Raw genomic sequence first — 62,376 nt, forward strand, 5'->3', positions numbered from 1 at the left:
CAGTTAATGCAAAAGGATTATCAAAATCATTCACTTCTTTTATAGAACGTTTCCCAACAGTTAATTTACTGAAGTTGAACGCTTTATTCTTACATTATCAATAATCATATGACTGAAAAAAAAACAAGAACTTTCTGGGTAAGTTTTCCAACCAAATGAAAGGTTTGACAGGTTTTCTAAAACTGAGAAATGTTCTGCCTAATTTTTGATCAAATGTCTTGTAATTTTTATCACCTTGTTAACACCATTTTGATTATCTTGTTAACACCTAAATGTTCTTCCACAGAGATTTCATTGCAATATTCCGTATTTTAAAATAATATGCTTTGTAAAAAAACTACAACCTAATTCTTTGAAGCTGACACATCTGATGGTCTCCATTTCCTCATAAACTCACCATTTTAGAAAAAATAACGCTTTAGAACTGTTTCCAGTCAATCCTTTTCGGAGTGCAATTTTAGAAAATAGTTAAATGTTGATATTTATTAAATTTATAATATTTGTCAACAAGATTGATAGACACAATTTTCTTTCTTAACACAAATATACTTCATTATACAAACAACAATAAAATTTATAATAACTGTTATTATAAATTTTAGTTTATATACAAGAGTTTTGCAAACTTATATACTATATTGAGTGTTCCATATGGTCTTGAACGGAATATCTTATCGATGATTCAGGTCCACGACGAGAAGTTAATTCTGAGTTAATATAGTTATACTTTGCTTAAGCTAGCTAAATCTCTTTTATTGGCTGACCTCACATTACTCACAACCTGACTTTTTACCGACAAAAATATTTAATGTTCTCGTAGAAATACTAACGTCGAAAGTAAATTCACTGAAGTTGAACGGTTTTTGATGTTCGAAATTTATAAACATTCCTTGTCAAATTCTGTAGTTTTCCGATCAATAAGCGTTTGTCACAATTATAGTTTCCGAGGCTATAGTACATGGAATGTAGTGAAAAAAAAATTTAATTGTCTATCGGCGATTCTCGAAAGTTTGACAAAATTCAAACATATGCAAGTCTTTTTGTAAATTATGTATTGTCGATTCTTACACTCGAGAATCTTCTACAAATTCAGATATGAGGCGGGAATTGCGCAATACACATTTAAAAATATACATTACATACATTAAACTGAAACAAATCTACATATTAAATTAAATACATAACAATAAATTTATGACACCTCTCTTCTTAGGTAAATTTTGGAATTTCGGACAAAGCTACACGAGGGATATATGCACTAGCCGTCCCTAATTTAGTAGTGTAAGACTAAAAGGAAGGCAGCTAGTCATCACCACCCACCGCCAACTCTTGGGCTACTCTTTTACCAACGAATAGTGGGATTGACCATAACATTATAATGCTCCCACGGCTAAAAGGACGGGCATGTTTGGAGCGATGGGGATTCGACTCGCGACCCTCGGATTATGAGTAGACTTTGTCAAAGAATTAGATAATTTAAAAAATCATGACAATATTTAGCACAATTAATTTAAGTAATCTTATAAGCATACAGGTATACAGCATGTAAAACTGCTTGAACACAAATGTTATATTTTGGATCAGCACAATCAATAATCACATGAATGAGGTGTTCTTCGAATGTTGGGTTAGGTTTCAAAGTAGCAATATGGAATTTTCTGGTTATATTTTCCAACCAATTGACATGTATGACAAGTTTTACGAAACTGAGAAACATCTTGCCTAATTTTTGGCCAATTGAAATGTGACATAATATTGTCACATGTTTTGTTAATATTTAAATAATCGCCCGCAATTATTTCGTGGGCCATTTTCAATTTATTAGAACGTATACTTTTAGGACAACGATTTGATAAATCACAGCCCAGTCCTCCGAAGGTAACACATTTCTGTGGTTTCTGTTTTCTCATGAGCACATCATTTTTGTAGAAGTAACTACTTACAACTTTCCAGTTTATTCTTTGTGAGTGCATATTTAATTAGTGACGAGATTTTTGGATTCTTTTCTCGCTTAGCAATCAGTTTAGTTCTAGGAAACGGAACATTATCAGGTGAACCAAATCTCTCACGTCCTTCATTGTTACTCAGCAATGAATTGTCAGTAGGACAATTATTCACAAGATCCCTGTTGGATCCAAAATATGTCTGAGACAAATCCATAATATTATTTTCTGAATAAGTGTCTATCACATGATTTTGGTTTATTTTCGTCGTCTAAACTCGAGTCATAGCACACCATGGAAACACGTGTGGATTCTCCTCAACAACAGCATCATCCTTAGAGACAACATTGACTGGCTCGCTAACTATCTTTGGTGCGGCAACAACTTTTCTCCGAGTCAAATAATTTTCCAAAAATAACGATACACTCTTAACGTACAGAGTAGGTCTTGCTCAAACCACAACTGGTCTTGAAACTAGGTCTGATGTTAAATAATTTTATGAGGAAGAACACTAACAAAGCTCTTAATACTCTAAGCAATAGCAGACTCACTAATGATAACACTCTAATCTAAAGGCAATATGTCCTTTAGCAAATATAATTGTGTCGCCTCAGTATCAGGTAATATATGTATGGATATGAGATTTATATAAACACAAAACCAACAGACACAAAAAGATTAAATTCTTTCCTATCTACTTCAGCTTTTTTATTAGTAACCAAACAAACATTATTGAGTGATTTTTTGAAACTACATCCAATGTGGACACGAACACATTTAGTGTTACCACCTTTTGTTTTCCTTTTTCAAATTACAACAATCGGACATAACTTGATAAGTTTTTTTGTTTCACAAATATGGCATTCAGGCCTTAATGTTTTGATGAAGTTTTATCCTGACTGTCAGAAGAGTTCAAACTAGAGAAGCTGATTTCTTTTAAGAATACTCAATACTCATCTTTCGTGCATTTAACAGGTACAGGATTTTGCTGAGACGATAGGAATTTCTTTTTTGAAAGGCGGTTTTATGTTAAAGTGTAATAATAAGAAAGAGCGGCTGCTTCTTGTAGTATTTCAACTTTCGTTTCTTCTAAGTAAATTTTTTAGGTCGTCGCTTGTGCAGCATTTAAATTTCTCAATTAGACTCAGCTCTTTTAGCTTGTCGAAACTCTTAACAATATCCATAGAATCAGATCATCGATCAAAATAAACCTCTTTTTCAAGGGTGAATTCCATACAGGCTTGACCATCTTGCTTGCGATACTCTCGAAACGTTTGGCTTTAAGCCTCCAGTACTAACTCGTATGATTTCAGGATAGTTGATTTGAACTTATCATAATCTGTACAACCTTCTAGAAACAAAGTAGCATAAATACTTCTGTGTTTTACCAGTAAAAACACTCTGTAATAACAATGATCATTTTTAGTGTCCTATTCCATAGCTTACGTAACTTTCACAAAATGTTAAATTCATTTACAAGCTTCATTTTCGTTGAACGGTGGTACTTTAGTATATCGATTGAGCTCAAAGCTGTCATTTTCCTTTGGTCAATCGGAATCGAGTCTCATTTCCATTTCTTTTAGCCTATTTTTTATCGGCTTCGATACGGAATTTCTTTGGCCTGAAGACATTTACTCTCTCTTTCAGCTTCGATACGGTCTTACTCTTTCTCTGTTTCGATTGTCGCTTGTTCAGTCTGGGGACGGTTACTTTCTCTTTCCGCTTTCATGCAGACTTGCTCTTCCTCGGCTTTGATGCGGGCTTGTTCAAGTTTGATTTGTTTGAGTTTGAACTGGATTTCCAACTTATCTTTATTACTCAACTCTGATTGGCTAGTGGAGACACTGAAGTATTTACTTAATGCTTCCTCAGACAACAAATTATCACCGACTAGTACTTTAAGAATAAGCTTTTTTAGTTCGTTTTTTTTTCTTTCTGAATTCTTAACTTCTAATTCTAAAATTTTGACAGTTTCAAGCAATTCTCTTTTGTTATAGCTTTCTTATTGTTCCAAAGAAGATTATTCAAGAAATCCTTGATAATCAAACATGATCAAATTTTATTTGCACTGAAAAATATAAATTAAATTTAAAACTAATTTTTTCTCTTATTCAGATCTTGGACTCGAACCCCTAGTTTATTATATTACTTACTATAATTTATCTCAGACGAGTTTCCGATTTATTATATTATTTGTTTGGTTTGTTTGTTTTGGAATTTCGCACAAAGCTACTCGAGGGCTATCTGTGCTAGCCGTCCCTAATTTAGCAGTGTAAGACTAGAGGGAAGGCAGCTAGTCATCACCACCCACCGCCAACTCTTGGGCTACTTTTTTACCAACGAATAGTGGGATTGACCGTCACTTTATAACGCCCCCACGGCTGGGAGGGCGAGCATGTTTTGGAGCGACTAGGGCGCGAACCCGCGACCCTCAGATTACGAAGCGCACGCCTTAACGCGCTAGGCCATGCCAGGCCCATAGAAAGTTTTTTGTTTGTTTGTTTTGGAATTTTGCACAAAGCTACTCGAGGGCTATCTGTGCTAGCCGTCCCTAATTTAGCAGTGTAAGACTAGAGGGAAGGCAGCTAGTTATCACCACCCATCGCCAACTCTTGGGCTACTCTTTTACCAACGAATAGTGGGATTGACCGTCACATTATACGCCCCCACGGCTGGTAGGGCGAGCATGTTTAGCGCGACGCGGGCGCGAACCCGCGACCCTCGGATTACGAGTCGCACGCCTTACGCGCTTGGATTATTATATTACTTATTACAATTTCAAATAAACGAAATTTTGAATTTGAATTAAAAGTTAATTAATTTTATGATATTTTACAATAAGACTGTTTCACACAATTTTCTTTTTAACACAAACATATTTTAATATACAAGCAACAATACGATTTATAATAATATTAAAACTGTTATTACAAATATTGGTTTGTATACAGAAGTTTTACAAACTTATAAACTATATTAGGATTTCCATAACTGAATATTTCATCGACGATTCAGGTCATTACGAGGAAAATTAAGTCCGAGTTAAAATTGTTACACCTTGCTTAAGCCAGCTAGTTGTTTTTAATTGGCTAGTTTCAGATCGCTTACAAACTGACTTTTTTTTTACCGACGAAGATATTTCATGTTCTCGTAGAAATACTAACATCCAAAGTTCAACAGTTTGTAATGTTCGAAGTCTATAAACATTCATGGACAAGTTTTTGTTTGTTTGTTTTTAATTTTGCACAAAGCTACTCGAGGGCTATTTGTGCTAGCCGTCCCTAATTTAACAGTGTAAGATTAGAGGGAAGGCAGCTAGTCATCACCATCCACCGCCAACTCTTGGGCTACTCTTTTACCAACGAATAGTGGGATTGACCGTAACATTATAACGCCCCCACAGCTGGAAGGGCGAGCATGTTTGGCGCAACGAGAATGCGAACCTGCGATTTTCAGATTACGAGTCACACGCCTTAACACGCTTGGCCATGCCGGGCTATTCATGGGCAAATTCTGTAGCTTGTCACAATAATATAACATTCGAGGTTTATAGAATACTGACTGTTGCGTTCCAACAAATTATTCAATTGCTTTTATGACGAGATTTTCGAAAGTACAACAATATTCAAAGATATTCCAGAGTTTTAGTAAAACATATATTGTTGATTCTTACACTCGGGAATCTTCTAGAAATTTAGAGAATAGGTGGGGCTTGCGCAATACACATTTAACAATATTCTTTACATGCATTAAACTGGAAAAACGTAGATATTAAAATAAACGTATAACAGTGAATCCGTAACAATATATAATAATGAATTCGTCACACTAGATACACTCTTTGCCTATAATTTTGTCACGGTTTGCTAAAATCCTCAGAATTCCATGTCAATATTCATTATCACTAGAGTTCAATTATTATTTTTACTTAATTCTTCCATTCTTTCCGGAAATGAACGTCATTGTTTAATTCATATTTTATACTTACCTTTTTAGTAAATGCCCCCTGCTAGTTTACGGAGTTACAACGCTAAAATCAGGGGTTCGATTCCCCTCGGTGGGCTCAGCAGATAGTCTGATGTGGCTTTGCTATAAGAAAAATACAAACACTCTACTAAATATTGTGTGTGTTTTCTTATAGCAAAGCCACATTGGACTATCTGCTGTGTCCACTGAGAGGAATCGAACCTCTAACTTTAGCGTTGCAATTCCGAAAATTTACTGCTGTCCAAAAGAGAGATTTCTGCTATAAAATCTTGATATAGTGCTTTCATTTTGCAGAAAATACCCCATAGTTTTCTTTAGCAATGGCAAACAGTAGCAGACAGTTTGTTTTTGCACATTTTATCTCTTTTTTTTTTTCTCTTAACTTCTTTTTTAAATCTATATTTAGATACGTTAGTTAACATAATATGTCAGTCTATATTTGAGATGCTCATTTAAGACTTACTACTCAAAAATATAGGTTCTTACAACTTGCTCTGCTTCAGGTCTAAAAATTTGCGTTGTACATAGGTACATTATACCTCCGTGTTATATTTCATAGTCTTGCAACAAAATACATATATTCATTAAATAACAATATGTTGCTGATTCTTCAGTTATTCGAATGTATTTTATTTATATATATGTATATTTTTTGTTGAACAAAGAATCTTGCTGTTCAATGTCTACTCGTCATACATAAAAAAATAGAAGCAAAACTAAAATTTAAGTTTTATATTTCATTTCTTGCGGGGCTATTTGTCAAATATTACATTACAATTACATTGTATTGCAAAACAGAAAATGAATATTCATATAAACAACGCCTAAAGGTTTGTTTGTAGTCAAGAACAAAATCTTCACAAAATGCTAGCTGTACTCTTCCCATCACGGTTTCTACCATTGTAATTCCGCAGACATGCTGCAGTGCCACTGGGGAGCACACATAAAGGAAAAACGGAAAACTAAACAAAAATATGCAACATTATTAATTTCAGAGTCATTTAAATGATCATTTAATAGCGTAGTAAGTACAAACTTGATAAAGTAAAATAAACGATAACGTAAATAGTAACTGAAGATAATTATAAAATGGAGTGCAATAACCATTGATCTTTATGTATAAACTGGATCGCGTACTCTGCTTGGTTTGAGTCAGAAAAATGAAGCCGACGAGCTCCTTGCTTCATCCCTCGCTTCATCCAGCGGTAAGTCTACAGATGTACAACGCTAAAATCAGGGGTTCGATTTCCCTCGGTGAACTCACCAGATAGCCCAATGTGGCTTTGCTCTAAGAAAACACACACACACTCTTTTCTTCGCCATGTTGCAACTTCCAAAATTATCACACGTGTTACAGGTGCATGGAGCCGCTCTGTATTAATCAAGTATAGGCTAAATTTACTGATGATCTGGAGTGTTTTGAAGAAAAACTCAAAGCCCGCGTTTTGACATTTTTCATAAATGTATCGGCACGTTAGCTTACAAATTGAGCTACCTGATTGTTTATTGTTGTGTCAACTAGGGAATTAACGAATGCCAATATTTTAAGTTATATTTCTATGTGTAACTATCTCATAAAATTAACAGACCAGCGTAATTTGTCTGTTTGTATTCTATAACAAACGAAAAGAAATAGAACTTATTAAAGTTTTATTATCATATTCTATTATATTCCACACTTTTTTATGTCAGAAAATATTTCAATACTTGTAAAAAGGTTTTATGAACGAACACATAACAAATACTTATGATATAATACATATAAAAAACATAGTGCAGAACATCAATATCTTCATGCAGTTCACACAACACTAAACTGAACCAACAAGGTACATGGCCAAAATGATTCAAATAAAGTTTATTCGTAACAAATGTGAAAATTACGGAAATATAATACAGGACACCAACATTATGTGCTTGTACATATTATTTGCTTTGTCTTGAAATTTTTGTAACTAGAGAGGCCAAGCAACCCAGACCTAGTAGTAAATTATTGATTGGTTTGTTTTGTTTTTTTAATTTCGCGCAAACTACTTCAGGGCTATCTGCGCTAGCCGTCCCTAATTTAATAATGTAAGACTAGAAGGAAGGCGGTTAGTCCTCACTACCCACCGCCAACTCTTGGGTTGCTCTTTTAGCAACGAAAAGTGGGATTGACCGTCACGTTATAACGCCCCAACGGCTGAAAGGGCGAGCATGCTTGGTGTGATGGGGATACGAACCCGTAACTTATTGAAGAGCATGAATGAAAATATACTGAATCATTATGGATAATTATATGAATCATCATAATCGTTATAATTTGCATAAATTACATTTATATAGAAGAAAAATTACTCAAAATGTCATTAGTTTACATGACAATAAATGAATATTGAACATATTAACACGACCTGATATTCACAATAACACACCTATGAAAAAAATATGTTAAAAAAAAACAACCCTTTACAAAGATAAGCGTTCATTACTTTTATAAATAAACCAAACGGTAGAATATCAAATTTAAACAATTGAATTTTATCATAACATATTATCTGGTGCAGTTTTAATTTTTACTGGTGTTTACATAACACTAACTTTGAAAACTATCTCTGAACCTTATCACAAGTACTTTTCTTCGTGTACATTGCAGCGATATGATCCATCTTTATTTTGCAGTAACAGTCTAATAGTTCAATTTACGTAATCAAAGCATTCCTCTTCAAAGTGATCTAAACAAAGTACAGCACTGTTTGCAAGATAGAACTTATCCCTCTACATGTTCATAACCCAACTTTTCACAATGTTGGGTTTACTATGAAGGAATTTATGTTGGTTTATTACATTGAATGCTGGTTAGTATGTATATTGCAATTACTGCAACAAATTAACAGATAAATAAGTAAATTCAAAGCTCATAATTATATTGAAGTGTAATTTTATAAAATGGCGCCAGATGGGTTAAAGCGTTCGACTCGCAATCTGAAGTTGCGGGTTTGAATCCCCTTCGCACCGAACATGCTTGCTCTTTCAGCAGTGGGGGCGTTACAATGTTTCAGTCAATCCTATTATTTGTTAGTAAAAGGGTAGCCCAAGAGTTGTCGGTTGGTGGCGATGACTAGCTGCCTTCCCTCTAGTATTACACTGCTAAATTAGTGACGGCTAGCGCAGATAGCCCTCGAGTAGCTTTGCGCAAAACTCAAAAAACAACTCTTTATATCATGGCATTGGAAATTAAACACTATTTTATTATCACTGCAATGTGTCATCATCGATTATTGTAGACATTGACCGAAAACCTGTGAATGTGATGCATATTACTTTAATTGCATATGGAAGGTAAACATTTCTAAAATAAAGAGATTAGAGAATAACCCTCATTTTATGTATCATACTTTTTCTTGCACTGTGAACATATTACAAAACGAGTTTTATAAACATAAAGTTTACTTACATGTAAAAAGAGCTGTCACATTCAGCCGCTTGTCTGCTAATACAATTAAATGTTTTGCATGTAAGCATGATTTAAAAAAAAAAATCCAAGTGAAACAACTAATTTACGTGTGATAATATCAATCACGGGATTAGTTTTGGGAGTGGTTTAATGGCTGCCGAACTGTATCATGTGAACTCAGTGTCAGGAGCTGGACGCACGATCCAGGCTATATAGAGAGAGTATTGGTAACAGCATATTATAAATTAAATGTTAAAAGTTTTACGTGTGTTTCACTGCATTTTTGTTTAAGCATGGCTTATATCATAAATACTATTATCTATAATCAGCAGATGGCGTTGAGCTTTGTTGTTGGTTACAGAGTGTTTCGTAAATAATCGGCAACGAGATAACGATGGGTGGCGTGAAATTCATTTAAAAGTAAAATTGATTCATATCGTTTTAACAACATCAAAAATTCACAAATTAGTAAGCCAATGAATATTTTTATTAAATATATTAAATAATTTTAAATATTATCCTTTATTTTTTGTTAAAAGTCTAACATAATTAAATTATATATGTTTATTTTTAACTTTCAGCGTTGAACCAAGTCTCACCTATGCAACTCTCTATAGAATGTCTACTGTCGTTTAGAAATTAGATAGAATATTATATCTGTAGTTGAATCGTATTATAAATATTCTAACTCATTTTGAGTAATTTAGAGAATATAATGGTTTAGGTTAATTAGCTTAGTTTCTGTAGTTATAAACAACATTACCAAACTGTTTATTCTAGACGGCTTGCATTTGGTTGCTCTGTTGCTGTTGTGTCGAGCAACAGTTATCAATCTGGATCTCCACTGTTTTATAGAAAAGGAATGTTCTTACTTACATTGAAAATTTGGTGTACAAAAATCACACATAATAAATAGCAACCAATAAAGACGTAAGTGATATATCTAGATATTAAATGTTTGGAATGGGAATTCAGAAGGGGGTTATGCTCAAGCATGAAACGGTTATAACATTTTCCATTCTGTATTCACACACTATAGTGGGATGGCCATGCACAAGATGTGAGGATATACAGAATGCCACATTAAAGTAGTTAAGGTATGTGTAATCTCCACTTTGACAATTGAAGACAACTTGTAAAATTGCTGTAGATTGCTGCCAGCTGTTTGCTAAACCTGTAATTAGTAGTCTAAAATTAGAAATACCTGCATCTTATTCAGACTGTGTACTAAGAAACATGCTATGACACGACTCCAAAATAGGGGGAGTATCATCTCTAGTTTGGCTTGTGCTAAAAACTCCTCTAGAAGTTAAATGATGTAATTATAACCAGTCATTTGTCAATGCAATGAAATTAGGGCTAAATTTTGTTTTGTGTGACTAAATGAGCAAATGTGACAGTAAAGAGACCTTACTAGTAACATTTGTCTGTGTAATTCATAGAAAAAAAATAAAATATGTAAGTGAACAAATAATTATAGGTACTTGCTTTTCAACTTACAGTTAAACTCTATGCCAGTAAGACCAAAAGAATAACAGGTGGAGGATTCTAATACACTTAACATCAAGCTTTGTTGTGTAACTTCTAACTTTTAATGCCAAATATACTAGCCACTTTAGAGCAGCAAGTAAGCTTTGTTGAATCTTCTTTTGACATTTCTGTCAACAAAACTTGCAAAACTGTGGAGAAAATTACTTTACAGGGTTGAGGAACTAGATTTTATATTGTACAACATTTGTAACCACTACCTTGTTTTGTGTAGGATTTTCTGTTGGGGTATAGGTTTTATTTTCTTATAGCTTGGAACTAGTTTGAATTTATCAATGATGGTAGGTTATTCAGATTCTGAATATTGCAAGAATTTTAAATTTCTATTAAAAATTTAAAATTAAAAGAGTTCTGAAAACCTTTTTCAGGAATCACCCCACTAAACATGTCTTTCAGATTGACAGAATGCATTGTAAGTGGTAAAAGACAGAAATTATGAAATACCTCAGTGGATACTAACTGTAATAATGAAAGGTTTATGATGTTTCATAAAGCAGCTAAATATTTCTGTTGTGAACTAATTGATATAATTGAGATTAAATTGATTAATGTCACAGAAATGATCAATCAATTGAAATTAGTGTTTCCAATTATTACTTTTAGTTCCTTATTCTGGTTATTCAAACAATCATGGAATTTCCATTATGATTTCTTATTATCAAGATTATTTCCAGTTAATTCAGTATGGTTTAGTTTAATCAAATAATGTCATGAATTACAAAAATTAACTAACTGAAATTGTTGTTGCTGATTATTACTGAATTCAATATTCAAAACATTGAGGACACATGATATTAATTGATTATTTGAATGAAATAGATTAATGAGCACAACTGTTAATTGATTATTAAATTCCACTTATCATCCATCTTCTTAGTAATTTTTTTGACATTTGTTGTGGATGTTACTGCAAGAGTTGATGAAGTAAATGTTATGGATTTGGTTTAATGTGATTTTCAGAAATTCAAACTATTGTTACAATTTAAATGGGAACACATCAAATAATGTGGTTTAAGAAAGAGATCTTGGTGTTTTGATTGAAAAATCACTTAAGTCATCTAAATAGTATATTGGAACAGTGTAAAACTAATGTGGGTTATTATTTTACTTCAGAACATTTTAATTTGATTCTTGAACAACCCTGTATAACTCCCTGTAAATGCAAGTAAGTTGAGTATTATTCATTCTTGGTTTAGGTGTCTTAACTGATAAAACTAAAAAAACTTTAATAAGTATTGTTAACAGGTAGAAGAAAACTACTGTGGTTCAACTGAAATGCCAGAACTGGTATGGAATTTGGACAAGTTATTGCAATTAGTTGATTTGAGATTTGGTACTACAAGGTTTTCTTAGTTTTGAATATCTAAGAACACATGTAGAAACTACAAGCACTGAAGCCAGCTTTTATTTGAAGAAAAATAATTTAAATGCTTTTGATTTCTTTAACAGTTTATTAGATTATATGAAACCAGTTTATGGATGTCAAATATTCTCTTCTCCATTAAAATTAAAGGTTTGAATGTTCAGAAAATTGATTAAAGATTTTTATCTAATAGAAGGTCTTCTATTACCTTTTAGATATTATCTTCTGATCATCTTGTAGTGTGAATGTTGGATTTAACAGATTTTGATAGGGCTATTTTTTATTTATGGATAAAAAGTAAAAGTGTTTAAAATACATTTTTAAAACCTCATTTTATTATGTCTACTTAGTATGATTAAGTGGTAAGCTTAGAAAGAAAGTGTACAAAATTTGAACCTGTTAGACTTTTCAAGAACAGTAATGATATTACATAATGTAATATCAAACAATAATTGCTACTTAAGAAAACAATTAGACGAAATATAATTGCATATTCAACTTTACTATATAAATTTAGGATTAAGTTTATTATAATTTTTCTTATTTATCTATATTTGAATTTTATTACATTGTTATTTAATGATGTAATTGTTAATCTTGAAATTTGTGACAGTTTAAAACTGATTTGAACTTTTTTCAAAACTTGTACCTAATAATACCAGATAAAAATGATGAAATGTTACACTTTTTAATTCACATATTTATCTATAAGTGATTATAAGGATTGTTTATAGATTGGCAACTTCTTTCTAAAATGTATTCAAATTCATGATATAGTTTACCCAAATCATTCAAACTTCTTAATATCCATTTAAACAGCCTTTTTATTTTTATAATGCAAAATACCCTTAGAGTAAAAAAAATACAAAAAAATACTAAATATTTTGTGGTTAAAGAGTGTTTTGTTTTTTTGCAGTGAACTTAAATAATTGCAACAGTTATTTGGAGAATGGTTTCAAATAATCGGAGCAGCAAAAAAGTCAACATTTATCCGTGTATTAGAATCTTTACACCAAATTTGAGTTGATACAAATTTTATTTGGAGATGACAAAAACAAACATTTTTTAAATGGCAAGAAAAAAGAAGGTCTTGAAATGCATTATTGACATCAAAATTAAGGCAGTAAGTCTGTATTTTATGAAATTTTTACTATTTATCTCTTTTTTTTTTTATTAAAACATTACATATTTTTATAACTTGTTTCTCATATCATATGCATGGAATTATTTAAAAATAATTTATGTAATTAGAAAAAATATGTAAATATAATGCTGTTTTACACTTGTATCCAGTAATGAATTATATACTGTTTGTTGTGCATTCAAATAGAAATTCATTATACCAGCTTCAGTTTGTTTGTAACGTATTTTCACTTTGCAGTTCAATGCCTGAATTTCTTTTAAGAGACTTTATGTCTTTGTAACCTGTATTAAAAGTTTTCATGAATTCTATGACACGTAAATTAGAGATTATTTAAGAGCTAAATGTAATATGACTACACATGTAATATTATTGATAAAAATTAATTACATTTATAACTGTCTTTAATACTAGTTATATATACGTGTTCTTGTGTTTTTTTAAAATGAGTTACTGAACTTATGCTGAGAAGTACACATACAAGTTGGAATGATGTAAGTTAAGCACAATTAAACAGGCATTTGATTACAAACTTGTAGAAAATTAACTTTGTTTACCCCATATGTTACAAGTAATGAGCATATATTAACCTAAAATTTTTAAACAAATTATTTTCGAGAAACATGTTGTGATGATGATAATGTTGTATTTTTCTTGAACTGTATTTATGAAATATATTGACATAAATATATAATATTACTAAAACTACTTTATTTATTTTTGATCTTATATATATAATTTTATGATTTACTTCTAAATTGCATTTTGTTTAGAAACATGAAACAACTATTAATGGTAATAAACTCTAATTTATTATATTTAGTAAGTTACATTGAGCCTAACCTCACCTGAAAATATAATCTCCAATCAAGTTGCTATTACAGGAGTTTTATAAAAAAAAATGTTTTAGTGCCTTCAAATAAGAATGACCTTAAATTAAAGATCTTTACCTAATTGGCTTAATGTTTAACATACATTTATTGTGTGTTTACAAAATAGTACACAGCTGTTAATCTATGAATTTATTGTTATAAGAAGTGATTATTAATATCATTGATGAATTAAGTTCTGATTTGGTACACTACCTCTGATCACATAAACAACTATTCTTATTTAGTGCTGCCCTCTATATTCCAAAATATTTTTGCACATGATACAGTCCTTTTCTCTCCCTTCATTTGAAACTGACTGATTCCAGTGAGTCTGTCATGCAAATCATTGCACAACAACTCTCCTCCAATAAAACCATGACATACTTTCTTGAAGCATGTGACTCCCTCTATCAAACTGTCGTTTCTTGTTTGGCAATACTTGTGCTCTAATATTTAGTTTGTACTCTCTTCAAGTGTTTTATTATGTTTCTATGTTTTTGTATTAATTTCTCAACAAATTTACATTGTACTTTACAGTAATGATATTCCTAACTTGTTTAACTTTTCTGAAGTGGCATTATTTTTATGTTTGTACCCAGTTATGAAATTTATTACTTCGTTACAAAAACATTTTGTTGTTTTTACCAACACAGTTGTGTTTGCTTAGTCATTTTGTTCTATGAAATCTAAATTCTCACTTTAAAGAATATATTTGAGCTTGTTCCATTCACCCTTCCCCTGACGATGTTTATCAATCTAAATGGAACATTTTATGCATTGGTCTTTGGGTGAGAAGTCTTCAATCACTATACCCACTGTTTCTCATATCATGGATTTTATCACTTGGCTCTTTGATCAGAAATCTTGTGTCTCCTCAATCACAGGTTACTGGGCTGCCTTATTCCATACTTTTCATTTTCTCTGGTATAGAAAAGTTTTTTACCTCGTCTACCCTTTCCCTTTTTTGTATTTGTTGAATAGATGTCTGTCTTGGTATGTTGTACTTCCAGATTTGGATTTTAATGTGGTTCTTTACTGCCTCACTTTCCCTCTGTTTGAATCAGTCCTTGTGCTCAATTTTCCACTTATCTCTTAAGACACATTTCCTTCTTTTCATAGCTTGAGGATGTTGTAGATAAGATTTATTTGCTGTCAGCATTTTATGTAACCTATATCATCCACATATATTCTTCTTTATGCAGATCAATCTTTTCTCCCCAAAATTTCAGTGGCTTGGGAGAATAGCTCCTCCTCCTTATAAATTATAATTTTCAGTGGCACTAAATGCACACTGTTGAAATGGGGTGTTCTGCAAGATTAAGAATAAGTTTGTCCTTGTGATAAATTTGCTTCATTGATATGCCCATCCTGAACTGTACTCACCTATAGACTTTATGGTTAAAATAGAAGGAGATAAGAAACTATCTTATCAGTATCACAAATCAGATGTGGTTTGCTTTTCAAAATAGGGTTTTTGTGGTTACCCATTGCACTGTCTCAGATGTTATCATTCATTTGAACTCTCCACTGCAATTTCTCCTTTCTTCCCGTCTAGTTTGGGGGTCCTTAACATTTTCTATTTCCAGGCCACTGAGCTATTAGACCATGGATGTATCCTTCTGAATGTGACAATGATAAAATATGCACATAACAATAAAATAATTCAATTGAGAGAAGGGCTTGGTGTTTTGTTGGTGTAACTGGTGAGATGTCATCCATTATGTATAATTGTAGTGAGTTGTCAAAATTGCAGTTCACTTCATTGATTGGAATCCCTCATCCTACTCCCATGGATGTCAGTTCCCAGCAGCTGGGGTTTGGATTTAGAATAGAATCAATCAACATAAGTCCTAACTCATGTATTACAGATGTCTGTATTCCTCCTTCATTTCTGCTCCATCAGTGTTATGGGTCAAGGTGGAGGTACTTGCAGATTATTACAATTCATCCCCTTCTTCTATCTCTTTATGTTTATTCTGAGGACATTACTGTGCTTGGAGCAGTCTCTGTCAATTTCACTTTTAAGGGAGATGGTTTACATTACATAGACACCATTTTTATACCATATGTCTGGTTTTCAGATCAGTCTATGAATTTCTCATATTAACATGTGTCCTGTTCATGATTTGGGAGGTACTAGATTTTTTGGTCTCATGAACTTGAGATTAAGATGGTATGGTCCTTTTTCCTATCCTCTTTCCTTCAGAGGACTTGCCAATGATATGATTCTCTTTCCTACCCCCACATGGATGTTGGTTCCTGGTGGCCTGGGTTTTAAAGTGTAGTCAACTTGGTAGTGGTATGATCCTATACCCTACACCGACATAGATGGCAGTAACCAGTGACCATGTTTTGGACTGTAGATGACTTATGGATGGTATGGTTCTCATCCTATTCTTGTGTGGATGTTGGTTCCTTGTGGTGTGGGTTTTCGATGTAATTAACCTGCTATGTCAGGTCTGCCACAGTCTAGCACTTATGTATTTTCAAGGATCAAGTATCATAATATTTTATGGTTAGATCACTATCAAACCATAGTTTACTCCCACTTGTATGTGCTCCTCTGTTTTTTTGCCCATATATGTAGTATTTTTTTTTTATGGGTTAAAAGTATGTCTTACTCAGAAGTGGTGAGATCTTCCACATCAGATTTTAGAATCTGATCATCTTATCTTAGGGAATGTCTTCTGGACACTTTTTGAAGGATGATTCTTTCATTCCTTTGCACCAGTCCCTCCTCCTGTTTATTGTGTGATTCTAGCTATTTATGTGATGCACCATATCAGAAGCTGTAATTTTCATATACTGAAAATCTATTTTCACACCTTTCCTCCCCACTGAAAACTAGTGCTTCCATTATCTGCCAAAACTTGAAGTGATAATTTGGTAGAACTGAATAGTGAGAATCATATTCATCAAAAGAATATGTTGCATTCTTATTGGTTGAGTGTTATTACATAATAACTTGCATGAGAGACTAATTGTAATCAGTCAGTTCCAATTGAGGGGATACAAAAGAAATGGGCATGTATATAATATATTTATATATATATATAGTTATAATAAAAACACAATTTCATTCTCATACAGTACTTTCATTTGTTTGTTATTTTGTGGCATTGGCATTAATATTCTTGATATTTTGTTAGGTAAGTTGTCCTGGAGTGTGGCTGGACTCTAAGAATCATTTGTATGTTAACCTATTCATGTTTGGTTTATATGCCCAGACAATCCCTCATTCAGCTGTCTTTCCTGTTCTAATCTTAGAAAAATTTCGATTTGAAAAAGTATGTACTTTCAGTTTCTTCTTACTTAATACTATTCATTTTGTAGCATTTTTCTTCCTTTAAAATCTGAAAAGAAATGAGTGATTTAATTTTTTGTAATGAAAGTGAAAGTGTAAAATCAAAAGGTTAATCATTGTTAAATGTATTTATGCATTTATAGTAAGCACTATATTAAGTGCCAAAATCTGATACAGTACATCACTATATTAATATTATGAAAAAATTAAATTATTCATTTCTAATATGTTGTGTTCTAGTTTTTTCTAATTTTCCATTTTTTTTACTAATATAAATATTTTTTTATTATCATGAGCCATTGTGGTGGTTTATAATAGGAACTGTCTATTTGTTCTTCTGTATTATAATTTGTGTTCCATGAGACTAGAGCAAAAATAGCTCTAAGTATTGTAATAAAACCTGGGCATTGCTACAAAATCCATTATTGTGCATTGTAGTTTTTAAGTTTATTTGACTACCTAGCAGATAACTGTTAACACTCAATCATTTTAATGTAGTCTGTGGTTTATATGGAGCCTCATAATATACTGTGTGCACACATATATAGCTGCGTGGAAACTTTGGATGTAATTTAATGTTTATATAGCAGGAATTATATATATATACCATAATGATTATTTACTTGTTGCAACTGTATTGATGTTGCTTATCATTTGTTTATGCATAGAGTTTCTCTCCTTTAGGACATGAAGCTGCTGACAAAATCATAGTTTTTTTACCAGTGCAATTTCAGCTGTGTTGCACAGATTTCTTGGCCAGTTCCTGCAACAAAAATCTTTAAGTAACATCAAGCTCAGTTTTGAGCATCAGATCAACACTCATAGGCTGTTGGTAGTGTCAAATTATAGCAAATACTGCATGATTGCAAATTTTATAGATACTGCAGATAGAGCAGCCATCCTTGTTGAAGTTGACTCTAAATAGCAGCAAGAGTCATGCAAGTAGGAGATGATGAAAATTATGATAATTCTAGGTAAAAGTAAGTTATAAATGTTGTAGCTGTTTACATCATTTAGAAAATATTTAATTTTAGATAAAGTTTGTAATAGCAGGGTTTGAGGTTGTCATAATGGAAGTGTCACAACTCAAACTACATCATAAATATAGGGGGTAGTGTTATATTTATATAGTTAATTCATAATTCTTAAAACATGTTATAAATCTTGTAGAGTGTGTAAAATGTCACTTGAAAGGGAAATTTGGGCAACTGCAGCATAAAGATAATGTCCTAACTATGGCCAGCAGAAAGGAGAAACAACTACGAGAAATATTAAAAATGCTTACTTCTATATATATCCTATTATATTGTCTTATATTTATGTTGCCTTATATTTGCACTGAATATATATGGAATATATGCATACATCTATACAACTTCAAAAATTCAAAAAGCTATCTATATTATGGCTTTACAACTTAAATAAACTAGCCAGCATGCATTGGATATGCATATGTGTATAAAATTCATGCAATTACAAAATATAGTCCATGCAACACTCCAGTATAGTTCAGTATTCCTTCCAGTACAGTGTTTAGAGACTCACCATGTAGCTACAGGGTATAAATATAGCAGATATATATTTTACGAGCACATACCTGACATATGGTATGTTGATCCCATGTATCATAATGATCAAACATCCATGCAGTCCACTATCACTGTTAGCATTGTAGCAGTGATATCAGGAGCAACAGCCATCCAATTTGTATAAAATCAATTCAAAGTTTGTCATTGTTTCCTAAGAGAGCAACATATACCAACTATGTATTTCATTTGTAACATGGTCATGGGCTGACTTGCAGGCAGGCCGAGTAGGTTGTTTTGGCTTAGCCATTGGAGTTTCAACTAATACTACCAGCTGTTACATGAAATATTTATTTGAAGTGAGGATGCAATGGGTGAATGGAGCACGCAAGCACTAACTCGAGAATTTATAGTTAAAACAAAGAGGCCCCACTTTTCGTAGGAGTGTTAAAAATGCACAAATAAGATAGGTAGCTTAAAGTGAGCATGCAATCACAAAAAAATAAAGAAGCTTCATGTTTGAGACATAGTGTTGACATTATTTCCTCAGACGACTCTTTAATATGTATTACCTGCAATTGAGTAATGACATATCACATACTTTAAAAGTCAAATATCCTGTTTTGCAAGTCAACACCTACCTCATATTATGATATTTGCATCTTTCATATTTTCATTATAAATTTTTATTAATTTACAATGCATTAAAATTGTTACAGAAGAAGCTTAATTGTATTCATATTCAGAGGTCATTACTTGTAATGATTGCAATTAAATAAAATACAACTGTCCTAAATGAGTCTTTATCCCAGGCTTCAGAAGTTAATGTAGTATTTCCAGTTGATGATCTGCAAGTGGAGTTACTAAAGTATTAGTTTTATTAACAGCAAAAAACAAAACTTTTAATGTAGTTAATTACAGTGTCATATTTTGAAATCTGCTAGCTAGGGAAAAGTGCAAACTATATTTTTGAATTTAAAAAAAATCTGTAGTATGGTGTTGAAAAATAGTGCAAAAAGGAACATATGTGGTTATATATGTAAACCTTGGCAATTTTAGAATTATTTCTAATTCTGATTTTTTGACACTTGGTATGGACTGTTTTTGTTTTTTTTTGTAACATTAATTTCAACGAATAACTTGTATCACTTAAATCTTTTCCTTGAAAAACATTTAAGGAAAGCAAAGAGGATAATTGGTTAAAATTATATTTTGATTATGACTGAACAGATAATCAGTCTTTGTTCTTTATTTAGGCATTTCCAAAAACTTCTGATCCAGCTGCTGTGACAGAAAAACTGGAAGGTATAACATTAATTTTTCTTATTAATATGAATATTTTTCTATGACTTCTAAATTTAGAAGTTTGATAAAAAAATACATTCTTTGTCTTGCTTGAAACTATAAGTTAATTTCTTCATTAAGAGAGAGATTTATTTAAATTCCAATTTTAACAACATGGAAGTTACTTTATCATTACAAATAAGAGTTATGATAACTATATTAAATTTTACAAAAGCAATTTAATGTTTTATAAAAGGTTCCTTTATACAGGGTGTTCAGAAAGTCACTGTGCAGTTTTGTAATCATATTTTATTCAGTCTATTTCAAGCAAGCAACTGATAGCAGTGTTATCAGGCCTGTATTGATGCCAACGGGGGTCACTTTCAACATTGTTTATAATTGTCATTCGTATTTACCTCCTGTATTCTATATTGAAACATGTCTGTTAATAAATATATAAGTGCACAGTGACTTTCTGAACACCCTGTATAATCGTAGTACTGATTAATGTAGATAATCTTGTGAGGAAACAAATTAACCAATTAATTTATAATTAAAATTTCATACAACTGATATTATTCACATTCATCATATTCATAAATCATCAGTTAGAATTACGATAAAATTAAATATCCATGAGTGTAGTATTTTTCATAGTTAAAGATATATTAAAATATATAGTTTAGATCTAAGTTTGTGATAATGTGATTCTTCTCCTCTCCAAATTGCCTATTTTAGATTTTCCTTCTACTTTTGTAGGATCTTTTGAGTGTCAACAAATCACACACATATTCTTGAATATTGTTGAGCTGTGATGTAAATTATATTACTGAGATGTAAACAAGAAAGTCAAACCCATATAACATTCCCCCTCATATCTCATCTTGTGTTTCAAAATGTTCCATTAACTTTTTCTTAGTGCTTTCTTATAGTATTTGTTTAGATACTAATTTTTTAAGCACCAGGCTAGGAATACTTGGTCTCAATTTACATTATTTACCCTACAAAGTTTTTTATCTTATTTATAGCTTAGACCAGTTAAATTATAGTAGATTTAGGACATTTTTATATTTTGTGCATGACAATTTCTATCCTAAATAGCTTGCATTTATAAAATAATGATTAATATTTTGGATCATAATTCTGTTAGAACACACATACCTGCAATGCTTAGTCTGTTAATGCAAAAATTTCTTGGGTTTTAATATGTTTTTTTTATTCATTACTGTAAAAGTAACTAAACAGTTAAAATTTAGAAACATATTAGGTTAAATCAGAAAAAGTAAATGAAAAAAATAAACTATTTCTTGTGATACTTAATATTCTAGCATACACATATGAGTGCTAGTAATCCAAATATTTGTTTAAAATGCTGCCTAGCTGTGATTAATGACTTTTGTTATATTTTGAGATTATCTAGGTGTGGCTGTAAAGCATTAAAATTAAATGAACCCAGATGTGAAAAGTCTGTTAGGTTTGACTGTAAGAAAAAATTGTGTGTTATAATATACTTTTAATAAAACCAGAAAAAAATGGTAAATTAAATTTAGGTTTATTTCTTATTTTGCCACTTTTCATTTTACTTCTCCAATGTCGATAATGCTAAAGTTAATGTTATGGTAGAGAAAATGACAAGTAAATATAAAATTTTACTGACAACATTTTATATTCATTTATGAAGCTCTAGAGATTATGCAAAGGAAATATATATGGTTAATAAATATTTTTATTCTTAACATTAAAATTATCTTGCACTTGGATCATTCAGTCTGACTCAATAAATAGAAACAAATAAATATTTAGTAAAAATACTTTGTTTAAAAAAATTTATTGTTGTTTTTTTGTGGGACAGAATTTAATATTTATTAGAAGCTAAATTTCATGAGGATACACTAAGTATGTTTAAAGTTACTGTGTATAGTTTCATAGTTACAAGATAATGTAAAATGATCAAACCCATTTTAATGAAGGTAATCATTGAGATAACAAAAATATTTGTTCTAAATAGCTTGTATTGGTTAATCGTTTGGATACATACTCTGTTCAAGTTTTTGATAGAACATTAACTTTTCCCAGCCTATCAAAAAATGATGGGTTGGAGTTTTGGGAAAACTATTCACCAAACCTCCCCTATACAGTTAGATTTTTGCCCTTGGAAGCTGATTTGACGTACACAGTTAGGATTGATTTTGCTCCTGAAAGCTGATGAGACCTATACATTTAAGCTACTTTATCTGCATTTTTAAACTTTAATATATACATAGTTTTAATGCTAAGAGACACAGATAAACAAAACATTTCCAAATGGTAACTGGTGGTTTTACATATGTTACATCCAGCAGTTTGTGGATGTACTCATCCATCTCTTTTGCAGGGCTGTTAGGGCTGCAGCAACTGTGGCTGTTCCCATCAACCCAACTCCAGCATCAGTGGAGGTGGTTGGTGGTTCCTTGCACTACCAATGCAACGATGTCACATCCCCTGAAGCCAGCATGCATATCTTTTTAGGAAACTGAATAACTGAACAATGAATCTTAGTGCAACCAACTCTTGCAGTTCTTCAATTGGAACATCAAGCTCCATCCTTTAGATCTAACTGAGAAACCTGTGTTAGTACTCTGTTGAAAGCTTCATGCACTCATTGATTGTTTTGTACAAGCTGATCTTTGGTAGTTCTTTATTCACAAGAAGAGCACAACCCCGTTGCAGACTTTGTGTCTACCCAATTCTTCTAGCACACTCTAGATGCTCTACCAGTTTTCTTAATCTGATGGTTGTGGATGGCACATTAATCATTTCTACAGTTTAGAGCACAATAATGTGGCTGTTCTACAACAAATCAAGAGCATTGATTCATGATATAATGTTTGTACCATAACCCTTGAGTAGACCTGACTTTAATGGGGTTGTGAGATCTACGTTTGAGAAACCTATCACACTCACTGGCAATAGTTGTTTGCTGTGCCTGCCACATCTACTGCCGTTGGAATGACACACATCTATCCTGGTTTCTCAAACACTCCTACAAGCACTTTCCTAGATCAATCTTTAGATCAATCTTTCCCACAGCACACAAAAGTACTTAGATGAGATTTTTGGTCCATAGGCTCCTCATGGCTTTACAAAATATTGCACAAAGGGGCTTCTTTCCTTATTGATTCCTTTGCTGTTTTCCCACCTATTGTTCTGACAGTAGGAACTACAATGTATGTTCCTGTTGATTCCTTATCATGAACAATGACAAACTTAAATGCTCGCTTGGGACATCTTGAGCAAACCATTGCAAGGCAGTCTGAGATATTAGACAAAATTGCAGCCACCTCCAAATGTGTCCTGGATATGTTGATTGAACAAGATGATAAACATCAAAAATGTGGTCAAACTACAAAGAATCAAACAGAGCCAGAACTTGATGTACCTCTGCTCTGAAGGAACAAAAAGTGAAGTTAAATTGTAATTCCAATATAAGAGTAACTATTCCCATTCAATGCTACTCTCTGTATGCAAACGTATTTTTATGCAAGCCACAAGCTCTCCACTCTATTGAAATAATAAGATTTTAACATGTCTCTCATGCAAATCATCATGCGTTGTCTCCTTACATGGCCCATGTAACTCCTTGTACACTCTTATACCAAACTACCATTTCTTACCTGGCAGTGTTTTACTTTTTTGTTTGTTTAATGCTTTATGTTTGATTTTGTTTTTATTACAAAGTGGTTCTTTTTCAAATTAATTTGCTTTCATTCAACTTGTTTTTTATATTCATATATTTATCATTTAATTCTTGTTGTGTTTTATTTTTACACTCAACTTTGGTAAAGCTTGCTGTGACAATGAATTATGAAGTTAATGTTATTACTATGGGGTTAACACCAGCAACCAGCATTTTTCTATCAGGTCTCAGGTGTGAGCTACACAATGGTGGATTGTCTGCTCTTCTATGTCTTGAGATTAAACATTACATGGAATAACCTGTGTCCCCAGACATCACCCATGTTCTACCTGGACCACCTGAGCCTGTCTAGATTGATGAGGACTTTGATCATCTTTTCCTGCAGAGGTTTTATGCACCCTTCTCTCCTTCACTTTAGCCTACTTACTGTCTTTGGCTTTATATACATGTTTTTTTGTTGTTGTAACCTTATAAGTTATGATGTCATTTTTACTTGGGTCCAGTTACCCTCGACATATCTTAAGGACTTACATATGACCCCAATTTTGAGAGTATACATCTTTGATGTGGTCCTGGAAATTATCAAGCCTAGAGTGACATTGGTCTACCATCAATCCAGCCTTATGAATATTGTGGCTCGGACAGAGCCTCACATACCTCCAATTCCCATTTTCAGCATAGTGGGAGCTTAGCTGTTCAAGTTTCTTCACTGCTAGCATCACTTCATTTTTTATCATTGGGTGCTTCAATTTTAATCAGAATGATTCATTGTCCAGTTCTTTCCCAAACCTACAGTTTCTTCTTTCCTCCTTGAGATCTTGTGATTAACCATCATCTGTTAGAAGTGGTTTGGGAATTGTTTTTGTAGCAGGCAATCAAACCTGTTCCATATCCTTCCAGGTGGTTTTTATTCTTGACTTTTTATTGTCCAAAACAAAATGGGGGATTAATTGCTACTGAGGATTAACTGTTACTGTTCAATTTATCTCTCCTCAACTGCTTCATATCACTACCCAAATTCATCATGGAATATTTTCTCACTCTGAGATGGATGTTTTCTTCAGAGTTGTGAATAAAAGAATGTATATCTCCAGTGCTTACTTACACATGATGATATCACTTTATTCTTGCCCTTATCTTTGGTTTGTCCATCTCAGAGTAGTTTATCAGTTTTGGGCTCTTCCTTTCAGACTTTCTTCAGCATCTTACATGTTTTGTTAAATAGTTTGGGCTTTTACTCATTATCTCTGTGCTCTGGAGGTGTGATTTCATTATTACATGGATTATTATCTTCTTCTGACTCATTCCAAACAGCAATTGGCCAATCATACCTAACAACTTCTTTCTTTTGTAGCTTGGATACATTGATTAATCAAACTGGAAAAGTCTTTCCTTAGACTCACTCAATATCTTGTCCATTTGGGTGTCTTTTTCAACTTGCATATTAATCAAGCCCTGCCTTCTCCTTTATGTCTTTATTCAGTGTAAGTTTTGGTTCACCATGCTCATTTGACTCAGTCACTTACTGATCATGAGATCCTATTGCTTTAGGGGATGTAGTTTTCAGTAGCATTGCTGGTTCCCCTAGGTCATACTTCTATGCAATTCATTCAATGGGTGCTTCATAAATGAAAAACCTGCTCTGGATTCTCTTTCTGTTTCAATTTCTCTTCTTCCTTCCCAAAGAAACAAACAGCTTTAATGGCTGGACAAGGCCCAAATGTTGGCAAATGTACCACTTTCCCCTCTCACATCTGGATCAACATATTTTCATAGATGCATCCATAAAAGGATGGAGACGTGGGTAAATCAATAGGAAAATTTCAGACCATTGATTTGTGAATCAAAATGCTTTGGATGTCATTGTTTTAAAACTTCTAGCTGTATATCAGACATTGCATCACTTCTTTCATCTTGCCTGGCATTGTCTGGTAATTGCTCATTTGAACAGTTCTTTAGTGGTTGCACATATCATCCAGTCCAGAGATATCTGCCTCTAGATGTTAGATCTCTCATACTGGACCCACAAACATCACATTCTTCTTACTGTGTATAACATGTGTTGGGTGCTTTCAATCCAATAATGGATCCTCTTTTGCACCTAGACTAAATATATACCAAGGAGTTGGCATTAGATTCCCTTGTTTCAGGTATCTTTACCTTGGGTTGGATTCTTCCCATATGGATCCATTTGCTACAGTCATCAACAAAAAGTTACCTTACTTTTGACTGCCTGTACCTCATCCACATGCTCTGGCAATCATTACCTTCAGCCAGGAATGGTAACACAAGTACTTTTATGTGTACCTAACCATCCAGTTACTTCATCAGGTGATTTTCTCCTCCATTCTGCTTCTTGTTGGACCTCCTGATTGCTCCTTATTAGCCAGCTCAATCTTGGATTTCTTGGCTACAGCAACTGCTTCTATCACCTCTGGTCTTTCTTCTGCTTTCTCTGCCTTCTCAGTCAACCTTAGTCACATTTCCTACATCCCAACTTTCATGACTAGCTTTTGATCAGTCATTAGTGAGAAGATCAAGTTTCATTCACACCCTACTTGTCTTCTCCTTTATTCAGATCTTTCTTTTATCACAAAAACATTGGCAGCTAAGAAGAGTGGTTTCTCCTGTTTTCTTCCTTCAAGTTCCTATCTTCACTTTCAACCAGATCCAGATAGGCTTCTGTGTCTGGTCAGTGCTCTTTATTGTTATATAACCTATTCTGTGTCTTCCAGGGTACATGTTTCTGATTCTTTATCTTTTGGCAATCCTCTCTATGTGATCTTTCACCTTCTACCCTTACAAACTTGGTCTGCCTTTTGATTTGATTGGCCTATTCCTTTTTACCTTCTCACTCTCAAACCTTTTTCCAGGTGTATTTCCATTATATCTGACACCCCATATTTACCCTTGCTTCTCATCTTCATTTTCCAGTGGAGGTGATTCTGTAATCAAGCACATGGACCACTCCCAGTACATTCACCTCTCACTATCTCCATCATATTGCACCTTTCACTTCATGAGGTTTTGTCAACCACCTGTGGCAATTCTTCAAACTTTGGTGCAATTCTAACTAGTAAGTTTTTAACCATTCTTTCAGGGACCTTTCTAAAATTTTTTATTATATGGATCCTGCTTAGTGGTAAGAAATACATAAACATGTGTTCCTTTAACTTTGAATCTGCACTGTCCAGCTATCTTGACTTGTGCTTTATTGGTAAAACAAAAGGGGATTATTACCCATTCATGCCATTCCTGAGTGAATAACTCAGCATGATCTTCTTTTCAAAATTAAGTTATGATCACCCACTTCACCATCATATGATTTTATTCCTCCAGACTCTCCAACTCATTGTCACCCTCCTTTCTCCAAGTGGAGTATGGGAGTCTTTTTCACTTTCAAGCTACTTGGGTAGTTGACCATCAAAGCATCATGCTGAACAAGTTCTGAACATTAACCCTTAAGTTACAGAGTGGGAAAGCTCTGCAGGTGTAGATAATGTAATATCCTCTTATTTTCATTAACTAATACAGTGGAGTGAGACATTAGAATGCAGCTTACCCATTCAATTGGAAATCCCCATCCTACCTTTGCAGAGATGTTAGTATCCCACAGGCAGGTTTTTGAAGTTAGAGTGAATCAATCACCATAAGACCTCACATGGGTTTTGGGTTGTCTATCTTTCTCTTTTGATTTCATCAGTTTTTGTTGTTGATCATAGAGGTGGTATGTTAGATTGTTACAGTTCTATTCTTGACTATTTCTCATTCTCTTATTATGGGGATTTTATTGCCATTTTGATGATCTTGAACTGTTTCACAGTAAGGAAAGTTAATTATGTGTGACAGACATCTTTTTTGATATTGGATGTCATGTTCTTAGATCAATACATCAAAGCTTATCTTTGTGTTGTACCCAGAAACCTGAGTAATTCTTAATCTCCAGTTCATGGATTTGAGGTGAAGATAGTATGATCCTTATACTACCTTTGCATGGATGTCAGTACCACATGAGTAGGTTTTTGATGTAGTTGACTTACTGAGTATGATCTGCCACACCCAAACCTCCCTATATCTGAGAGTGCATCATTGTTTACCAACCATTTCCATTTTGAGATTGATTTACAATATCTTTCTTTGGTTAGGATCACTTTCTTGTAATATTCTCTCCCATTCAGATGTGCTCCTCTCATGTTCTGCCCATATTTTTACATTCAACAAAAGGGAAAAAGAGTATACCTCCCCTAGAAATGGTGCATTTTCCCTCTTCTGATCTTTGGATCTGAATCTCTCATTTACAGGGGTATTCATCAGATGCTTTTGGGGGTTCTTCAGTCATTCCCTTATATTGGTCCCTCTTCCTTTTCAGTTTTGGTTTCCAGCTAATTTTGTGGAAGGAGGTAAGTACCATGTTAGACATACATTTCACTATAGGAAAATTCTAACTTCTAACATGGTACTAACCTTTCTTCCCCACTTTTCTCCTGTGCTGATATCTGCCAAACTTTGAAGTAATAGGTTGGTAGACCAGTATAGAGGGAGTCATGTGAGCATGTCTTGCACCTAACAATGATTTACATGAAATACATATTGGAATCTTGAAGTTTCAATGGTGAAGCAGAAGGCTTGTAGCATGCATAAAGAAAAGTAATTTGCATATGGAGGGTAACACTGAACAAGAATAGCTAATCTTATGAGATGAGGCAAGTACCTATCATAAATACATTTTCAGTATAAGAAAATTATAACATCTAATTTTTCTAGCAAAGAAGAAGCTAGTACATTTAATTATGGAGTCATATAAGCTTAGCTATAAAGACTGCCATATTGCCAAACACATCTACAAAATTCTGTAATTTCTAATAAAACAGTTGCAGATAAAATCTAAAGAAACTTGATATATTAGTTTTGTTTTTGTAGCGATCTTCATTGATTAGGATATCCAAGTTATGGATATGTAATATGACAGTGGCACACCCATCTGCTTTGATAAACTATCCTTCTGAAATTATTCATGCTTAAAATGATAAACTATTTCTTTTTGAAATTAGCAAATTGATATTTTTTATCACACATAACATAGTAGTCCTTAATTTCACTTCCTTCCTTAACCTGGATTCCTTCATACAGTAATTTTTAGTAGAAGCCTTCTTGATCCTACATCTTAATTTATGATTAGAGAAAATCAGCCAACTATAATTTTACATTAACATTTGTATATCTTTTTACTTTTTGCTTTCAAGTTGTAACAAAGAAAAGTACGTTAAAAAGCAAATATAAAAGGGCAAGTTGGACTATATTTTAAATCTTAAGAAAATCTTATTTTATATAAAATGAAAACAGCATTTTTTAATTGTATGATGTTTATATTTTAGTACATAATCATGTACAACATTCAGTATTGTTTAAGTGTTTAAACCTTTTAATTACAGATGAAGGTGTATACATTGAATTGGTCCAAGGTGCTGCTACTAGTCGGAATGAAAAAGTTTTGGCAACATACAGCTGCAATGCTCGAGATTTCCTTTTTCCTCTTCCTATCCTTCGCCCTTCATATAACAGTTTGGGGCGAGAAATTCTTCTGGATACTACTTCTGAATTCCCAGTAAGCAATCACACCAACTGATTAGATAAATTTCAGTCACACTATTTACACCTTTATGCTCTTATATCCCACAGTTTTGGCAACCTTTTTATGCATGCCATTTTGACAGGCTTTTTTAGTGTGTGATGTTGAATCTCTCAACAAGATAAAGAGTTCTAATATGGTATTATACCTCTTTCTGCATAATAACTTCTCTTGTTTAGTGCTGTCCACAATATGTGCAAGATTTTTGCTCACTGTTATCCTTGAAACTTACACCTACCTCATGTTTATTGTGGTTCTACTGTGTCTTTGCATGCAAAACAGTAAGTATGTGGCAATTCTCCAGCAATACAAGCTTGTCACATTCATCTGATACAGAGTACTTACTTTACTATTCAGCCTAACCTTTACTTCATATTTAGGCACTGTCATTTTTGGATGTTGAATTTCACTTGATTTTGTTTTCATGTTTGCACTTTTTTAATTTCTTGTTTGTTGATTCTCGAAGTAGTAATTTGAAATAGTTCAGCATTTCAGTTACTATTGAAGTTGAGGTAAACTTAACTGTATTGTTTTTTCTTCACTGTTTAATTTGGTGAATTGATATCATTTGAACCATTAATTTGGAATTTTGTGTCATGTATACTATTAGCGTGACTACTACATCACTAAATGTCATTTCTTGGGCTTCATGTTCTACACCTTAGGTTGAGGATGTCTCAATCTTAAATTAACAAGAACTCAAACACTACATGAGTCAACTAGCTTCTCCCAAACCTGGACAAGATCTCCCCTGTCCAGAAGAACCTGCTCTTGACAACAAGGATTTGGAGAGCCTTTTCCTCCTGTATTCTGTGTTGTGCAATTCTGTGCCAGTTCCAGTGGAAACAGCTAGGTTTCCTTTAGCCTTTTTGGACATGATTTCACAGGTTAGTTATCTTTTGTCTGTGTCCACTCTGTCATATGACCCTACACCTTTCCTTTTACACATTACTCCCATATAGGAATGCACTGTTTACTCCCCTTTCCTGGCATAAGGGTGTATGTTGACCAGTTTCAGTTACATGCTAGATCTAGCATACCTCATACTCTTTATGCTTTGAAACTTTATTCTTTGGCTTGTCATCAAGTATATTCCCTTTCATAAATTTTCAATTCTTGTTGTCTTTAATGCAAGGGTAGGGATCCAACCCTGAGTCACCAGTTAGGTTTTCTCAAGCCCAATTTTTCAGACTCTGGCTTACCCTTAACCTCTTTCTTTCAGTGCCTGCCTACCAATCACAACCGTACTGAGACTTTTCATTGACCTACTGCAGGTTTCTTGATGGACACTTATATCCTCATAATCTCCCTGTTGGCAAGATTTTACTCTTTGTACTCTCTCTCTCTCTCTCATGGTAGGGTGCACCTACCCACATCTTATCTGCACAACCTTTGAATGCCACCATTTGATGTAAATCCATTTTTGGTGACATTTTTGAGTCTCTGGATGTACAGGTCTAGTCTGTATAACAACATTTTTTGGTTTCAAGGTTGTCTCAGACTTCACCTGTCCCTGCTCCTGTTACCATTTCTCAACCCACATCTCCCCAACCTTTACCTGTTCCTCTCTTCAGGGCTTTCATCACAATCCATTGTACTTTTTACTGCTAGAACACGTTGTCAATGGTACATTAGTGAATTCCTAGTGGGTTCTGACAGGGTAGGCATGCCTATCTGGATTTATTACTTATGGGGAGAGTTCTCTTAGGTTCTTCAGGTGATATCCAAAGGACTCTTTATTCACTTTCTCTCTCCCTCTCTATTGTCACTAGTTTCTGTGTCCTTTCCCCCTCCTCAAGATCTCACAACTTGCCAGTGTCTTTATGAAACAGTCCAGATTGTTGTACTCAGGGATGCACCAGTCACTTCCACTTCTCCAGGTTGTTAATAGTTCTTAAAGAGATCAGGGATTTGCATCCAGTGATAAATTTTTCTTGCTCAGCCATTTCATAGACCTTCCCAATTTTACCATGGAGTATTTTCTCTATCATTTTACAGTGGGTATTCACTCCAGATGTGCCTCAGATGCTTACCTACACATCACCATTGCCCCACAATGTGGAAACTATATTCCTTTCATTCACAGGAACAGGTTTGTCAGTTGGAACTTCATAGAATGGATAGCAACTGCCTGTTGTGGATACACAATGTAGAGGATGATGTTTTGAAAGTCTTCTGCCTTTCGAAACATCATCTTCTACATTGTATCTTCACAACAGGCAGTTGCCATCCATTCTATGAAGTTTCATCATGAATACTCTGTCTAAACAATCTATCAAAGGTTGGTCAGTTATTTGCATTGCCCTTCAGGCTGGCCACAGCACCTGTGTGTTTTGTCAAGGATTCATGGATTTTGCTCAACTACTCCATACTCACACCTTACACTTCTATCATTGTATGAAGTGGCTCCTGCTAGCTCCATAAGAAACTGTAGCACACAAACATATACAGCTTTGGAGAGAAACAGCTCATATTGGTTGTATCATCAAGGTGAAGAATTCCTTCCTTGTGCCTACCCAATATGTTTTCCACTTAAGAGTAGTTTTCAAGTTTTACCTTAGTCGGGTCTAACTTTCTCCCTTTCATGAACAGGTCATGGATCTTTTAGTAACTAAGACTCTTATATTTTGGGGATTTGTGCTTCCTTGGAAGTACATATATTTTAAGCTCTTCTCACATGTGGACCTTTCAATGGATGCTGTACATTCAAAGGAACCTTGCCAAGAATTCCTTGGACTCCATTATCCAACTCCCACCTTCCTTCCTGGATGATATCACATGTTTGCTATACAGAATCACCACAGTTGGGGTACCTCTTTCACCTCCTCATCTCAAGTTTCACCTGTTCACAGGTGCCTTACTTAGGGATTATGGGGTGAGTTTGAATGTTAAGAAGTTTCAGGTTATGTTAACATTAAACATCAACATCTTGGGACTACTGACTGTTCAATGAGCTTTAGATCATGACCAATTTGCCCCCCAAACAGAGAAAAGAAACTGATCCAGAACTCAATGAACAGTCAGTTGTTCCAAGATGATGCTCTGTGGACTCAATATGATCTAAAACTTCTTCATGCTTCAAACAGATGTCTCATAAATCAATCACCAGGGTGACACCTATTCCCATTTGCTATGTTGGAACTACTTTTTGTGGGGTACATGCTCTTCACACATGCTTCATTGTGTATCTTATTCTAAGTGCCTTCAATCAATTCACAGGTTGTCTTTTTCATCCAGGCCAAATCGTCTCTGCAGAATAATCCATTTACCCTCATGTTTTCTGGTAGTTGTACACACAGTGGGGTACTCCTCATTTAAATGTATTTGGCACCCATCAGAACTTCAAATTTCCTCTATTGTGGTCTCCATTATATCATCTTCAGACCTTGGTTGTAAACTTTCACAGTCAAGATTTAACCAATCTTTACCTATATTCATATCCTCCAATTTGAATCCTACACAGGTTGATATTTGTCATCTAGTTTACTTCATCTTTGGTACTTCTCATTGTACCTTTTTGGCCAAAAATGCTCTTTTCATCACTTCTCATCCGTTTTTGACCAATTACACCATTACTTCTTTTGCCATCCCACCTCCATTAACCCCAATCACTAGTTCTACATCCTGCACTCCACATACTCTGTTTTCATTTGTATCTTTTCTCTGGTTACTTGAGATGAAATTCAGATTTACCACATATAACATCAGTATTATTTGTTTACTATCCTCACTCGTGATTTTTCAGGAAATGTAGCAGACATTTCATTGATTGTCTCTGCACCATGGGTTCTGTCCTTCTCAACTGACTGTGCTTCATGTTGCAGAATTCCTTCCCTTGCTATTTGATCATGACTACTCATAATCTTCTGTTTCAGAATACAGACCAACATTATCTAACACCTGTTTTACCAGGTTTTGTAAAGTATTCTCCTCCCCACAGTTTCTCTTTTGTTGCATTCCTTCTGAATTGATTGTTCTCCTTGCATTACTGTATTGCTGGATTGGGGTTTTAATGCTGTTTTCCACTTTTTTACTTTTTCTCTCTTTTGTATCTCAGAATGGCTGGTATGAGTATTAAGAAAGGTTAACCTGATGATGACCTAGGAAGGTCAAAACATTATTCTCTTCTTATGAATAAAAGTGTTAATACCCATACCAGCCATTCTGAGATACATTTTTATTTCAAGTGGGTTTCTCATCATCAAGAATTTTCCTCTCTTTGAACTTTTGGCTACCTGTTCCATCTACCTTCTCTTACTTAAGATGTACTTTGTACTTTTTTTAGCCTGTGGGCATTGACAGTAGGACATATTTTACATCAGTGTTTCACATACTATTTAGCACCACACCCATGTTCTCCTTTGCCTAGATCCTGTTTTTAAAATCATCAGTGGCTTATGAAAGGAACTATTCTTAATGCCAATTTCCCTCTCCTCCATTTCACATTTATACTCCTGTTCAGAACTGGAGAGACTTCTATGTCCAGTTCATGCTCTTTGCTGTAATATTACCCATACAGCTTCCTTTTGTGGGTCTTACTCCCAGTTATTCATTTCTTGGTCTCCATCCTCTCTTCTAGACCATTCACTTCACCCTCTACATTTGTGGATGGCATTCATCAAATTATCAGGTTAGCAGATATATTCCTATCTTCTAATTTCTAATGTTGATTTGAAGTTTCAGACCTCAAACCCTAAATTTTCTCTGGCAACTAATCTGCATGGTCCTACAAAAGAAATCATTGGGTTAAGCATATGGATTATTTCAAATATGTTCCTCTCCCATTACTTATATCATGTGGTTATTTCTTCCTCATCTGTGTCATTCTACACATGGTGGTTCAACTGTGATTTGTTAAATTTACTTCTCTCTTTCTGCTGGTCCAAATTATCACAAAAATCAAAATCTGGAGTAGATCTACCATAATGTAATTCACTCCTTTGGTTGGAACCATTATCCTATCATTGCTTAAATGTTGGTTCCTAGGGGATGGGTTTTGGATTAGAGCTGGACCAGTTAACATAAGTCCTTATACATGTGTTAGTTTTGAACCTTTATCCTACCATAGACACAATGTACTAGTTGTTTGGGGTATCTCTGGCTTACCTCCTCCATCAAGCTGAAGCTTGGGTGTTTGATGTTGCAAGGAGATGAACTGACTGACATATATTTTGGTTGGCTGGGTTACCTCCAACATATATTTGTGGGTTGCAATTTCTAAGTTCTGGTACTCCCTAGTGGCACAGCAGTACATCTGTGGATTCACACTGCTGGAATCCAGATTTCAATACCCATGGTGGACAGAGTGCACATAGCCCATTGTGTAGCTTTGTGCCTAATTTCAAAACAAACATTCTAAGTTCTGGTAGTACATGGAGCTGGATCAGGAACAGGAAATCTAGTTGGTTTGGGATTGTAATGAACTAACATACTATCATTGTAGTTTGAATGTAAAGTTCTTGATTAACTGGTGTTGATTCAGAATTTGCACACATGTGCCCTTTCTAGTCAGATGAAATGGAACATCCTCTCTTCCATCTCATGGGCTTGAGTTGAAGATGGTAAGTGCCCTCTTGCTATCAATGAGTATGGTCTAACATGCCCTAGCCATTCTATTCTACACCCTAGGGCACATCTGTTTAGTTTTCTCCACCATTACTATATTTGGTTGGAACCCTCCATCCTGCTATCTTCTGGATGTTGATTCCTGGGTATTGAGCTGGACCAACCAACATGTATGCATTAATGGATATGTTCCAGCTAATTGCCATCCATTTATGTGACACTTACTACCTTACTGAGTAAAAAGTATACCTCGTACAGATGTGATATAGTCTCCTATGGGTGTGTTTCTCTCTCATCAGACATTCCATGAATATATTTCGGATACTTTCTGAATGGTGCTTATCAAGGTAACTTTTGCACCAATTCTTCCAATTTTTCAATGTGAGATTCTAGCTATTATGTGAAAGGAGATAGGATACCATATTGGATGATAATATTTTTCTATAGTGAAAATTATTTCTAATTATAAAATTTTCTTCCTCTGTGTAAAAGAATAACTAATTGAGAAAAATATTTTAAAGGTTATATGAATTATGGGAACTTACAAAAGTAAAGAAGTATTTTGTATTATATCAACCACACTACACTATATCCAGTGCTCATGAACCCTTTCATTCAATACCGAGATTCATCAGACCAGTTTAGATATGACAGACATAGTAATGGTTGATATGCTATTTGCACCATCAATGTGCAAACCTATCAACAACTGGTTTTGTGTGAACTGTATATAGTTATAAAACTGTAACTTTTATAAATCAATTTCATTTGAATGACATTTTCTATATTTTTAAAGTAGATATTTTTGGAAATATTATGTGTTGTTTTCAGCTGAGGCATATGTTTCTTCTCTTACAGGGAATAATATCACCTAAAATGGAGTTTTCCACATCTTCTGTAATCAAAGAATCTACAAGGTATTCAGTTGAAGAAACTTCCTCCTCCCTAAGATCATCTCACACTCACCAAAAGGTAACTTGGATATATTATCAAAATTTCTTTAGCAAATTACACTTTAAAAGATAATTTGGTTTCAGCATTTTTGTGGGTCTTACACAAATGTTTCCACTTTCTGTGCTTGTTATTCCTGTACATTTTTGTAACATAATTGATCACTTTTAGAATACATGTATGAAATAAGTGTGTAGAAGTTCAATTTAAAGCATCACATAAGTATTACACAAGTAAAGCATACAATCTGTCTAAATTTTTACAACTTATTCAAATTGATATGTAATGTATGTAAGGGAATAATGAGCAGCCTGTGTAGAGAAATTTTATAAAAGAATTTACACAGCCTGTTTATTTTCAATGAGTGTGAAAAAGGGCAAGTTGAAACTGTATCTGAAAAATATGTATAGTGTTTGATAGATTGGAAATTTCATATATTTTTTACCTTAAAGTTTTATTAAATCAGCAATAGTAATAGACACATGCATCATTTAAATCATAAACTCTAATATTAATAGTTTAGTATCATTACTTAAAATAAGGTAATAGAATTTTGAATTATAAAATTTACTACACTGTTTATTTAAAAAAAAATAAAAGCTTTAAAGCTTTTCTTGACACATTTTTCTGCCACAAAGGATAAATTAATATAGGAAAAAAAAAACAAATTCATATCATATTTACCAAAGCTGAAAAAAAATTAAAAACTACAGAGATACAAATGTTGAAACTATTCCTTTCAGTACCAGCCATTAATTTTTATACCTGATTTTATATATACATGTAATATATATATATATATATATGTATGTTTGTACAAATATAATTTTACAGTATTCATATGTTGAAAGCCCTTTTAAAAGTCAAGTAATCCAGCAGGATAAAGTTACAAGAAATATACACCCTCCATTTGCAGTCAGATATGTGCCAGTATGTATTTCTTATTGTATAACAATAGTTTAGTGTAAAGCATTACATTTTGTGGCCAATTTATGATCTTTGTTACTATTTACTATTTAAAAAAAAAATTATTAAGTAGTCTGTATCATAATAACACAAAAAAAAGGAAATATAAGTTATATTTTTATGTAACAATGTGATCTGGTATATTAGCATTGTAAGGATCTTTTGTTTGTGAGTAATTTTGCCAGTCAGAACAATAAAGTATATACTGCAATGAGTGAAAATCAAAACTATTAAGTTGAATGTTAAATTACAAGATATTTCTAATATTGAAAGTTCATACTTTAGATTTGAATTACAGTGTATGGATGTCATATTTCCTGTATGATGTTCCACCATTGTCTAGTTAATGGTGACAGAAGTGTGAACTTTCTATATTCCATTACCAACAAAAAGCAATTTCCTCTGCTTTTATTAGCATTTCAGCATCATGTGTATATCTTATAGCTTATAATTAATAACATTTACTTAAAATTCTTTCTTTCATACAATTATTTACCACTTTTATTTTCAAGCTTCCCTTTATTTAATAGCAATCGACATGTAAAGTCAGTACTATATAAACTCTTTATCTCTTTTAAAAGCATGTTAAGGCTACATCTAAATGTTTGAAAAAACAGATTTAACACACTTTGAATATGCCATTAATGTTTTATAAAGTCCTTTTGTAGCTTTTGCTTCATACACACACAGGTTTTCATTTAAAGACTTGTGAACTTTGTTTTAATGAAGTGAATTTTTATTGGTTATACTTTAGTACATATAACTTTTTATTGATTGCATGTTTTACAACTGTTAAAGCTGCAATTATTAAAATTTATCAGAACTAGACATTTTTTTTTGAATAAGTCACTTTCTAAACATGCTTTTCTATTTTCCAGCATGATTCTATGAGTGGCCAAATTCAACACAGTTTTTCAAATTCTAGATCACTAGAGCCAAAAAGTAGATCTGGTAATGCAAAAAAAGCTCATAAGTTCTCCTCAGAGGTTTTGGTTGATGACGGTGGCTATAGAGGTAAAAGCTATATTATAGTTATAAAACATTAAAGAGTTAGCAAACACTTCTCTCTGCTCTGTATAACAACTTGAAAGTTGTAGTGGACATGAAAAATTAGTATGATATTTCTGTCAAAACTATTTAATTTTTTTAGCTTCCTATCAAAAAGCTTGTATAAAAATTCTCTTGCCATAAAGATAATATGCTAAACAATTAATAGACAAGTACCTTCAGCTAACTTGTTACTTAAAATTTAAACTCATTTTACGTTTCCTTGATTTTTTTCATATTAAAATTAAACTGAATCAAATAAGGCTTTTAAAGATTTCAAAAAATCTCCAAGTCTCACTGTAACATATGGGGAACCTATTGAAATTAAATCAGACTTGTACTTCCTTAATGTGTGTTGATAAGTTCTATGTCATATTAACAACAGTCTCCATTGTATAAAATATAATTTAAGTAATTGTGGTTTTATATGTATATTGCAGAAATGTATGTCCTATCACTTTTGAATAAATAGTTATGGCATGAATCCTTAAACAGCTAATTACTGATTTTACATATGCTGTTACATATTATAATTTTTCTCAGACAAGTCTCTGATTTATTACATTACATGTTATGATTTTGAATATTTGGAAGTTTTAATTTTAATTTAGCAGTTATTTGAATTTCAATATGTATAAAATTTATGACATTTGCCAACAAGATAGATAAACACAATTTTCTTTCTTAAGAGAAATATATTTTAATATGCAAACAACAATACAATTTATAATAACAGATATTACAACTAGTAACTACAAGTAATGATTTCTATACTACAGTTTTATGAACTTACAGAAAATATCTGGTCTAGAACTGAATATTTTATCAATGATCCAGCTCCATGATGAGCAAATTAATTCTGAGTTAATATTGTTATGCTTCGCTTAAGCTAGTGCTGCCTTTTCTTGACTTGCCTCATACCCTTACAGGCTGAATTTTTACTTTTTACAGATAAAGGTGTCTAATGTCCACATAGAAATACTAATGTTCGAAGTTAATTCATTGAAGTTCCATGGTTCGTAATGTTTGAAATCTATAAACTTTCCTGGTCAAATTCTGTAGTTTTCCAATTAATAAATGTTACTCACAATTAAAGCTTCCAAAGCTTATAGTATACTCACTGTAGCTGACCAGTAACAATAATCTGTCTCTTGGTTGGCTGCTTTTATACAAATCACACAAGATTTTCGAACTTTCAACAATGTTTGAAAACACATAAATCACATACCGTTGATTCTTGCTCTTCAGAATCTTATAGAAATTTAGAAAACAGGTGGAACATGCTCAATACACATCCAACAGTATATGTCACATGCATAATACTGAAACACATGTAGGTATTTAACCCAATGTATAACAGTAAATCTGTTATAATACACATTATACTAAAAAATAGAAACTAATCAAAGGAAAAATATTTCTATTTATTATGACAAAAATGTCACATTGTTGACAGAAACAGAATAAAGTATTTTGATATTGCATTTTCTTTAAATTGGTGGCATTTTTCGAAGTTTCCCATGTGATGATCTGTTTTGTCTAATCCACAAAAAGGTTTTAGTGCAGGTATGCAATTTATATGAGATTTTTTATTACTGTTTAATAAATTTGTAGCTGCAATTTTCAAAACAGATTGAGACTTTAATGTCTGAACCATTTTATAGCTAAATAATGTAAAATGAAACACAAACAAGCTGATGACATTTGAAATTATACTAGCCATAAAATGAATGGCACAAACTAGGAATCACCCATAACTATAACATCCGTAAGTGTATCATTCACATCCTTCTTTGACCCTCTTGTTTTCCTACCTTCCAATAGTTCTCATCTTCACAAGCCAAGGGCTGAAATCTGTTACTCTATTAAAATAGGCTTATTACATTTAAATCTACTACTTTTAGCCCTAATAGCACTCTTTCTAACTTCCTGAAAATCATCATTAGCTGATGTATCTCTTGAGTGTACAAGCTTATGCTCCTCTTAAATTCTGCTGCCATTTCCTATTTCTTTACCTGTTGCCTCTAATTTATATAGGATAGTCTTGAACTTACAAACTCTACATAAGAGTTCCACATCTTTACTAGTAGCTTCCTTAAAAATATGAACCAGTCTAAAGTTCCCAAATAAAACCTACTCATCACACCTAACAAGATGCAAACACTTAATTCTTACACTTGTCTTAACCACTGTATATGTAGTGTGGAAATAAATACCAAGGTAAATCAGAATAGAGAAAAATTATTTAAAAACAGTTAAGAAAGTAGAGACATACAAATATTAAAACTATTCATTTCAACACCAGTTCATGATTTTGTACATTTTTATAGAAAAGGATACTTGTTGTACTGTATGTCGCCTCTACAGAAAATATTTTGGAAGAAATTATATTGGACATCATCATCCTCCATTTACAGTAAGTAGGGTTTCTTTCTTAAATTTGTCTCAGCATCTGAGAAAAGAGAAAGGCGTACTTACAGTATTTTAACTACCACATAATCAGCTAAAATTACACATCTTCATGTTTGTTTGTAATATGTTATTGTTAAATTTTACTATTATGCATTTGTTGCACTAGTTTTGATAATGCAATATTTATGTGATTATGAATTAATGTTTCTCCATGTTTATTTATTAGCTGTAAATATCATAAGTTACTCGTCAAATTTAAATGCTTTATCTCATTAAATACATTTATTTAATAAAAGCAATAACAGCAACGTTCCAAGGTTTGAAAAAAAATTATATAAAAAGGATGATAGTTTCAAAACACCTGAAGTAAATAAAAAGTTTAAGAGTTATGAAACATTTTGTCATTTTGTGATTAAGAGCAATATTCCTTGAGTAACTTTCTTCTACACTTATGCTATATATTTTATTGTTTTTGTCTTTCTTTCAGTTGTAATATCTGTATTATGCCCACCACAGGTATTGAAACCCAGTATTTAGTGTTCTACATCGTTAGACTTATTGTTTGGCAGCTTAACATCAAATAAGCTCTAGCTGTTTCATAGACTACAAACATTTTCAATGATATGGCAATCTTCTGTTATCGTTTCTCCTTCTGTGTTAGTTCAAATTTAATAGCCTTACTGGTACAAATTGTATATTACTGCATATAATGGTAATCTGATGCACATTTTTAGCACAAGTGACTTGCATGAAATTAACACGTATTGAGAGAGAGAGAAAAGAACTGAATAACAGCTTTAAATCTAGATTTAACTTTACTAAAAAACATTTTGTGACATGACAACTAAAAATGACAAATAAATGCAACAATTTATTTATTGTATATTTTACCAATATACAACAAAAAATATTTTAATAAGAAAAAAAAAAGTGTAAAATTTAAAATACAAATATGTAAAGCATTTATATACATGTTGTCTTAAACTACAGGAAAAATCTCAAGTCATTGGTTCTACTTTGAAGACTGGACACCAGCCTCGAAGTATTACTCGTGAGTTTATTAATGTTTACCAAAAAAATTGATTAATTATTTGATATGATAATTACTCCAAGTTAAAATGTTACTAATAACTAGAAGTAACTTGTGTATGTTATAATATAACTTTTTTAAAATAAATTTATTACATACAAAAATTAATATGTTGTCACGTGCATCTGTTTTTAATGAAGAATGACAGCAGGTAACCAAAAATGCAAAGGTGAATGTAACAACATGCATAAAACCTATTATTTCAAGCCCTTAATATGTGAAATTCTTTAAAACATAATACTGTCATTCCACCATTTTGTGTTGAATCAAGCACACTATTATTTTAAATCCACCTTTTTCTCGTTACATGTAAACTTTTCTTTTTTTAGCTAATGACCATCGGCGTGCTAGTTCTGCTAGTCCTTGGCGAGAATATTCTAAAGGTTATTTTCCAGATTATATTCCTGTATGTATTTTACAGAATTATCAGTGTCTGCTATTTTAAGATATGTTTATATTTTAATTGCTACATATTAAGTTATCATCTAAATGATTATTACGTTTTCGTTTTATGTTTTAGATAACAAGTCTTCTTGTTTTATTTGTGATTATTTTGTTAAATACAGTTTTCTCTTTCCTGCAAATATTGTGCATTTAGTTGCAAAGTGGTATCTCTTCTCGGATATTGCATATTATCCTTTTATTTCTGATTGTTGTTTTTAACCTTTTGATAAAGTACTTTACTGTCTGTAAATTTTGTAGTTAATTGTTATCTAATATATTCTTCCCTTGTTTATGCATTTTCTAATTTCTCTTTACAACTACATTATATATTATATGCAAAAACGGCTCGTTTGGGTTGAGAAAATATTTTACGTAGAAGAGTGAACAACGTTTCGACCTTCTTCGGTCATCGTCAGGTTCACAAAAAAAGAAAGGTAACTGACCGGAAGCTGACCACATGTTTGGAAGGGGTTGTGTAACTGAGTGTCGGAATGTAGAGGGCGGTGTTAGATGTTTCAATATATAATATTATTATATTTAATATAGGTATAAAGGCGTTCCTTTATATTGGTTTATTTAGGGCTTAAGTTGTTGTATAAGTAAGGCTTCTTTAATTTTGCATTTGTTTATGTTTATTTGACTTGCAGTGTTCGAAAATGTGTGAAGGTGACTTTTTATGTTCTTTGAATCTGGTTTCCATTTTTCTACTTGTTTTACCAATATAGAAGTCGTGGCAATTATCACATTGTATTTTATAAATAATGTTGGTGTGGTGTTTGTCAGTGTAGTTTTTACATAGTATTTTACATTTTACATAGTATTGAGAAAAAATTTTCTCAACCCAAACGAGCCATTTTTGCATATATATTTCTCTACAAGTGGGTTTTCTTGACATCACTGATTACATTATATATTTATCTACTGTTTTAAACTCTTTGAAGTTTCACGGGCAAAGCATATCATCAATTTCATATTGAGGTTCTACATGGTATGTGAATACTTCTTATTACAAATACATTTTATTATTACATCTGTTGTTTAAAAACTATAAGAAACATTTCTTTAAACATTCATTTAATAGTCTTAAAATTCATATAAATTTTGTTTTCCACACTCTGCTACAATAGTTTTAGTTTGTAGCAGGTTAAGTTTGTTATATTAAAATGAATTTGGATATGCAGATTAGTTAGTCACGTAACAAACATAACTGATGTATAGCCACATTCAAACAACACATATTTGAACTACATTTTATCAGTGTTTAACACTTGTAATTTAGTTTGATACAACCAAAAACTGATTGTTTTGGGAAAGAACATCTGACAACTCTTTCCAATACAAAATATTAATATATTTATGTCATGGATTTGTAACTGTTCAAAAGTCAATGGTCAAAAACATCCACTTTAATGATATGGTAAGGTTCCAAAACCATTTTAATATAACATATTCAACCCTTTTTACTAATACACATTGGCAAAATGAAATTTATTTTGTAATTATCTGAGCTGTAAAGGTATTCTAATTTATTATCAAGTAAAATCATATTGATGTAGTTAGTCAATTGAACTACTTTTATAATTCAACGTAAGAGGCATTTTGGAAGTTAAGATTAACTTTTAAATCAGATTTATTTTCCTTCCCAGATGGATTCAGTAGTTGACAGCTTCAGGGATATGAGCTTTGAGTCAGACTCTCTTAAAAAGAACAAAAGGTTAGAAAAGTTCTGAAATTTTTTCTTATATAAGATGAGAAATATTCTTTGAATGAAATTACCTGTGAAGTCTTCTGGTTTTAAGCATACAGAATATCATTCAAAGTACTGTGTATGATTGCTTTCATACTTTTACATTGAAAATGTACAATCTGTGAAAATCTTGAGATGAACATGTTAAATTCATCTATGGAATGTTTTCCATTGTTATAAAAATGTAGGTTAGTGGCAGAGCATTGTTTTTTCAAGGGATCACATTTCAGATAATACAGTTTCCGATATTTTTGGCTCAGTGAATAAAATTATAACAAATGTATTCTTATTAAATTTCATATAATAGCTACAGAAATTTTACTTCAGCATTTAGATAAGACTAGAAAAAATATTTGAGTCAGACTGAATTTATTGAGAGTACTTTAAATTAGGATTAGCTTTTACTTGGTTAAAAATAAAAGTTAAAACAATTGATAAGAAATCAGTTACTGTTAAAGATGTTTTTAAAATTGTCTGACTTTAACAGTTTCTTCTTTTTTTTTTTTTGAAAGCCTGTGACCAAAGAATTAAATCTCAACTTTTCTTTCACAGCACATCCAATCTAAGAAGACATGTATATGAATGGAAAGATAATACAGAATTTTTCCCAACAAAAAAATCAACTAAAGTTTTCTTTGATGACAATTTAGCATTAGAAGACTCAGATTTAAGTTACAAGCATCTTCCATTCAGATCAACATACCTTTATGACAGCCATTATGTTTAATATTGGGTAACTTTGAGAAGAGAAACCTTAAAAGTGCTGTAATTGTTTAATATTTATTTGTAATGTCATTAACCCTGAAATTCAGTTTGAGTACATTATGATTTTAAAGTGATGTGCTTATTGTGGTTTTTATACATAAAATCAGGAAACAGTAAATGGTTGTGGTGATACATTTTCAAATCATTAAACTTTTCTTGATTTCTGTTCATTTTTATGGTCTGCTAGTGGAGTATGCGACACAGTTGTTTCTCACTGCACTTTTAAATTATTATTTAATTACAGTTGTATTATTGTTACTAGATAAACTGATTCAATGATACATCACATCTACCCTAATAACATTATTTTGGTATTAAAAGATGCACACAATTTTAGTTAAAAACAAAACTGGGTATTAAGTGGTATTAATTACAAATGTTGATCACAGAAGAAACAGTTTAAGTAACATTAAACAGCTATATTTAAAGTACAATGTCATCACCTCACTGATATTTGTTCCATAATCAGTCAATAAAGTATTAGTACAAGTCTGCAGTACAGTGTTGAATTTGCACTTCATAAGATATTGAAATTACAGGTTCATTTTACTTTAATTAAACTTAATTATCATTATATATATTCTAACAATTTTGTTTGACAGACACTTCGGTTTATTTGTTGAGAAATATTTTTCAATATGTATTATCAGAATACCAAAGAAAATAAAATTGTATCATTTTAATGATGCATTTAATAATTCAAGTTTAGCATTTGTTAACTGTTTTTGCACATAACCTGTTTCTTTACACAAATTACCCTAATGCCATGATTCTCAATCTTATACATGAGCATTCCAGGTCTGCAATGATAAAGATCAAGTTTCCTGTTACAGTTAAAAAGAAAATTCTGTGAGACAAGTCTGTAAGAGTATTTTAATTTATGAAGTGGTCCATAAGAGAATTTAAGTTGTATAATTCAAGATGATGACTTTAATTATAAATAACACGTAGTTAAAAAGTTAGTCCTCTCATACAACACTAGATCAAATTTCACTTTTTAACCATAGGTTTTTACTGGAAAAGTTTGGATGTAAGCTTCCAGTAATATAGTCAAATTTCTCCAATAGTTTAGATGTTATATATAAAGTGACTAAAATAGTCTCACAATTTTTTTTTTATTACAATCTTATTTAATTTCTATGATTATTTATCAGTTGAAATTTTAACTCCTTAATTATCCCACAGCATCAAAAATACTAATTTTTTTACTTAATAAACTGCTTTCTGTTAATCTTATTGTAAGGCAAGTAAGTATTCTGTTATGTATGTAAGAAATACCAAAGCTGTACAATACCATATCCCATTCTGTAACACCAGATCTAACAATTGCATCTTAATATAATTTATACAGTGGTACCTCAGTTCTCGAACTTAATCTGTTCCAGAAGGCTGTTCGAAAACCAAATCAATTTTTCTCATAAAAATACTGTAAATTAAATTAGTCCATTAGAGACCTCCAAAAATTACGCATTATGAAGCATTTTAAGTAAAAATATTGCTTATTTATACCTGTATAATAATACTTACATGTATAAAGTCAACTACAAAAACTATAAACACAATAAAAAAAACAATAAATGAAAATTTAACTGCACTTTACCTGTGCTAAGGAGAGCTGATGGCGTAAGTGAAAGGTGGTGAGGAACGTGGAGAGTTGGAGGGTTATTATTGTTTGGAAGGGGAGTTACCTTCCATAAAAATGTCAGGAATCTCTCCTTCTGGGGTTCTTTCTCTTTTCTGTCTCTTTGCATCGCTACAACCTGCTTGAGACTCACTGGACCTATTTCTCACTAAACACTTGTCTAACGAGGTTTGTTTCTGCCTGGCACCCTCCCCATGTCTCACCACACTATGTATGCCACTTCTCTTCCTAAATTTTTCAAACTACCCCCCTACTAGCCTTAAAGGCATCATTTGTATCAGTACTCATTCCAGGGGTTTTTCAGGAGGTCAGCATGCAACTGCTTTGCTTTCTCAGAAATGCTATCACCAGCTAACTATTTTTTGTTTACAAGTCAACAACAGTTCTTCTACCTCTTCCATTGTTTGTGATCTTTGTTTCATAAGCACTGTCACTCCTTTTGCAACATCAGCTCCTTTCATGACCTCTTTATTTTTCAGTATGGTGCATACTGTAGACTTTGCCATACCAAACTGTGTAGCAAGGTCAGACACGCGAACACCACTCTCATACTTCACTATGAGATCTTTTTTCACCTCTATTGTGGCTCTAACTTTTCTTTTTGGGTTGCTGCTTTCATTATCCTTCCTTGACCCCATGGTGACTTATTTAATCAGAATATTTAGGAAAAAACCAAAAAAAAAAACGAGAACGTTCACAGCTGATTTTAGTGGGGGTGTGGACTGAGCGACAGGTGCAGGCAAAATGTTTTGGGCAAGCTTGGCGTGTGCCGAAAATGGTCGAAGGGTCATTCAGGTTATTTCAGTGGTTCAAGCCATGACAGCTTGGTTTAGGAACCAAGCTTATGTTTGACAACCGAGACATTTTTTTCTTAAACAATATGTTCGAAAACTGAATTGTTCAAGAAGGGAGTCGTTCGAGACCCGAGGTACCACTGTATTGTCTGTAATTTGGTTGTGGTGATTGTATTAGTGGAATAGCAAAATCCTTATAAAGAGTTAAATATTTTCTTGTTGTAGTGTAGCTAGAAAATGATATAAACTGAAACCTATAAAACAACTATTTTGATAATAAGCACTATGGCCCGAAAAGATTCCCAGGTGAGAAACAATCCAACACACCTGATGTTTATAACTAAAAACAACCATGAAAAGAAAAAACCTTTTATCTTAACCTCAAAACCACAATGTATAAAACATGCTTAGAAAGAAGGACCCATGCAACAACACAAAACTATAAATCACCCAACATAAAACAAGTTGGCATACGGTAGTAAAGTAACAAAGTACGTATTACACACAAATAAGTTTTCCCTCAAGGGTAAAAAAAATCAGAAGCAATTTAGAATTTGCCATTACATTTTACCAATTGTGGGTAACAAATGAAGTTGACAGGATATCTATCAAAAGGTTATCCAAATAAATGTGGTTGTGTAATACAAACTGGATATCAGAAAGATAAACTCACTCATCATAGTTCACTGTCTTGTGAACATGTGAATAACCAATCAAAAACTCAATGTCTCAAGTTTTTTTGGGGAGGGATATTTTCAAATATAATAGAGCTAAAATATAAAGTTGTTACTTAAACATTTTATAGTTATCTGGATGTTATAAATATTTCACTTGTGAAATCTGAAAATTTTCTTATGCATAAAAGTATTCTTAATCTCAAAATTAAAATATTACTCTGCATGTTACACAATCAATATTCTGAAAGAAAACATTTTACAAGAAAATCTTTAATTAAAATATCTTAATAATTCAAAAACCTCATATTGTGCACAGGAAAGCCTTGCAATGTTTATCAATAACCAGTAAAATTTTTTAAGCATGCATATGTTATCAAAATTCATAATATAATTACTCTCATAGATATTTTTGTGGTTATGAGTTAGGTGGGTTTCACCCAACACATAATTCAAGGGTTAAACAGTTAAAATAAAAAGATGTCTAAGATTTAAAATAGAGAAATGATCAGAAATACTTTCCACAGCTCCAAGATTAAGAATAAATAGATGTAATACAATTAACTGAATTTGTGAAAGAATATTAATTTATCCTCAAGTTTCAAAGGACAATGGTGAAATTGCAAAATGAAAGGTGAAGGGAGAAACTTATCAGTCCAGTTATACACCCATCTATACAAAATTCCAAGAGACAAAATAACTAAGTCAGCATAAAATAAATAATTTGGTAAGCAATACACTTAAGTAATCAACTCGAATTGTATGTATGTAATGTAGAAAGATCTAGGAATAGAGAAAAGAAACTCAAAAGTTTTTACAGGAACAGAGGTAAATATTTTTGTTATCTATATTTAAACAAAAAAAAATCACGTCTAAGAAATGTTTTTCTGAAAACAAAACTAATAAATTTATGTACACTTAATACTACAGAGAAATATAATATTTTTAATCACTACTAAATACTACAATCACTGTAGTCTTTACGAAAAACTGGTAATGTATAACATGTTTTGTTACAGACATTATGATTAGTAAACAGTTTACAATGGGTGAAACAATTGTGCACTTCCCTAACACTTTCTAATACATGACTGTACATTATTATTTTAATTGGTCTTTTTCCTCTGTACTTCACTGTACAAAATTCATCAACACAAATTTAATGAAGAGTTTTACTTGTTCCATTTCAAAATTTTTAACACCAATATAAAAAGAAATTGAAAAATAATTTTACAATGCCAATTAGCATGGACATTAGTTAGGAATATTATTTTTCTGTGAAACCTAAAAATTAAATGTCAAACACTGTGCAATTATGGTGTTGTCTTTACATCTCTAGATTATTTTTACCTCAAAAATGCTATATTCCACAACTAAAAAAATTTTCACACAGTTATTCTAACATTTTGCACCAAGTTAGACCTAAAATTGCCACTACTTGTATTTATTATGAAGTCAGTATAGTCTCTTTCTGACAACCATAAAAAAAAACCATCAATGAAATGTAAAAAGCAAGTCAGTAAATATTGCAATTGTCATGGTAGGGGATTTTCAAGCACAGTAATGCACCAGTATGACAACATTTATGTAAATTAAGGGTCCCAGATTAAGACTTTGGTCAAGGTTTCTAAACATCCTGAATACAGCTGAAAACATGAATACAGCTAGAACTTATTCAACTCCTGAAGTTTCCCCAAGTCCATAATAAATTGTTTGCTGGCTAGACTCGGTGTACAATAAGTTTTTTATAGCATGAAGTAACCAGAAATGTGTAAGCTACATACGGAAAGGCAGCAACAAGGCATTATCAGTCCATGACTGCCATGTTATTTTATGAAATGTATATTACTGATGGAGATCTATATAATAAAATACTATGATGGTTGTGAAAGGAAAGTTTGAACTTAGTGCTGCAAGATGATTAAGTCTCAGAATACTAAAAAAAACTGGCAAATATTTTAACATTATGCAAAGTTTAACATCATGGCAATGTTAAATTAAAAATTAAATGTTACCACAATTTTCCTCTGTATAACAAGTAACAAAATTGTCTGCTTTTAATATATAAATAAAAAGTTAAGCTAATTATTATCTGTGCTTGTGTTAATTATTCTAATTTATTTTTAATTTGATAATTTTTTTTATTTGTTACATTTATTAAAACAAGACAAACCACTAAAATTTTAGAGTTTGAATCCAGTTAAACATTTAATTTAGCAACATAATAAATGTTGAAGCATACAAGTAACAACTCTATGCAGAAGTTTTAAGTTACTGAAAATTCTGAAGGCTGATACAGCACAGTCATTTCTTGATAGCACTTTCATAAAAGCAGTCTGAAGAACACTACAATCAGACAAGACCTTTAAACTCTTTACTACTCATACTGTAAATCCAGGAATCTGTCACAGATTTAAATTTCTGTTCAAATAATAATTTGATTGGCAACTATTTACAAGATGAAAAGTAAATATTATGTTACCAAAAAATAATTCACACTATATAACAGGTCTATATGAGAGACAGTGTCAAAATTAGACTAATGTGACAAATTTTAATAAAGTATTCACACGGAGTCACTCCAACATTCAAAAGATTTCATCTCTTTTGTTTTGACATGTTAATATATTTGTTAGCATCAAAATTATCTTCAATTTTTTCCTCTATAACAACTTTTTCTTTCGGTTTTCTTCGAGCTAATCGTTGCTTTCGTTCCTCCTCAGTTAATGAGTTTATATTTAGGGGCAGCTACAAGGTAAAAAATACAACTATTTAGTTATTCTGGATATGAAAAGTTAATTTTTATATCGTATATCAGTGTTTCATATAAATTTATCACTATGTATGTATTGTTTAACAATTCATAAAATAAGTACACTTCAAATTAATCCTATGAAAGGATTGACCAATTTGTCTAATTCTGGTAACAGTTATAATAAATGTTTACATACATCGATTAGTTTACAAAATGGGCTTACTGATCCATAATAAAAGTAATAATAACTGAATTTTGTGGAATTATTTTTATACTACAAAATTACATGTACGATACTGAGGTTTTATTCCTTTTTTTTTAACCAAAGTAGGGTTAAATCCATTCTTCTCACAACCTTCCTTAGAAACCTCAATGTGACGTACAGAAGTTCTAATTTCCAAGACGAAATAGCAAGAAAGAAAAATTTCTATACATCATCATTCATATTAGACATTTATTTTCCTTTAAAAGGTGATTAGGAATAGTTTTGATGCTACACCTAAATACCAAATGTCATAACAGAGTTAAGTCATGGTCCACACAACTCCATTAGTGACACAGACATGATATGTTACGAGGTGAAAAGGAGGGAGACCAAACAAGTTTATAAACACAGAAATCAACCTTAAAAACCTTATCATAAAGTTGATCAAGGGTTATTTTTAGTTCTACACTCAGCAGAATAGCAAGTTCTTTGACAACTTTTAGGAAATATTTCTAACAGCATGTACATGAAACTTCCTTGAAAAAATGACGTCCAAAATATATTCAATTAATTACCCCTACTGGGACTGGAGAACATCTTTCTAATATTGACTACGCACCAGTATGTTATATTTCAAAACTAAAATAACTGTAATTTGTATGATATTTATATATTATTTACCATCATGATTAGCTCCACCTAGCAAACAAAAATTAAAATATTAAACATGTAGCTTACAACAATACTTGAATGCAACTAGCACTTAACTTTTGAAAATACACTTGAATTACTCACTTTGATAATCTTTCTTGGCTCGTGGTACCTGATGTTGACAGTAGATCCATCTGGTAATACCAGCAAAGTGGGATATAATCTCTTGTAGATTAGCCTATGAACTTTTGTTGTGCTTGATATGTTTGAATTGTTCCTCAGACATAATGATGAAGAACAAACATAAGGTAAACCTGATCTCCAAACATTCAAAAACCCAAAGTTTTTCCTGAAATTAGAAATGATCTTATAAAGAATACAGTTTTTCAACAAAATACAAAGGTACTGAACATTTTTCATTGGCTTTATTGTTCACATAAATAATGCACAGATTTATTTAAAATTCTAAGAATCTATGAAAACAAAATTACTTGTTGTATAAAAGGATTTAAATCAGTAAACCTTCTTTCATCTGCACTGTTACCAAAATCAGTGTTTCTGCTAAAATTGAGTTCTTTTAACACTTCTGTGAAATAAATATTGCAACCTGTATCATAAGCTACAATTAATTTTGTTTTGAAAGTAAGTTTTTCTTCAATGATACATACTTACATAAAAATTGTTCTATACAACATTGTCCTTATGATCCACACCATCATATAAAATTGAAATAACAAACATCTGCAAACTGAAAATGAAAAAGTTTTAATAACTGATCTTGATTTTTCTCTAAAAAAGCTAACAACATATATTTAGTAACACTAACAGAAAATAGGTAAAACATGCTGAATAAGAAAAGCATGGTTAATTAACTATATTAGTAGGTGACAGGTGCATTGCAATAATTTATAAAGTAAACATTTTCATGTAACTTAATGTAACAATAAAATAACAGACTATTCAGAAATTAGTCAATCTGACAGAAAAACTTTATTTTGTAACAAGATTAACATTATAAAACAAATAATAACTGGAAATATGAACAAAAATGGATCAATTGGTCCATCAAAGATGACTATGTACACCAACCCTTTATTTCTTTAGGGCATTTTCAATTTCCCCTTTAAACTCTTGTAAAATACAAGCCTCCACTACTGCTCACAGAAGCTCATTTCATAATCCAATCACCATGTTATAAAATACAGTAACTGTAACTAAAGCCTAGTCTTGTCATTTCCAAGTACTAAACTCATGCCATCTCATCCTATTATCTACAGAATATAGCATAAAGAAATTAAAGGCCTTTATCCTATTGATGCATCTGGATAACTATGTAAATTTTAAATAAGATAGCTTCTTACCCCTTTTTCTCAAAAAAAAAAAAAAGTTACAAAATTTAAATTTATCCTAATAATAAAACCTTTGCATACATGGGTTTATCCTGGAATTCCACCTTCTTCAATCTTTGCATTAACTAAATAATGTTTCTTAGATAAAAGAAACCAAAACTGCACATCACATTTCAAATGAAGCCTAAATATACTGATTCTATTTTGATTTGTAATTGATGTCACTATATAGGCAATATAAATTATATTTGGTATTTTACTAACAACAGCACTCACTCAATGTCTTGAGTGACTTATGCACCATTACACCAACATCATTTTATTTAGTCATACTAGTAACATAACATGTGAACAACCAGGGACCACTGAATACAGCTAGGATGTTCTTGCACAACTAAACTTTAAAACTTAAAATTAATCCCACCCTTTATTTTTCAGAAAATGATTCCCTTTTTAAACATTATTAAAGTTCTGGCCTCTACTAATGCCAATCACCCCATTAGAAAAATGTGACTGTAAAATCTGACCCTCTTTTCCAATTATTGTCTAAAATACAGAACAGAAAAATAAATATATTATCTTATCAGTCTCTTGGATGATCATACAAACATCAAATTAAAAACACCTATAATGTGAAAAAGATGTATGGCCCAAAAGGACTGAGTATGTTACTTAGACAAATGAAATCAAAATTGGCAGCCAAACATCAATAACAATTTTACAGCAAATATTAATCAGTTAGCCAAGCCACTATTTTATTTTTTAACTTTGGACATGATGTTGGGTAAAATAAAATGTGTCCTCGCTAACTAATAAATGGAAACAAAATTAACAGTTTCTTGTCATTATCCATATGCACTCTGTACAGCTGTATCAAGCATCATTATTTCCACTAATTTCTTAAGCTAATATCATGCAATGATTAACACTCTTTAATTTGGAAAATTTCATAAAGTTTAACAAATCTGTGCTTAAAAGTTGGCAATGAATAACCATCCACATATATTATTCTTTTTAAAATCTAAGTTAGAAACTAAATATAATATGCTTGGCCTAACTAATACTTAGTATCTGCACATGATTTCACCCTATAGTTTTTCTGATCTACATCAGCTATCTTGTATCTAAATGACAAAAAGGGTCCACTTTTACTCTTAGGTTAAGTTTAAGTAAAAATTTCAGACCAATGGCTGATGTGACTTTTTATGTAGACACATGCAAAAATGCTGGTCGAAATTGAGCAGTTTTTTGTTTAATAACTTGCCTACGTGGTTTATATCAGACATGATACCTCACTGTGGGTTGTTAAGATCTATCAACGTACCAAATTTTTAAAAAATCGATACATGTACATTTTTCTATCAAATAAAAAGTTTCTGTGGTTTCAGTGAAACATTAAAAAAGAAGAAACTGAATCAAAATTGTAGATTTTATATCTTGTATATTCCTTAATAGAATGCCTTGAAATACAGTATGTGAAGTACAGATCTACTAGTATATAGCCATAGAAAATGTGTGATAGTTTGGATTACCACAGTCTGAACTACAGAAAGTGGGAAATTGCTAAATATCACTCCTATTAATAACCCACAATGTGTCTTTCTGATTGTTGGGTGCATGACACACTACCGTGTATCTTGATAAGATTATTCTAACCTTTTTTTTTTTTCTTAACAGAAGAAAATTAAAAACTAACATATCCCATATAAATAGCTTTTCTATCCCTGGAGTCATCTTAATAGCTGTTCTCTCAACCTTTTCCAGTAAGTCAGTATCCTTTCTTTGATCAGACCTAAACTGTACCAAATATTCCAAGTGTTATTCCTCAAAATTAAGAGAAATTTTTGGATAAAATATGATAAAAAATACATGTACACATTTAAATGAAACTTTTTATAGTTTTATTTTGTACAACATTTCAAGCAGAATCCCTCTTCCTTAGGCAGTAAAGCTGTGTCAGTGCTCAAACTAAACAACTGCATGATAAAACTTTATTTAATGCTTTTACTAATCAACTACAACAGATTATCTAAAATTAGTGAAACATTTATTCTAAGTGGCTTTCAGTATATTTGTTTAGTACAGTAGAGGGCAAAACTGAAGATGAAGGATTTAAAAATTTAAGCTCTTATAGATTTCTGAAAGTTATTTAATATTTATTTTACAATTTATAGTAATTTGAGTTAAACAACAACAATAACTAGATATAGTAATTTGACAAATAAAAGTATAATGATAAATGTTTTAACTCAAGAGTTCAATAGTGTAAATTTGACTAGTGCATTAAAACAGGCTTAGTATGTATAACAGTACTAAAGTCTTGAGGCTCAGTTATATTTCAATTCACTGGTAAATCATAAAACAGGATAGATATTGTTTTATTCAATAAATACAATCTAAAAACTGGAAAAGTTATAAATCAGGCTAAATACATTTTATTGTTAACATTGTATATTGTTCTAATTATTACATTGTCTTTCTAATTCTATATAATTAGAGAAAAACTTCAGTGCTAAAAACAAAGTGGTGATAAAAATTATTATTGGTTATTCAAAGTTAGGCTTAACAGTAACAGTGTTAACAATAGGTGACTGGTATTTGGTAATAAGTACTTAATTTAAAGTTATAAGTATATATGCAATGTTTAAAACTAGTGTATGAGTTAAGCATTCATATGTTGGGTGTAATAGGGGCAAATGAGTGAATTTTATTTAGAAACTTGAGAATGATGCACTTTTAAGCAAGCTAGTAATAAAGATGTGTGATTTTTATGTCAAATTTATTGGCAAGAGGAGAAGTTGGAGGTTATTTTAATTAACATAAAGGCAGTAGATAAAGAGAAGTGTAGACTGTGAGAAATGGCAGCAGGATTTTAAGAGGAGCTTCAGTATTTACATGCAAGTAATATGCCACCTAACAGTGACTTTCACAAAGTTAAAAAGAGTACAATTAGAGTAAAAAGTAATGAATTTATTTATAATTAACCTATACTATAGAGCAACAAATTTCAGCATGGGAAGGAAAACAAAAGGGTCAGAGAAGATTGTGGATGATGATGAGGTTATAGTTACAGGTGATTCCTTGACAAAGTGAATAGTTTGTGGGGCAAACAGAAAGAAAAGAATCAGATAATGCTACCCAGTGGCACAGTTTAAGGATATAAGTAACACAGCAGTAGATATAAAATAAAGGGCTAGCAGAGATGCAGTTTTTATGATGAGTAGGAGATAATGATGTAGGGAAAAGCAGATCAGAGGAGTTGATTAATAAGTAAAAAGGTTGATAAAGGCCTCTAAAGAAAAAGGTCATAGCTTAACTATGTCAGAGATACTACCCAGAATTATTTTAGGGGATGAAGTTATAAGTAGGTCACTAGGGTTAAATGCTAGGCTTAGGTTAGTATGTAGAAATGAGCAGATTGACTCGTTGGATTTGTGGAGTAGGTTCAATGGAAGAAACCAGCCTTTTAGAATGGACAGTTTAAGGATATAAGTAACACAGCAGTAGATATAAAATAAAGGGCTAGCAGAGATGCAGTTTTTATGATGAGTAGGAGATAATGATGTAGGGAAAAGCAGATCAGAGGAGTTGATTAATAAGTAAAAAGGTTGATAAAGGCCTCTAAAGAAAAGGTCATAGCTTAACTATGTCAGAGATACTACCCAGAATTATTTTAGGGGATGAAGTTATAAGTAGGTCACTAGGGTTAAATGCTAGGCTTAGGTTAGTATGTAGAAATGAGCAGATTGACTTGTTGGATTTGTGGAGTAGGTTCAATGGAAGAAACCAGCCTTTTAGAATGGACATTTTTACATTTGAATAGAGTAGGTGATTGGCTTGTTTACTAAGGCAATTAACTCAGCTGTAAGAGAAGTTTTAAACTAGGACTAGACAGTGGTGAGGGTCATGAAAAACTACAGGCAAAATGAAAATGTTGGCATAGGAAATGTGTATATAAGTAATAAAGATAGGGTTAATTGTTACTATTGTAATGTTAGTGATATAAAAAATAAAATAGATGACTTTAGAGCAATAGTAGAAATAGAGGATTTTGATGTAATGGGAATAACTGAAATATCAATAAACACAGATGCATTTAATAACAGAAGTTTCTTTGAAATACATGGTTTTAGACTATTTAATATGGATAGAGTATTTAAAAAAGTGGGGAAGAGTGGCTTGATGTAAAATGTGAGTTGCATCCTGTTGAAGTTGAGGATGTTAAAGATAATAGCAAGGAGATTGAATCCATTTGGGTTTCTATTAGTGGATATAAAAAGAAAAGATTTTCAGTGGGAATTTATTACAGACCACCAAATGATATTAAATTAGTGAAAAACTTTACAATGAGATTAAAATTTCAAGCATACAGACTTGGAAATGTTAGAGCCAAACCAGAAAAGGTTTTAGAAACTATTCAGGTTGGCTTTCCCACTGATGATAAGAATAGTAGGATTAAAGGATACAAGTATAAATTTTGGCATAGTAGGCCATCTTTAGATAAGACAGTTATATTTTATTATCAGGTTACATCAGTTATCAAGTAACCTACTGAAATCAATGTTATTTTGGATTTATTCTTAACTTAAAATATAGAAATTATTGTGAGGGTAGAAACTATGGAACACATGGGTGAAAGTAATCTTTTCTCCAATAAGTTCAATGTTTGCTGCATGTAGGATTAAGAAGTAGTGATATTTTGGTCACAAGTTTCAAAAAAGCAAATTTTGAAACGATCCAATGAAAATTATCTGTTGTGAATTGGATAGGTGAGTTATTGAAGACATCAGTCAGATGTAGAAAAGTTTAAAAATAAAATTTTAAATGTTCAAAATAAACATAATTCTTACAAAAATAAAAGGGTAGCTGTATGGTTGGTTAGCAATGAGCTTAAGAGATAAAATTACAGAAAAACATAAATTTAAGAAATTTAAATTGCTTGGTATGAATGAATACTTAGAAGATTATAGAATATCAAAAAGTTGGTGAAACTTAAAATTATGAAATCAAAGAGAATGTATGCAAAAAAGTTGACTGAAACAAAATTAACAATAAGGATTTCATTAAGCACATTAAGAGTATCTGATGATTATGAGTGACTAGGTTATTAAATTTTGCTTTTTCTTTGGGTTTTACTAATGAAGATTTAAGAAGTATTCTACATTTTGAACAGCTGATAAATGGAAATAGGATCACTCAACCTTACTGCATCAAATATGAGGTGGTTAACAAACAATTAGGAAGTTTTAAAAACCAATAAAGATTCCTTGGGCCAGATAATATTTCCCCAAAGGTTTTGAATATAGGTTGAATATATGAGCCACTTATTACTACTTTGTGTCAGTCCTTGAATAGTGGGCATGTACCAGAAAATAGTAACTTAGCTACTGTAACTTTGTTTCAAGGGAGGTGACAAAAATTGTCCCAGTAATTACAGAGCCATTAGTCTTGCATCAGCTGTGAAAAAAAATTGAAATGTCTGTTAAGTATGTTTTGCAAAATCACTTAACAAAGTTTAAAATTTTATTGAATAGTCAACACAGTTTCAGTTAAGGAAAACCTTGCCTTACAAACCTTTTGATATTCTATGTAGATGACTTCAATGTTGTAAATTTGTTGTATTTGGTTTTCAGAAAGCATTTGACAAACAAGGAGTTAGGGAGGAGATCTAATTGAGTTGTTTAAGACTATAAAGAAAATTGAGTGCTGATGCATCACATTTTTTTTTTCATATTTAACAGTGATAATAGTGATACTAGGCAACACAAGTATAAATTCTGTCAGGGTAGTAGTCATCTTCAGCTAAGAGTTTTATTTTTCTAACAGATTGGTTGGCCTTTGGAATAGGATGCCTTTGGATGATGTAGAAGTAGTAAATTTAAATGAGCTTAAGAAAAAGCGTGATAAGTTTGTGAACAATAAAGGTTGACTTTGAGTGTATTTTTTTTCTTAAGTTAAATTAACTTAAGGATGTGGAACATTGAGATGAATCAATACGTCTCATGTTGTCCCCAAAATATTATGTTATCTAGATAAAATAGAATTTTAGAAACAAAAAAACTACAATGAAAAACATGTTAAGCAAGGATGCAACATTGCAAACAACACAAACATTAAAGGACAACATGGAATTTTGCAGTCTACTGGTTGTTTAAAAGCATACACAACATTAAGGGATAGTTATACTTAAGTACTCATAGTACAAATTGCATAAATCTGGAAACATGGGTAACTACAGTACACACACTTTACATTTCATCTATCAAACTATTCATGGAAGAAAAAAAAGACTTACATTGTAAAAATAAATTGAATTATTTAATAAGTACCACAATGATTATACAAAAAACACAAATCCAATAAAGTATTATAGATACTTAATGATTAATCATCACAAAAATATACTATAATTTTTAACATGGATGCTTTTTTCCTCTAATATCATAAGCTACAAAAATAAATTAAAGAATAAATTATATTTAAATTTTCAGTAACCCAAATGAAAAATTAAAGTGTCAACAATACAATCATTATACTATATATTTATATGGAAAAAACATTGTATGATAGAAAAATACCATAAAGGGCAAAAATTTCAAATAATAATCCATAACAGTCAGAAAACAAGCATGTAAGAAAAAGATCTTAAACATAAAACTGAATAATTAAAACTAAAGACAAATACAACATTAAAAAGGTCAATATTTTTAGGTAAATGCAACATGTTTCATCATCATGCAATCCCAGCATGGTAAATTTTCACACTAGAAAAATCCAAAACCTATATGCATGACTATTTAGAATCTCCAAAAAGTTATCTTTGTACAAAATCTCATTTAAGTTGGTTAACATACACATGAATAATTAAAGAAAACCCAAAACTGTAGTTTCTTTGCTCAAAAATAAAGTAAAAATACAAAAAATTCCAAAGTGTCAATATCTGTATTTAGGATCTGCAACAAGTATCTTTGTATTAAACCCAACATAAATTAGTCAAAAATGACCCTAACTATAATGACCGAAAATGAGCATATCCCAAATGTTTGTATTTATAGGTATGTGACCTGTAGAAAATCCATCTTTGAAACAAATCATATGTAAATTGGTATTTCAGCCAAACTGGCAAGTCCACTTTTACTGTTTGTCAGTGAATCAGGCCTGTAGAAAAGCATCTTTGTTCCAAATCCCATGTAAATTAATCCAAAAATATGGTTCAGTAACTGAACAGAAACTCAAAAATTATTATTTTTTGTCAGCTCTGATTTCCCCTTAAAAATGAATAAATCCTACTGTTAATATCTTGGGTGCATAAAAACATATATTTGTGCAACTTTCATCTTAGTTGCAGCGAATATGACCAACATATACATGTTTATGTTTACTGACCCCATAAAATCTTTAAAAAAGGCTAAATCAAAAAACGAAAAAAAAACAAAAAACTGGACATATTGGACCAAATTATAATCCTTATTAAGTTTCCAGTCAATCTGCAAAGAAATGAAGAAATGACAGTCGACTGAAAAACGTTTAACATAAGCGAAATCAATAAAAATTTAAAAAGTATATCTGTAAAGGTATTATAAAAAACGATTAACAAATAATTAATAAATGTAAAACCAGAAGTGGCTTATCGATTCCGAACTCGTGTCATTGTTATGGTGAAGAAATATTATCATATGTAATTTAACACAAGTTAACAACGTTTTCCCAACGAAACAAAATGTATTACTCTACAAGTTAGAGCATTTACTCCTCTGTATTCTTAAGTGATGATATATATCTTAATTTGGGTACTAGGTCCAAATTAGTGATTGGGCTTAATTTTTGCTAGCTTACGTTCAAATTCAGTTTACAATCTCATGAAAATCGAAAGTTGATAAAAAAACAAAAAAACTATGCTAAAATTACGATACATAGTAATTTATAAACAAGCTTTATGCTAAAAACTACGCTGAATATTACCCTTATCATAAAGTTTATGAATCTCTCATTCATTAATTCTAATAGTATTAATACTACTATAATATTTTAAATTCTTACAAATAAGCAAATTCCTGATGAACAATACATGTCCCGCCCTCTGACGGGAATATATACCAATATATGTACGACCGTTTGTGTGTGTGTGTGTGTGTGTGTGAAGAAGTGGTTAAATAGCTTCATACCACCTACACTTGGAAATAATGCAGACCTGTAAAACAATTAACTCCTCTAAATAATATAAATAAATTATAAGTCGGTATTTTAAAGATTTTTAGTTTAAAATCCTATTAATATATCTGATCTAATAAATTATTGATGTTAGGAAAACATATAAGTTCGAGAAATAAATTTAGCACAAATATACTGACTATATTTTGAGCACTTTCGAACGGCAAGCTTTCTTCTTCTAGAGTAAAGTAAACAAGAAACATTCACCTTTCGATAGTGCTCAGATTATATGATTTCGTATCTTTGTGCTTGATCTAATAAAAATACTAATAAGAACGTTTTTATTTTATTCTGTGTGTGTGTATCTAATATGTGGAAGTCGTCAAAATAGAATACAGAACTAGGTCCATCTGTGACGTATTGCTACTACCTTTATTATTTTTCGTAAATGTTATAATCAGATGATTGTTTTATTTGTTTCTGAATTTCGCATAAAGCTACACAAGAGCTATCTGCGCTAGCCGTCCCTAATTTAATAGTGCAAGACTAAAGGGAAGGCAACTAATCATCACTCCCACCGCCAACTCTTGGGCTACTCTCTTTACAAACGATTAGTGTGATTGATTGTTACATTATAACGCCCAGATGGCTAAAAGGGCAAGAATGTTTGGTGTGATAGGAAACCCGCCACCCTCAGATTACGAGTCAAACGCCCTAACCATCTGGCCATGGCAGACCATGAACAGCTGAATAATTAATTACTTCGATTGTTTCTGCAGAAAATGAAACGTGTTTCTTTGGAGTGAGTCCAATTGTCTTTAATATCGTTTGAAACTTTTTTACTACTGTCTTTGAACTATTCCACTGTAAGCATAGTTTTAAAATCTAGAAGTGTTCCTCACATTTTAGTACTGCAAGTTTGACGTAAAGAGAAAAACAAAGCGTGGTATCTATTAGCATATTTACAAAAATAATATACTTCGCTCATGAAATGGAATCAGCTATATTGTATAACTAAATACCATCCATAAATATAGATTCTCTGTAGTGAGTAAAAACATACATACGTACTTCACCATTATAAGAACCAAAATCTTCTTTGATAGATTGTTTAGGCAGAGTAGTCATGATGAAACTTTGTATAATGAATGGCAACTACCTGTTGTCCTTTCTATTATAACATCTCCGTTGTTATTTATGAATTGCGAAATTGCCTGAAGTTGGTGTAACTCATTGAAAAATGGTGAATCGATCGACAGATTAAGCTTCATGTTTGTTACTAAGATGGGATTATTTTAACTGTATTACTAGAATCACGGTGAAAATAATACTAATAATAGAGAAGTGTTCAGATAGTTACAAGTACTTTAATTGGTACTATAATCACTTCATATTTACTTATTTCTGGAATGTGTTCACAGTAAAACCTAGACGAAATATAATTGCTTTTATTTTCAGC

The 62,376-nt window shown here is 31.9% G+C and overlaps 2 protein-coding genes across 10 annotated transcripts; one reads left to right on the forward strand and one right to left on the reverse strand.

The window, feature by feature from the left end:
- The first annotated feature begins 9,455 nt into the window (after positions 1 to 9,455).
- LOC143244861 (uncharacterized) lies at positions 9,456 to 45,399 on the forward strand. Of its 9 annotated transcripts, none has more exons than XM_076490281.1 (13): positions 9,456 to 9,593; positions 13,194 to 13,400; positions 17,440 to 17,577; positions 20,377 to 20,425; positions 29,513 to 29,685; positions 36,133 to 36,246; positions 37,060 to 37,155; positions 38,070 to 38,205; positions 40,569 to 40,654; positions 41,641 to 41,701; positions 42,070 to 42,146; positions 43,831 to 43,898; positions 44,484 to 45,399. In XM_076490281.1, the coding sequence occupies exons 2-13, from the start codon at positions 13,347 to 13,349 to the stop codon at positions 44,656 to 44,658; spliced, it is 1,227 nt and encodes a 408-aa protein (XP_076346396.1). In that variant the 5' UTR covers positions 9,456 to 9,593; positions 13,194 to 13,346; the 3' UTR covers positions 44,659 to 45,399. The 9 variants fall into 9 exon arrangements, 5 of the variants coding, with proteins under 5 accessions (XP_076346396.1, XP_076346398.1, XP_076346397.1 ...); XR_013025355.1 differs by lacking the exon at positions 9,456 to 9,593 and adding an exon at positions 9,695 to 9,834 and having other exon boundaries at positions 42,070 to 42,123; XM_076490280.1 differs by lacking the exon at positions 9,456 to 9,593 and adding an exon at positions 9,695 to 9,834.
- Positions 45,400 to 48,061: 2,662 nt separating this feature from the next.
- On the reverse strand, positions 48,062 to 60,747 carry mRpL55 (mitochondrial ribosomal protein L55). The gene is made up of 4 exons (XM_076490286.1): positions 60,729 to 60,747; positions 52,090 to 52,165; positions 51,562 to 51,766; positions 48,062 to 50,554 (listed from the first exon to the last, which is right to left on the reverse strand). The coding sequence occupies exons 2-4, from the start codon at positions 52,134 to 52,136 to the stop codon at positions 50,405 to 50,407; spliced, it is 402 nt and encodes a 133-aa protein (XP_076346401.1). The 5' UTR covers positions 52,137 to 52,165; positions 60,729 to 60,747; the 3' UTR covers positions 48,062 to 50,404.
- Between the last annotated feature and the right edge of the window lie 1,629 nt (positions 60,748 to 62,376).

The sequence above is a fragment of the Tachypleus tridentatus genome, chromosome 2 (assembly GCF_004210375.1).
Source record: "Tachypleus tridentatus isolate NWPU-2018 chromosome 2, ASM421037v1, whole genome shotgun sequence".
In the NCBI taxonomy this organism is placed as follows: Eukaryota; Metazoa; Arthropoda; class Merostomata; order Xiphosura; family Limulidae; genus Tachypleus; species Tachypleus tridentatus.

What these genes read in the sequence shown, in the direction of transcription:
- mRpL55 (XM_076490286.1), bottom strand. Translation starts at nt 52,136, where the DNA reads ATGATGGTGTGGATCATAAGGACAATGTTGTATAGAACAATTTTTAT. An exon ending in TTGTATAGAACAATTTTTAT is followed by an intron (nt 51,767 to 52,089) that starts GTAAGTATGTAT and finishes TTCTAATTTCAG; the next exon opens with GAAAAACTTTGGGTTTTTGA. An exon ending in AGCCAAGAAAGATTATCAAA is followed by an intron (nt 50,555 to 51,561) that starts GTGAGTAATTCA and finishes TTTACCTTGTAG; the next exon opens with CTGCCCCTAAATATAAACTC.
- LOC143244861 (XM_076490281.1), top strand. Translation starts at nt 13,347, where the DNA reads ATGGCAAGAAAAAAGAAGGTCTTGAAATGCATTATTGACATCAAAATT. An exon ending in TTGCAGTCAGATATGTGCCA is followed by an intron (nt 37,156 to 38,069) that starts GTATGTATTTCT and finishes TCTATTTTCCAG; the next exon opens with CATGATTCTATGAGTGGCCA. An exon ending in TGATGACGGTGGCTATAGAG is followed by an intron (nt 38,206 to 40,568) that starts GTAAAAGCTATA and finishes ACATTTTTATAG; the next exon opens with AAAAGGATACTTGTTGTACT.